Source organism: Triticum aestivum, chromosome 2A (genome assembly GCF_018294505.1).
Source record: "Triticum aestivum cultivar Chinese Spring chromosome 2A, IWGSC CS RefSeq v2.1, whole genome shotgun sequence".
Lineage (NCBI taxonomy): Eukaryota > Viridiplantae > Streptophyta > Magnoliopsida > Poales > Poaceae > Triticum > Triticum aestivum.
The window spans coordinates 750776233-750830607 of NC_057797.1; the positions used below are offsets into that span (position 1 = coordinate 750776233).

A 54375-nucleotide genomic window follows, 5' to 3' on the forward strand; every position below is an offset into this window, starting at 1 on the left:
AAAGTATTTTCAAATAACAAATTAATATTTCTAAAAATTACAGAAACATTTTTAAGTAAGATATTTTATTACAAACCTCTATATATTTATTTTGTGTGCACACGGATTATATAACACATGAATATTCAAATCTAGCTTTTATTATTATGATTATTATTGACATACTTCTTACATTACAAAATAATGTGCACAAAATGGGCACAGGCTGCAACCCATTTATGTATGCAGGAGTTTTCGGTTCACATACATTAAGCATGAGGGGGTTACATTCTCTTGAAAACATGTTTAGTGGAATGGTGAGCGCAGGTATTTCCCAATCGTTAGGTCGCAGGTTCAATGCCCATCTTATATATTTTTATATTAATTTTCTTACTAATTACTTACCGACAGATGGCCCCATTAGTCATAGGGTTATATATAGTACTCAAGTAATTCAGTTTTGTAACTATAAATGGGCCTTACATCATGTCAGCCATACCGTTTTGGACGGTGGTGTTCCTGCATGGCTTCCCGGAGATATGGTACTCGTGGCGCCACCAGATGCAGGCCGTGGCCGCCGCAGGGTACCGCGCCATCGCGCCGGACTGCCGCGGGTACGGCCTGTCGGACCAGCCGCCGGAGCACGAGGAGCCCTTCTGGGAGGACCTCGTCGCCGACGTGCTCGCCATCCTCGATGCCCTCTCCATCCCCAAGGTAAGCAGCACCACCGAAGAAAACCATGGCCCCAAGTCCCAACTCCCAAGCGTCCATGAGTGACCGACGTCTCGTTTCCTTTCCTCGTGCGTGCGTCCGTGAGTGCAGGTGTTCCTGGTGGGCAAGGACTTCGGTGCCATGCCGGCGTACGACTTCGCGCTGCGGCACCCGGGACGCACCCGGGGCGTGGCGTGCCTGGGCATCGCCTTTAGCCCTGTGCCCTTCGACTTCGATGGCATCATGCCGGAGGGCTTCTACCCGCTGCGGTTGTCGGCGTTCTGGAAACGGGGTCCCCAGACTTGCCTGCTTATGGCCTGCGGCGTGGCTTAAAGGGGGCTCAACACGGCCCATCTTCATCACTACAAACTCAAGACCCTCGCGAGGGGCCAAGCCTCGCGGGACGGACGACGCGAAGCTTTCTCTGACATGGCCTCATCAGGCTGGCTCGCAAGGAGATGGAGAGATCAAGGCGGGGTACCTCACGAGGTGCCCGTGACGCAAGCCATGATGACCAAGAGCGCCAGGCGGGTGCCAGCCCGCGCAGTGTTCTCCTTTCCCCTTTGATGCAAAGGGGGCAAGCGCAGCCGTGGAGTACCGAGGCATCAGGCAAAGGTTGCCATTTCGGTGCAACAAGACCAAGACCAGGTCATTGTGGAGCCCAAGACGGCGTCACCACCAGAGTTTTGTGCAGGCGAAGACTATTTTGTTAGGATAACTGGTACTAGCTGTCCCCTTTCAAATTAGCCCATCATTGTTGGCTCCCTTCCCGCTCGATATTTGGGAAGAGGATCAGGGCCTCTATAAATAGGACCAGCCACCCGCAGGATGGAAAGAGGGGGGAGAGAGGCATCATCAGTTGTGAAGAGAGAGAGAAGGGTGACTGGACTCCTCCCAGCAGTTCATTGCCCCAGCCAAGAACAGACCCTCACAAGGTTGTTCTTCCTTGTATTGTTCGTCACCATCAGCCCAAGAGGCAATCCACCACACCACACACTGGAGTAGGGTATTACACCACAATGATGGCCCGAACCAGTATAAACTCTGTGTCTCTTGTGTTGTTCTTTTCATAGCTTAGATCTTAGCGTGGCGGAGGGGTGCAGGTAGGTAGGAGGCGAAATCTCCACGCGCACCTCAGTGTTCGAACCTCAAGGGTCTGCTGGAACCCGAAATCTGACATTTGGCGCGCCAGGTAGGGGTGCGCCGGAATCCACCTTCTCCCGCTTCGTGCCCCGTCGCGTCGTCATCACCATGTCCGGCGACCAGGCGGGCAACCCAGATCCATGGGCGGCGTGGCCCGCCCGCGCAGAGCCGCTCGCCTCGGGCGACCCCGTGCCCCAGGCAGCTCGCGGTCCGCAGGGCGCTGCGGGCCGCGGGCGACGCGGACAGGCTTCGACAGCTCTCACACCGCGGCAGGCGCGGTCGGCAGCAAGGGCCTCCAATCACGTCGCGACCACGACACCGTACACCCGCCGGGAGCAGGCGAACTCGAGGGCCGCGCTCACGGTGGCCCGAGAGCTGCTGCAGTGCAGGCTGCTGGAGGGCGGCCGCGACGTGCTGCTGGAGCGGGTGGCAGAGCTCCTGGGCTTCGCCGCCTCGGGGGCTCACCCCTTCTGCACCCAGCTCCCATCTCAAGCCCAGGGCGGCCCGCGCGGGGGCTCCGCGCGCGCCCGCGGGCCCCAAGGCTACTCCAACGCCAGCGAAGCTGTCAGGACCGGACCGGCGGCGGCGCCGCCCCCGCTCCCGGTCCGCGAAGAAGAAGGACTCGACGCGACCCACGGCCCCAGTGGACAGCCGCGCTGCCACCCCACGGTGGACGTGTCAGGCAGGACCGTGTGGCACGCGGGGCACTACGGCGTGGCCTTCGGGTTGACGGCGCTAGAGGAATACGTGTCCCTCATGATGGACCAAGAACACCCTCACGAGAGCGAACAAGGCTCGCTCCACAGCCCAGGCTGGGGGACGAGGCGTCAGAAGCTGAGCCTTTCCAGGAGCCCTGGGGCGGTCCCACTGGCCGTGCTGGAGGCAACGATTATCGGGTACCGCTAATTCTTCAGGAGCAGGCATACGCATCCACATTGTCTTCCACCCAGTGCGCCAGGTCGTCTCGGACGGCCTAGGGGACTGGGGCGATGGCGGCGTCGAAATCGAAGTGGGGATCCATGTTCCGGAGATGGCTGAAGACGCGAGAAAAGGCGCGCCCGAGCAGGGCGCGGCTCCTCTCCTCCACCAACCTGTCAGCCCTGACCGACCGCGCCTCCAGCTGCGTCACCACGTCAGTGAAGAACTGAAAATTGCCGGCGTAGTTGACTGCGTGCGGCTCGCCAACAGCCACCTCGCAGATGTTGCCCAAGGCTGTGTTGGCTCTCTCTCGGAGCGTGGTGAGCATGGGGCCGTGCTCATGCTCCAGGATCCGCCGCTGACGTATCTCGTCCGCATTCTGGCGCGCGACGGCCTCAGCCTCCTCCACCCGCTGGCAAAAAAGGAGCACCTCGGCCTGGGAGGTGGTTAACTCACCTTGCGCCACCTCAAGGGCGGCCCGGAAAGCATCGCCCGCCGCGTCGCCTCCTCCAGCTTGGCCCTCAAGGTGGCAGTCCTGCCTTCAGCTTCGGCCCGGATCAACCCCAGCTTCTCTTCGAACTCATGCTCGAGGTTCAAATGCGCCATCGCCACCCGACGTCCGACCTCCTTCAGGACACGGGCTTCCTGTGCAGCGACATCATCCTCCGCCTGCGTCACCAAGCGCTCCCTCGTCTCCAGACGCTCGTACTCGCGGGTACGTTCGGCGGCTTCCAGCGTCAGCGCCTTCTCACGCTTCTGGAGCTCTGCTGAGTCGCCAGAGGCCACCTTCATCGACGCAAGGGCTGCCTCACGCAGCTCCACCTGCTCCTCCAATGAGTGGCACCAGGCCAGGAGCTCCAGAGCCCGCTCCTCCGTCGCCTTTCGCCGCCCGTCGGCCTCCCGGGCCTCCTCAGCGGCCCAAGATCGGGCCTCCCGAGAGGCCACCAGTGACACCTTGGCCTCTGCGTCGTCAAGATCGCGCTGACGGCGCGCAAGGGCGATGGCGCCCTCCAGCTCGCGCCTCTCCGCAGCCAGGCGCAGGCCCTCGGCCTCAAGGCGTGCGTATTCATCAGTAAGCTCCTCACCAAGCAGGCTCACCGCGTCAGCCGCCCTTCGAAGGAATCCTTGGCGGAGAGCGCTGAAAGGACATGCGGTGCCCCCATGTGTGGTTTTGGTAATTGATGACAATCTCTATGGACTAACGGATGCCTTGAGTTATATTTGAAGGATTTGTCCATGTGTTGTCTTGAAGTCCATGTGTTGGTTTCAAGGAGTTTATGAGATGGCCAAAGTGCTTTTCACGGAATTATCCAAAGATTGGTCATGTGTGAGTTGAGATGGCCAAAGTGCTTTTCAAGGAATTATCCAAAGATTGGTCATGTGTGAGTTGAGCTTATTGCAAGCATGTCTTGAAGAAGAAGATTGTGTGATCATTCATGGTTACCTTCAAGAATCATCCAAATGAGAGTTGGAAAGATTCAATGTTGATCAAGACTAAGTCAAGAGTGAATCAAGTTGATCAACTCACAAAGCATAGAAGAAGTACCGAGAGGGATCAAGTGATCCCATGGTACGGTAAGCATTGTCCATTACGCTTTGTGTACTAACCCATGGTCTACGTGAGAGTTCTTTGTGGGGTTAGGTGTATTTCCATGGTCTTGCGTCAAGAGGAAGATCTCATACAACCCATGGAGGATGACATCAAGTGGTGATCGTCATCAAGTTTGCAGTGTGCAAGTTCAAGTGGAGCAACTCGAAGAGTGGCTCACCCATAATGGATTATGTTGGGGAACGTAGCAGAAATTCAAAAATTTCCTACGTGCCACCAAGATCTATCTATGGAGAGACCAGCAACGAGTAGAAAGAGAGTGCATCTACATACCCTTGTAGATCGCTAAGCGGAAGCGTTCAAGTGAACGGGGTTGATGGAGTCGTACTCGTCGTGATTCAAATCACCGATGATCCTAGTGTCGAACGGACGGCACCTCCGCGTTCAACACACGTACAGCCCGGTGACGTCTCCCACGCCTTGATCCAGCAAGGAGAGAGGGAGAGGTTGAGGAAGACTCCATCCAACAGCAGCACAACGGCGTGGTGGTGGTGGAGGAGCGTGGCAATCCAGCAGGGCTTCGCCAAGCACCATGGGAGAGGAGGAGTAGGGAGAGAGGTAGGGCTGTGCCAGAACTTCGTGTATAGCTCCCATGCGCCTCCCCACTATATATAGGGGTGGAGGGGCTGGTTTCTTGCCCTCCAAGTCCATTGGGGCGTTGGCCAAGGTGGGAGGAAAGAAATCTCATTATTTCCTTCCCCACCGATTGTTATCCCCCCTTTTTAGGGATCTTGATCTTATCCCTTCGGGATATGATCTTATTCCTTCTAAGGGGGGATCTTGGTGCGCCTTGACCAGGGGTGTGCGGCCTTGCCCCCACTACCCACGTCCATGTGGGTCCCCCCATGCAGGTGGGCCCCACTCCGGAACCTTCTAGAACCTTCCCGGTACAATACCGAAAAATCCTGAACATTTTCCGGTGGCCAAAATAAGACTTCCCATATATAAATCTTTACCTCCGGACCATTCCGGAACTCCTCGTGACGTCCGGGATCTCATCCGGGACTCCGAACAACATTCGGTAACCACATACAAACTTCCTTTATAACCCTAGCGTCATCGAACCTTAAGTGTGTAGACCCTACGGGTTCGGGAGACATGTAGACATGACCGAGACGTTCTCCGGTCAATAACCAACAGCGGGATCTGGATACCCATGATGGCTCCCACATGTTCCACGATGATCTCATCGGATGAACCACGATGTCAAGGACTTAATCAATCCCGTATTCAATTCCCTTTGTCTATCGGTATGTTACTTGCCCGAGATTCGATCGTCGGTATCCAATACCTTGTTCAATCTCGTTACCGGCAAGTCACTTTACTCGTTCCGTAACACATCATCCCGTGATCAACTCCTTGGTCACATTGCGCATATGATGATGTCCTACCGAGTGGGCCCAGAGATACCTCTCCGTTTACAGGGAGTGACAAATCCCAGTCTCGATCCGCATAAAACAATAGATACTTTCGGAGATACCTGTAGTGCACCTTTATAGTCACCCAGTTACGTTGTGACGTTTGATACACCCAAAGCACTCCTACGGTATCCAGGAGTTACACGCTCTCATGGTCGAAGGAAGAGATACTTGACATTGGCAAAGCTCTAGCAAATGAACTACACGATCTTTTGTGCTAGTCTTAGGATTGGGTCTTGTCCATCACATCATTCTCCTAATGATGTGATCCCGTTATCAACGACATCCAATGTCCATAGCCAGGAAACCATGACTATCTGTTGATCACAACGAGCTAGTCAACTAGAGGCTCACTAGGGACATATTGTGGTCTATGTATTCACACGTGTATTACGATTTCCGGATAATACAGTTATAGCATGAATAAAAGACAATTATCATGAACAAGGAAATATAATAATAATACTTTTATTATTGCCTCTAGGGCATATTTCCAACATTCTCCCACTTGCACTAGAGTCAGTAATCCAGTTCACATCGCCATGTGATTAACACTCACAGGTCACATCGCCATGTGACTAATACCCAAGGGTTTACTAGAGTCAGTAGTCTAGTTCACATCACTATGTGATTAACACTCAATGAGTTTTATGTTTGATCATGTTGCTTGTGAGAGAGGTTTTAGTCAACGGGTCTGAACCTTTCAGATCCGTGTGTGCTTTACAAATCTCTATGTCATCTCCTAGATGCAGCTACCACGCTCTATTTGGAGCTATTCCAAATAACTGTTCTACTTTGAGCTATTCTAAATTATTGCTCCATTATATGTATCCGGTCTCTCTACTCAGAGCTATCCGGATAGGTGTTAAGCTTTACGACGAACTCTTTTACCACCTCCATAATCGAGAAAATTCCTTAGTCCACTAGTTACTAAGGATAACTTTGACCGCTGTCCTGTGAGCCATTCTTGGATCACTCTTGTACCCCTTGACTGACTCATGGCAAGGCACACTTCAGGTGCGGTACACAGCATAGCATACTGAAGAGCCTACGTCTTAAGCATAGGGGACGACCTTCGTCCTTTCTCTCTATTCTGCCGTGGTCGAGCTTTAAGTCTTAACTTCGTACCTTACAACTCAGGCAAGAACTCCTTCTTTGACTGGTCCATCTTGAACACGTTCAAGATCATGTCAAGGTATGTGCTCATTTGAAAGTATTATTAAGCATTTTGATCTATCCTTATAGATCTTGATGCTCAATGTTCAAGTAGCTTAATCCAGGCTTTCTATTGAAAAACACTTTCAAAATAACCCTATATGCTTTCCAGAAATTCTACATCATTTCTGATCAACATGTATTCATCCGAAATTCTATAGTGCTCCCACTCACTTCTTTGGAAATACAAGTTTCTCATAAACTTTGTATAAACCCAAAATCTTTGATCATCATCAAAGCATACATTCCAACTCCGAGATGCTCACTCCAGTCCTTAGAAGGATCGCTGGAGCTAGCATACCTTTTAGCATCCTTAGGATCGACAAAAACTTTCTGATTGTATTACATACAACCTTTCCTCACAAAAACTGGTAAGGAAACTCGTTTTGATATCCATCTGCCAGATTTCATAAATACAACTAATGTAACATGAATCCGACGGACTTTAAGCATCGCTACGGATGAGAAAATCTCATCGTAGTCAACTCCTTGAACTTGTGAAAAACTTTTCGCCACAAGTCGAGCTTCATGGACGGTGACATTACCATCCACGTCTGTCTTCTTCTTAAAGATCCATTTATCTTAATGGCTTGCCGATCATCGGGCAAGTCCACCAAAGTCCATGGATCCGTTCTCGGATTTTATGGCCTCGAGCCATTTATCGGAATCCGGGCCCACCATCGCTTCTCCATAGCTCGTAGGTTCATTGTTGTCCAACAACATGACTTCCAAGATAGGATTACGTACCACTCTGAAGTAGTACGCATCCTTGTCATCCCACGAGGTTTGATAGTGACTTGATCCGAAGTTTCATGATCAATATCATAAGCTTCCACTTCAATTGGTGTAGGTGCCACAGGAACAACTTCCTGTCCCCTGCCACACACTAGTTGAAGAGACGGTTCAATAACCTCATCAAGTCTCCACCATCCTCCCACTCAACTCTTTCGAGAGAAACCTTTCCTCGAGAAAGGACCCGATTCTAGAAACAATTCATATTGCTTTCGGATCTGAATTAGGAGGTATACCCAACTGTTTTGGGTGTCCTATGAAGATGTATTTTATCCGCTTTGGGTTCGAGCTTAATCCTGAAACTTTTTCACATAAGCATCGCAGCCCCAAACCTTTAAGAAAAGACAACTTAGGTTTCTCTAAACCATAATTCATACGGTGTCATCTCATCGGAATTATGTGGTGCCCTATTTAAAGTGAATGTGGTTGTCTCTAATGCCTAACCCATGAACGATAGTGGTAATTCGATAAGAGACATCATGGTACGCACCATATCCAATAGGGTGCAACTATGATGTTCGGACACACCATCACACTATGGTGTTCCAGGCGGTATTAATTGCGAAACAATTTCCACAATGTCTTAATTGTGTGCCAAAACTGGTAACTCAGATATTCATCTCTATGATCATATCATAGACATTTTATCCTCTTGTCACAATGATCTTCTACTTCACTCTGAAACTATTTGAACCATTCAATAATTCAGACTTGTGTTTCATCAAGTAAATATTCTAAACATCTACTCAAATCATCTGTGAAGTAAGAACATAACGATATTCACTGCATGCCTCAGCACTCATTGGACTGCACACATCAAAATGTGTTACTTCCAACAAGTTGCTATCTTGTTCCATCTTACTGAAAACGAGGCTTTTCAGTCATCTTGCCCATGTGGTATGATTTGCATATTTCAAGTGATTTAAAATCAAGTGAGTCCAAATGATCCATCTGCATGGAGTTTCTTCATGCGTATACACCAATAGACATGGTTCGCATGTCTCAAACTTTTCTAAAACGAGTGAGTCCAAAGATCCATCAACATGGAGCTTCTTCATGCGTTTTATACCATTATGACTTACATGGCAGCGCCACAAGTAAGTGGTACTATCATTACTATCTTATATCTTTTGGCATGAAAATGTGTATCACTACGATCGAGATTCAATAAACCATTCCTTTAGGTGCAAGACCATTGAAGGTTTTATTCAAATAAATAGAGTAACCATTATTCTCCTTAAATGAATAACCGTATTGCGATAGACATAATCCAATCATGTCTATGCTCAACGCAAACACCAATCTCGATGGTAGAGGGAGCGTGTGATGCTTGATCATATCAACATTGGAAACACTTCCAACACATATCGTCAGCTCACCTTTAGCTAGTCTCCTTATATTTCGTAGCTTTTATTTCGAGTTACTAACACTTAGCAATCGAACCGGTATCTAATACCCTTGTGCTACTAGGAGTACTAGTAAAGTACACATTAACATAATGTATATCCAATATACTTCTATCGACCTTGCCAGCCTTCTCATCTACCAAGTATCTAGGGTAATGCTGTTCCAGTGGTTGTTCCCCTTATTACAGAAGCACTTAGTCTCGGGTTTGGGTTCAACCTTTGGTTTCTTCACTAGAGCAGCAGCTGAATTGCCGTTTCATGAAGTATCCCTTTGTTCCCTTGCCCTTCTTGAAACTAGTGGTTTCACCAACCATCAACAATTGATGCTCCTTCTTGATTTCTACTTTCGCGGTGTCAAACATCATGAATATTTCAAGGATCATCATATCTATCCCTGATATGTTATAGTTCATCACGAAGCTCTAGCAGCTTGGTGGCAATGACTTTGGGGAAACATCACTATCTCATTTGGAAGATCAACTCCCACTCGATTCAAGTGATTGTTGCACTCAGACAATCTGAGCACAAGCTCAACGATTGAGCTTTTCTCCCTTAGTTTGTAGGCTAAGAAAATTGTCGGAGGTCTTATACCTCTTGACGTGGGCACGAGCCTGAAATCCCAATTTCAGCCCTCGAAACATCTCATATGTTCCGCGACATTTCAAAAACGTCTTTGGTGCCTCTACTTAAACCATTTAACTGAACTATCACGTAGTTATCAAAAACATGTATGTCCGATGTTCGCAACATCCACAAACGACGTTTGGGGTTCGGCACACTCAGCAGTGCATTAAGGACATAAGCTTTCTACTGTCCACATAATTGCTACTATCAACTTTCAACTATATTTTCTCTAGGAACATATCTAAAACAGTAGAACTAAAGCGCGAGCTACGACATAATTTGCAAAAGGTCTTTTGACTATGTTCAAGATAATTAAGTTCATCTTATGAACTCCCACTCAGATAGACATCCCTCTGGTCATCTAAGTGATTACATGATCCGAGTCAACTAGGCCGTGTCCGATCATCACGTGAGACGGACTAGTCATCATCGGTGAACATCTTCATGTTGATCGTATCTACCATACGACTCATGCTCGACCTTTCGGTCTCCGTGTTCCGAGGCCATGTCTGCACATGCTAGGCTCGTCAAGTTAACCCTAAGTGTTTTCGCTGTGTAAAACTGTCTTACACCCGTTGTATGTGAACGTAAGAATCCATCACACCCGATCATGACGTGGTGCTTAGAAGCGACGAACTGTAGCAACGGTGCACAGTTAGGGGAGAACACTTCTTGAAATTTTGTAAGGGATCATCTTATTTACTACCGTCGTCCTAAGCAAACAAGATGCATAAACATGATAAACATCACATACAATCAAATAGTGACATGATATGGCCAATATCATTTTGCTCCTTTTGATCTTCATCTTCGGGGCTCCATGATCATCATCGTCACCGGCACGACACCATGATCTCCATCATCATGATCTCCATCATCGTGTCTTCATGAAGTTGTCACGCCAACGACTACTTCTACTTCTATGACTAACGCGTTTAGCAATAAAGTAAAGTAGTTTACATGGCGTTCTTCAATGACACGCGGGTCATACAATAAATAAAGACAACTCCTATGGCTCCTGCGGGTTGTCATACTCATCGACATGCAAGTCGTGAATCCTATTACAAGAACATGATCAATCTCATACATCACATATCATTCATCACATTCTTCTTGGCCATATCACATCACATAGCATACCCTGCAAAAACAAGTTAGACGTCCTCTAATTGTTGTTGCATGTTTTACGTGGCTGCTATGGGTTTCTAGCAAGAACGTTTCTTACCTACGCAAGGCCACAACGTGATATGCCAATTGCTATTTACCCTTCATAAGGACCCTTTTCATCGAATCCGTTCCGACTAAAGTGGGAGAGACTGGCACCCGCTAGCCACCTTATGCACCAAGTGCATGTCAATCGGTGGAACTTGTCTCACGTAAGAGTACGTGTAAGGTCGGTCCGGGCCGCTTCATCCCACAATACCGTCGAAACAAGATTGGACTAGTAACGGTAAGCATATTGAACAAAATCAACGCCCACAACTACTTTGTATTCTACTCGTGCAAAGAATCTACGCAATAAACCTGGCTCTGATACCACTGTTGGGGAACGTAGCAGAAATTCAAAATTTTCCTACGTGTCACCAAGATCTATCTATGGAGAGACCAGCAACGAGTAGAAAGAGAGTGCATCTACATACCCTTGTAGATTGCTAAGCGGAAGCGTTCAAGTGAACGGGGTTGATGGAGTCGTACTCGTCGTGATTCAAATCACCGATGATCCTAGTGTCGAACGGACGGCACCTCCGCGTTCAACACACGTACAACCCGGTGACGTCTCCCACGCCTTGATCCAGCAAGGAGAGAGGGAGAGGTTGAGGAAGACTCCATCCAACAGCAGCACAACGGCGTGGTGGTGGTGGAGGAGCGTGGCAATCCAGCAGGGCTTCGCCAAGCACCATGGGAGAGGAGGAGTAGGGAGAGAGGTAGGGCTGTGCCAGAACTTCGTGTATAGCTCCCATGTGCCTCCCCACTATATATAGGGGTGGAGGGGCTGGTTTCTTGCCCTCCAAGTCCATTGGGGCGTTGGCCAAGGTGGGAGGAAAGAAATCTCATTATTTCCTTCCCCACCGATTGTTATCCCCCCTTTTTAGGGATCTTGATCTTATCCCTTCGGGATATGATCTTATTCCTTCTAAGGGGGGATCTTGGTGCGCCTTGACCAGGGGTGTGGGGCCTTGCCCCCACTACCCACGTCCATGTGGGTCCCCCCATGCAGGTGGGCCCCATTCCAGAACCTTCTAGAACCTTCCCGGTACAATACCGAAAAATCCCGAACATTTTCCGGTGGCCAAAATAGGACTTCCCATATATAAATCTTTACCTCCGGACCATTCTGGAACTCCTCGTGACGTCCGGGATCTCATCCGGGACTCCGAACAACATTCGGTAACCACATACAAACTTCCTTTATAACCCTAGCGTCATCGAACCTTAAGTGTGTAGACCCTACGGGTTCGGGAGACATGTAGACATGACCGAGACGTTCTCCGGTCAATAACCAACAGCGGGATCTGGATACCCATGATGGCTCCCACATGTTCCACGATGATCTCATCGGATGAACCACGATGTCAAGGACTTAATCAATCCCGTATTCAATTCCCTTTGTCTATCGGTATGTTACTTGCCCGAGATTCGATCGTCGGTATCCAATACCTTGTTCAATCTCATTACCGGCAAGTCACTTTACTTGTTCCGTAACACATCATCCCGTGATCAACTCCTTGGTCACATTGCGCATATGATGATGTCCTACCGAGTGGGCCCAGAGATACCTCTCCGTTTACACGGAGTGACAAATCCCAGTCTCGATCCGCATAAAACAATAGATACTTTCGGAGATACCTGTAGTGCACCTTTATAGTCACCCAGTTACATTGTGACGTTTGATACAGCCAAAGCACTCCTACGGTATCCAGGAGTTACACGCTCTCATGGTCGAAGGAAGAGATACTTGACATTGGCAAAGCTCTAGCAAATGAACTACACGATCTTTTGTGCTAGTCTTAGGATTGGGTCTTGTCCATCACATCATTCTCATAATGATGTGATCCCGTTATCAATGACATCCAATGTCCATAGCCAGGAAACCATGACTATCTGTTGATCACAACGAGCTAGTCAACTAGAGGCTCACTAGGGACATACTGTGGTCTATGTATTCACACGTGTATTACGATTTCCGGATAATACAGTTATAGCATGAATAAAAGACAATTATCATGAACAAGGAAATATAATAATAATACTTTTATTATTGCCTCTAGGGCATATTTCCAACAGATTATGGGGGAGCAATCAAGCTTGAAGCTTGCTGTCCATTATGGTGTCAATGGAATTGTGGAGATGTGCCAAAGAGTGGCTCACCCATAGTGGAGTATGGGGGAGCAATCAACTAGTCTTCATCGAGCCAACACAATCAAGAAAGGTGGTCCAACTTGAGGAAGTCAAGATCGTCATCATCTAGCTCAAGTGGACTATGTGCAAGGCAAAGGTTTGCCCTTGATAGGTTTTCTATTTTACCGGTCTCATAGTGGTAGTTGGGAGACCGGGTTGTAGGATCGATTGCCGTACTATCAAGGGGGACTCTCTAGGGAGTAGCTTGATCGTATCATTAGTCGAGAGCTCAAACCATTGCATCCTTGCATCATCTTTCTTGGTTCTTGTTTGGTTCCATTTGTGAGTCTTAGAGCTTATGGTCATCTTTATGACAAGCTTGAGTTCATCGAAAACGGAGTTCGCATGCATCTTCTATGATGTTTTCCATGTTGGAGGTTTTGCCAGTTCTTCTCGGTTGGAGGTTTCACTCCTTTATTTGTTGGCATACCTCCCCTGCTACTCGTCATCTTGTTTCCAACAAACTTGAGTTTGCTCAATTCGGAGCTCATATGCAGAAGTTATGGCAGTTCTGGTTTTCTTGAGAGTGGTTTTTGTCTGGTCCCAGCGGTAGTACCGCGTGCCCCAGCGGTAGTACCGCTTGGAGCTCTCAGCCGTTGTACCGCTGCTTTCGGGCGGTGGTACCGCCAACTTGCTCAGCAAAGACTTGGGCGGTTGTTCCGGCCAGGCACCGCCCAAGTACCGGTCAGGCCTCTGTTTTGATGCGGTACTCGGGCGGTGGTGGCCCGGTTGGTCCGGTCGTACCGGTACCACCGGTGTCCGGAGTGGTTCGACCGCTCAGGACTTAGCCGCCCGAGCGCTCAAGGCCATGCGGTTGCACCGGCCCGGTACCGCTCGACTACCGCACTCAGGGGTGACTCCCTTCTGTTCCTATGCGGTGGTTGAGCGGTGGCTGGGCGGTTGGTCCGGTTGTTCTTCTCAACCGGTGCTACCGCCTGGTCGCCCGGTTGTACCGCCTGGTAGGGTTTTGCATGTATACTGTGAGTCCCGGTTGTACCGGGACCAGGAGCGGTAGTACCGCTCGTGTGCGGGCTGAGCACATAACGGTTGGATTTCCCCCTCCTATAAAAGGGGGTCTTCTTCCCCATTGAACCTAACCCTTTTGAGCTCGTGTTCTTCCCCCTTTATTGACCTTCTTTGAGCTTGCTAACTCTCATTCCCTCCATGGATTCTTTCTAGTTTTTGAGGGAAAAGAGAGAGGGGATCTAGATCCACATTTCCACCAATCACTTTCTCCTCTATGTGAGGGGAACCCCTTGGATCTAGATCTTGGAGTTCTTGGTGTTCTTCTTCTTGTTCTTCCTCTCATTTTCCTCCCTAGCATTAGTTGCTCCGATGGGATTTGAGAGAGAAGGACTTGGGCACTCCGTGTGCCCTTACCATTGCATTTGGTGCATCGGTTTGAGTTCCCCACGGTGATACGTGGAAGTGAAGTTTGAGAAGCTTATTACTCTTGGGTGTTTGGGCACCCTAGAGCTTGTTCCTCTTGGGTGCCTTGGCGCCCTAGACGGTTGGTGTTGTTCGGAGCTCAATCATTGTGGTGTAAAGCTCCGGGCAAGCGTCGGGGTCTCCAATTAGGTTGTGAAGATCGCCCCGAGCAATTTGACGGGTACCGGTGACCGCCCCCAAGGGTTGCCAAAGTGTACGGGTTCGGTGACCGCCCCCAAGGGTTGCCATTTGTACGGGTTCGGTGACCGCCCTCAAGGGTCCCTTGGTGGAATCACGACATCTTGCATTGTGCGAGGGCGTGAGGAGATTACGGTGGCCCTAGTGGCTTCTTGGGGAGCACTGTGCCTCCACACCGCTCCAAACAGAGATTAGCATCCGCAAGGGTGTGAACTTCGGGATACATCATTGTCTCCGCGTGCCTCGGTTATCTCTTACCCGAGCTCTTTACTTATGCACTTTACTTTGTGATAGCCATATTGTTTCTTGTCATATATCTTGCTATCACATAGTTGCTTATCTTGCTTAGCATAAGTTGTTGGTGCACATAGGTGAGCCTAGTTGTTTTAGGTTTTGTGCTTGACAAATTAACCGCTAGGTTTATTCCGCATTTGTTTAAGCCTAAATCGTAATTATTTTAAAATGCCTATTCATCCCCCCTCTAGGCGACATCCACGATCTTTCAAGCGCGACGCTCCCGAGCGCGCTCGAGCACGTCTTCCACACCATCATCTGCCCCAAGCAAGCGCCGGGGGCCACGAATCAGCACTCCCCCTCCGGGCAGGGGGCTGGGGGTTGGCACCCTCGCGACGGCCGGGCATGCCGCGCCATAAGCCCGGCCTGGAGCCAGCCCGTCCCCAGGTAAAGAGCGCAGGGAGCGCATCAGCCAATCGCAGTCCACGACCAGGTGAGAAGCCCACGGCAGGCTGGCTATGTCACGAGAAGGCCCGCGAAGGAGGATCGCGAGGTGCGCAGGGCCACGATACGCCTCGGGACGGTTCGCCTCTTCGATCGCCCTCACCACAAGGGCTCCGCTGCTCGGAGCGCTTGAGGACGGCGGAGGGGGCGAAGCCAAGGGGGACGGCTGCTCAGCCGTCTCCGCAAGCTCGGCTGGAAGGGGCCTGCAGAGCAAGGGTCAGTAAAAGCAACAGAAGAATCGGGAGCTGGGAAAGGAGAAGGCTTACTCATCAGTGACGAAGTACTTCCTATGCTTCAGCAGGCGACAAGGGTAATCGTCGCCCAGGGCCTCCCTTCTCTTCCGGAGGGCCTCAAAGTCCATGCGGAAGCGGCCTAAGAGTTGGGCGCAGGGATCAACCAGCGACGAAGATGGAGCGTCAAAGCGATCTGCGTCAGGGGTGCCTGCCTGATGTGCGCTGCCGATCGCCTCGCCAGGAGAAGCAACCGGAGCCTCAGGGGCCTCAGTCGCAGGCGCAGAGGGTAGCTGCTTGTCACCCTCAGCCTCAGCGGCACGGGCCCCAAGAACTGCTCCCTCATGAGCATCGTCCGGCGCTGTCACCCCGCCGAGAGCCTCCTCGGCCTCTGGCGCCTCATGCCTCCCTGCTCCGCCGCTTGAGGAAGAGTCGCCTTGGCCGACTGGAAGGGCAGTCACCACCACTGGGTTCTCGCGAGGCCCCTGGAGGCCGGCGGGGCGCGGCCCCCACTCATCAAAGATAGGCATCTGCTTCGCAAAATCGCCCCTACTCTGGCAGAGGTACAACAAGGCCCCTCCCTGCTGGATGCTGCCGGGGTTGGGGTCCCCAGTCAGGGTCAAGAGCGCTGTCCTCAGCGCTTCAGGAGTCAGGTCCTCTTCCTGGAGCCTCATACGATCATCGCGTCCGCTGAAGGCCCACATCCGGCGGGAGTGGCGTTGGAGAGGAGCAACGCGGCGTAGCAGGAACTCCTTCACCACCTTGGGCGCTGTCACGCCAAGCAACCTCAAGAACGCGAAGCGGTGCCAGACGAAGACGAGCCGGGGGCTCTCAAGCGTCTCCTGGCCCCAGCCCGAATTGGGGACAACAGGCGAAGTTGGCTCCGATAGCAGGGGGCTGGGCACCCCTGCGTCCACATACAGCCACCACTCGCGGAACCCAGCCGCGGGCAGGGGGAGCTTGAAGTCAATCCCAGAGGCCGCTGTCTCAGACGCGGCAACGAAGCTCACGCACGCCCAGCATTGGGTAGGGTCGACAAGGCGCAGCGAGAAGAAGTGGCGCAGCAAGGCAACCGAAGGAAGGATGCCCATCATAGCCTCGCAAACAAAGACGGAGACCGAAAGGAGAGTGATGGATTCAGGACCCAGATGCATCATGTGGGTCTGATAGTGGGAAAGCACGACATTGAAGAAATCAGAAAAGGGAGGAACCAGACCCGTCCACAGGGCGTCGGCAAAATACGGGACCTCGGTGACTATCCTGTCGATGGAGAAGTGGGACGCGGGCCAGGCCGTCGTCCTCCCACATTCGTTGAAGATAGTGGCCAGAGCCGAGCTGACCTTGCCCAAGCCCTCGGCGGGGGCCGCCAACGGCGGCGGGCAAGGCGGAGACACGGGTTTCTTCCCTCTTCCCTTCTTCGTCGGAGCCATGGTGATGGGAAGGGGGGGAAGGTTCGAGATTGGGTTGAAAACAGAAGCCGGAGTTCGAGCGGAGGAAGGACAGAGGGCGCTCGAGCAACAGAAAGGGGAACGGCTGTGTACGACTACGAGTCCGCCTAGCATGGCACAAAATAAGGAGGGCGCGGGGGAACAGTGCCGCCCACGTCCAATCAACCGCCACGCAGCGTCCAAGGCCGCCGGCTGTTAGGGCCCGCGGCGCTTCGCTCTTGCCCTTCCGCCTCCCTGCACGGCCAAGTCCGGGCGCGCCTTGGGCCCGGGGGCTACTGTCGGCGTTCTGGGAACGGGGGTCCTCAGACTTGCCTGCCTGCGGCCTGCGGCGTGGCTCAAAGGGGGCCTCAGCACGACCCATCTTCACCAACACAAACCCAAGACTCTCGCGAGGGGCCAAGTCTCGCGGGGCGGACAACGCGGAGCTTCTCAGGCACGGCCTCATCAGGCTGGCTCGCGAGGAGGCGGAGAGATCAAGGCGGGGTACCTCACGAGGTGCCCGTGACGCAAGCCATGACGACCAAGGGCGCCAGACGGGTGCCAGCCCGCGCAGTGTCCTCCTTTCCCCTTTGGTGCAAATGGGGCAAGCGCAGCCGTGGAGTACCGAGGCATCAGGCAAAGGTTGCCATTTCGGTGCAACAAGACCAAGACCAGGAGGACTGCAAGACGGAGGTCATTATGGAGCCCAAGACGGCGTCACCACCAGAGCTTTGTGCAGGCGAAGACTACTTTTGTCAGGATAACTGGTACTAGCTGTCCCCTTTCAAATTAGCCCGCCATTGTTGGCTCCCTTCCCGCTCGATATTTGGAAAGAGGACCAGGGCCTCTATAAATAGGACCAGCCACCCGCAGGATGGAAAGAGGGGGGGTGAGAGGTTAGAGGTTGGAGAGAGGCATCATCAGTTGTGAAGAGAGAGAGAAGGGTGACTGGACTCCTCCCAGCAGTTCATCGCCCCAGCCAAGAACAGACCCTCGCGAGGCTGTTCTTCCTTGTATTGTTCGTCACTATCAGCCCAAGAGGCAATCCACCACACCACACACTGGAGTAGGGTATTACATCACAACGGTGGCCCGAACCAGTATAAACCCTGTGTCTCTTGTGTTGTTCTTTCCATAGTTTAGATCTTAGCGTGGCGGAGGGGTGCAGGTAGGTAGGAGGCGAAATCTCCGCGCGCACCTCAGTGTTCGAACCTCAAGGGTCTGCCGGAACCCGAAATCCGACAGCGGTGGCGCCAGCCGGGGCAGGCGGAGGCGGACTTCGGGCGGTACAACATCCGGTGCGTGGTGCGCACCATCTACGTGCTCTTCTCCGGCCGCGAGATCCCGGCCGCCGAGCAAGGCCAGGAGGCCATGGACCTAGCCGACGGCTCCGCGCCCCTGCCGGAGTGGTTCACCGAGGAGGACCTCGACGTGTACGCCGCGCTCTACGAGAACTCCGGCTTCGGGTACCCGATCAAAATGCCGTACGGGTCGCTGGACAAGATGGCCACCCAGCTGGAGGCCAGGTTCGAGGTGCCGGTGCTGATGGTGATGGGGGAGGACTACGTCATGAAGCTGCCAGGGTTCGAGGCCGCCGTGAGGGGCGGCATGATGGCCGGCTTCGCGCCTGACCTCAAGGTCGCCTTCGTCCCGGAGGGCAGGCATTTCGTGCAGGAGCAGTTCCCGACGCAGGTTAACGAGCTCCTCCTTGGTTTCTTGAAGGATCACCCGTGATCCTGGGCGTGGTGGGGATGACACTGTTTACAGTAGTGTAGTTGCAACTGGCAACGGTGAACGGTCGCTTGCCTTGCACAGCGACCACCACGTGTATCATTGAAGCAAATATCCAAGTCCAAATGCCCATGTATACATTTTTCATCCCAAGTCTTATTCGATGTCAACCAAAATGTGTGTCCCTGACCCGGCGATTACGGCTTGGTTGAAGCATTCGACTTTAGGTGTTGGGTTTTGGTGTGAGGTCTGGGCATGCGGCCTGGACAAAACGCACCTCTTCATCAAGTTGATAGGAGTAGCGACAGATGGTGCCAAGACAGTGGTTTCAGACTTATTGATGTATTACTTTATAAGGCCTTAGTGAATAATTAATAAAATGGTTGTATGCATCGCCTTGATGAAGAGGCCGGGGTCATCCTTCTTTTCGAAAAAAAATCATTGTATTGGAGAGATGTAAGTTTGTAAGTTATTCTAAAGTAACAAAATAAACTAGTGAAATAATGTTCCTTCTTATCTTATTCCCTCTCAGCTCATCTGAACAAACAACCCACAATTTGTCATATATGAAAACAAATTCAATAAAAAGACATATACAACCCACCATCTATCATTAGCTATTCTTGGAAAGTGTCTGACTAGCCTATAGACCAATGAACATTTATATGTTTGTACATTTTGCCTTCCACTGCTTCTTTTAATTTTACCTTTTTACGAGTAGAGATACATTTCTGTTGCATTGTATAAAAAATGATTTGCATGATTTGAGTTGTCATGTGTGAGGTTGTCCTTCTTGAACTAAAGCTTATGAGGGACAAGGAGGAAGTTTCTGTGCCTCAAGGGTCTCGAAGTAAAGGAGTTGTCCTATGGACAACCTCTACTCTCCGTCGTGCTAACATATTATCTTTTACAATAAGGCTTTTGCCAACTCTTCAAGTGCAAACAAATCAAACTTGGCCAACTACACTTGCAATGTTAAAGATGCTTTGAAAATACTGCAAATTAAGATTTGGTATCACTAAACTTAATATAAGTTGTCCTTTACATTTTAATAGGTTATAGTTTTGTCGTACTGCACAAAAGCATCAACCGTAAGTGAGGCCAAATAACTTGCCTTGGTTAATACGTCAAGTTCAGTATGACTAGGATAATGTAGAGGAAGGAGCCGAGATAGAATACAAGTGTTATATCTTATGGTTTTGACGACGAAGCTGATTAGAACACCTTTTCTCGCCAGCAAAAATGTGGATCCACGAGGTGCTGTGTTGTTGATAACTTGACCCGGAAGGGAAGGGGAGCGCATAAGGGTCAAATGTTCCGAAGGACATTGCTGTGACATCGTGATATGCTTACCCTTTGCTGTATTTAATGTGTAGTGTTGTGTGAACATCAAAGTAGCGGAATGAATGTATTAGATGTGTATACGTGTTATGTGAACATCCCTAATCATCCTTTAGAGCGAGGGATTTGTTATCGGAGCGAAGGTCCAGCCCATGTAGCTCTTTCTAACTAGCTCAGTCTAGATAAAAATTAACCCATGAGCCAAGTTCATGGACTAATATATTACATTTTACAAATTTTTATGGAAAGTTCATATATCTCATGTACAATTATCTTTTTTCGCTCATGTGAAGCTCTAGAATGATTTCCGCAAAAAAACCCCTCTAGAATGATAATATCTCATACTCCCTTTGGGACAAGTTTTTTCTGAACGAAGGAAGTACGAAGATACAAGTGAGTGGAGTATCTAAACTCATGTTTTATGCATAACTCCATTTACTTGAAAACACTTAAAAATTTTATTTAAACTATGCAATAGAGGCCTGATCGTACTCCGGATCGGGCCAAGGTAGGCTTAACAAAGGAGTCCGAAAATGCCAACCCCAAACCTGACCCAAAACACATGAGTAGTAAATTTTGCCCCATCTTCTAAAAAAAGTAATTTTTGCCCCTTCAAGATTCGATTATTTAGATCTGATGAGTTTATATTATTGTGTCAAGCATTTTTTGTTAGTCTAATTCTTTATGGAAGTGAAATCTTACATCGACATCATGGTGAAGATGTAGTGATTCGACGGCCTGCACTTCTAGAGGATCATCCCTGGCTCAAGTACGTTCATCGTTCGTGCGGGCGAAAGAGTGACAACACCGTTGCTCCAGTCCAATTGTAGATTCTTTATCAAAGTCTTTGGAGTATTTCTTCGAGCAGAGATTGATACCGCGAAGAAGGTGATTTTAAGAGATTTCATTGTAATTCTTAGTCATAGGAGTTACTTTGCATTTTTTTGAATTTTAGATCCAAATCAGTGTACATGTAATTGTTTTTTTTAACATCAGTACAGACACAAGCGTTCATATACACTCGCATACACTCATCCCTATAAACGCACACACACACCTTACCTCTATGAGCACCTTCTAAAGACTGAGCCGACATATCATCTTGAGATTTACGAAGTCACTGTAGACGCCTCGTCGTCGACGGGAACGTCTCCTCCCACTTTGTTATGAGTATGAATAAAGTTACAAATGTTTCTAAAAATGTAGTTTCTGCCCCTAAAAACATGACTAGTATTTATTCCTCAAAAAAGTATGAATAGTAATTTTATTATTATTTAACTGAATTAATTTTGGATTATTTAAATACATTATTATACCTGTTTTCTCCCCTAAAATACCGACGTCCCAGTTTCGAGTTTTTTCCGAGCTTCTGGGCCAGGCTTTGGGCGAAAAAGCTAAGCACGAGTCGGGCCCGGATGCCGGGTTTTCGGCCCTGGGCCTTTTACCCGGGCTTCCCTCAGGTTTACCCGTGACTTTTACAATCTACTCCTAAGAAATTCCTTTTACCATTCGCTCGAAAATTTGTCTAAGAAAACCATTCGCTCGAAAATTGCCTAAAAAAATCGCTCGAAAAATAAAAATAATTCCTTTTATTATCAGAAAAACAGTCTCGTATTCTCCCGAAGCCGCACATAACCAGGCCGCGTCGCACGGCCGTCTTCCCCGTTCTCCCCCCGCCGCTCCCCCTCTCCCCCGCCGTCGCCTGCTCGCCCCCGCGGCGCAAGGCGGTGACCCTGCAGGACGATCGGAGCCGCGTCGCTCTTCGCCTCCTCCGCTCTCCCTAGCGGCGAGTAGACCGAGACGCGGAGGCCTCCCCCGGCATCGCCCGCAATGTTGCGCCGGTACGGGCACCGACCTAGGTTTCCGCCCCGCCGAATTAGGGTTTCCACGCCTAATGCCCTGCTCTCTCTTCCATTGCAGGTGCGTGCGGGATCTGTACCCGCTGCGGTCCCTCAGGAGGATCCCCAGGCCGATCTCCAGCGAGGTAATCAAGCGTCCCCGTTATGTCTCATGGCTCGATCCCCATTAGGACGGTCTCTGGTGGTTGCAGCTGGTCGAATTGCTTGCTCTGGTAGGCGTGTGCTGGGCTGAGAATTCGGTTGCTTGTGAGAGCTTACCTGGGATTGGTAGATTCGTTGATTAAGCTGCCAGTGGAGGGGTTGTGTTATGGGTGTTCATGTCTGATTAGTTTTTGGGAATGCTGCTCGTCCTGTCATTTGTTTTAGTTAACATAGCCCGTTTGTGTTCATCTGATTTGAGATGAGATTAACTAAGGGCTGTCTGTGTTTGGAGCATGATGCTGTGGTACATGTGGCAATGTTTGGAACTTAATATGAGTTGACATTAGCTTAGTTGGTAATGAAAGAATCCAATTAGATTGGCCTGACATGAATCATGTATTTTCTACTTATTTTGCTACATATGCGGTTTGTATTATTTTTCGTACGGAACACTGATTACTCGCAAACCCTTGATGAATGCTTCTAGAAGGAAATAGGACAACACCTTCTTGTGATACTTTGTAATGTTATGTTGTTACTTATTCGTTAGTAATATTGTCAGTGCAAACGCAAACTTCTACTGCGAGTTGATCGGACCTGTCAAAAGCCATGTCTATGTTTTTTATTCCATGTGCTCATCACATATATTTACATAAATGCTGTGATTTTCTATGTGCAATGAATGCACACAATTTATGTTATTAGGTTTGTAATGCTTTTGCAACCGCCTTTCCTCATTCCGTTCCTTAGCTTTGGAAGTTTGCACAATAGTTGGGAGTATTTTTGCATTTTTTTCTCTTTCTGTTGCTGATAGGCCTGAAGTGCAAGAAAGTGACAGAATAACCTATTTATCAGGTCCAAAGTCCAACATTCGGTCAGCTCAGAAGAAACTCAACAAAAGCATCCCAACAAGGTTCAGCACAGAAATCTGTCCCTGGACCTAAAGAAGAACCTTCTAAGTCTGGAAGCAAGGTTCCAAAGCTTCTGCTTGGAACTCTGCTTGTTGGTGCTGCTGGTATGGCCGCTTATCAAGCTGGCTACATAGACCTTCAGTTTATGGATGAAAAATTGCCTTCGACCATCAGGGAACAAAATCTCACAAAGATGTATGAAAATCTGAAGTTCCCTTTTGAACAAAAGGTTGATCAGAAACAAACCATGTTGGATCCAAAGAATGACATTGTTCAGGATACACCCATGGTCCTTCCAGCTGAAGGGATTCCAACTGCCAGTGAGCAGCCTACTCCTGCAGAAGAAAAAGAAACAGAAACCGTAACCCAGGGAACACTGCCAGTTCAAGATGAGCATGGTGCTGATACTAAACTGCCGTCTCAAGATACTCTCTCTGTTGATATAAAGCCAAATGTTGTAAATAAGGCAGCAGGTGAAGTTCCTCTTGGACAAGCTGACAAGATAAGTAGCACAGTTTCTCCAGTAGAATCAAGCCCAACAACGGCTGAAGTACAAAAGGTTTGAGTTCGTCCTGAACTTGTTATATAACCACCGATTTATCATCATTTGCATGTTGATTGGTATATCAAAGTACTTATATTTTCTCATTCCAAATTGGTAATTCGATGGATTCTATAGGCTTAACAAGGATTACTGTGTTGCTTTTAGTTTTTATAGATTATACACTGTAGAGGTTATGCCATATGATTTATGCAGAAGAAATATCTAGAAATGGAGATCTGAATGAAATCCTCCAGTAATCTAGTTTTAAAAAACATGATTAGTCATGCAGCTGTCACAGCTTGTTGTTTAACAGTACTATCATCTATCTATGTTTGTGATTTCTGAATTTTTTATTCGATTGGAATTTGACATTTAGAGCTGGCGCTCTTGAGCAATTTTGAGTTGATAGTATATTGACTTTGAGTTATATCACTGTGAAGTTTAGAACCACTAGATTGTAAGTTACATTTTAGTAACACACCACCAGTTGTTCCATGTAGCAAAACCTGACGAAACTTTTTTTATGTCTGTATTTTTGCATGATGCTGTTTCTAAGTATATATTGAATAAGGACGCTGGTAGAATCGTCTAATTGATAAATCCTTATCTGTAGGATCCATTAGGTGCTGATGTAGGTGAACATAAATCTCTTGCTGAGACATATTTACTACAGGAGGAGCATGATATTCCTAAAGATGTGGTATGTATTCCCACCTTTAAAAATTGGACAATACCAACATTGGAAGAAATACTTCCTATTGATGGAGAGGCTGCTAGAAATAAGTTGATGACACTTAATATTCATATTTCAATGTTTACTTTATCTATTTATGTTGTTAAACAGAGTGCTAAGGAGACTAAAAGTGATGGCATTGTTGGTGGTGTAAAAGCTTCCGATGATGGGAAAATTATGCTGGATATTATAGATGCTATTCATGCCGCTGAAAAAAAGCAGGCAGATACAGATGCTTACACGTATTCTGAAGAGAAAAGGAAGTTGAAGGTTTGTTATCCATTTGCACGTGATGTTTCTACTTAGCCATGGTCGTTGCTTTGTACACATCAAGGATTAGCAGTAGCATAGCATGCCTATGTATTTTTTTGTACAGTATTGTTTTCCTCCTGTTGAGCTGTTTCAGTTCTCATGGACATCCAGCAGTTCCATAGCAGCTGCAGTGCTGCTAAATTAGTTCATGTTTTTATTGATAATGACAATAGTCATTGAACCTTTTGAGCATATATACTCCCCTATTAAAAAATAAGAGCATATTATTCTCCAACACTACAAGGCTTGCAAATTTAATGACACTTTCTTCTTTTTGCCCTAGTTTGTTTCCCCCCTTTCTTCGACATTTATAACTAAACACTGCTACTCCCTCTGTTCACTTTTGTAAGTCGTTTAAGACAGCTGAAATTGAATTGTTTTAGGTGCTGTCTTAAATGTCTAAAAGGTCTTACAAAAGTGAACAGAGGGAGTATTAATTTATCCCTCTCTTATTACCAAGACATCAATACCATGGATATCATGTTTACTTCCCTTTACTTCTCTTGGTTTCATACCATTCCCAATCCACTCGTAGCAAACAAAGTAACACCTTACATCTGAATGGACGGAGTAGCACAGAGTTGACAGTAATAATTTTTTCTTGGGTATGCTTGTGTTTTTTCAGGAAAGATACGAAAAGGAGCTGAAGGATACGAGGGCCCGGGAGCTCATGTACGCTGAAGAGGCAGCAATTCTGGATAAGGTGAGTCAGGCATGCCTTTTCTGGTTTCCTTATGCACGCTCAAGTCATGTGTACGCTTGTATGTTTCTTCAGTGATGAGCCAGTTTGCTAGATGTAAAATTGGTAATATTATTGGAAATTTCATGAAAACGACAATATATGGAAAATCTTTTTCATTGTTACGTTGAGATGGCACTAACGTGATCAATCCAGGTATTTCTATGTATATTTCGAGTGTTCCACCCAACAAATATTGCGTCGACGTACGTGTAGACGTTGAAGGAGTAGTAGTTTAACAATATTTCTCAAATGTTAGTGAAATATGGATTAAATAAAATCAAAACATCAGAATTATATCTGCACAATGTGCATGCTTTTCTTCACTCTTGTCAGTGTATTTTAGTATGCACTATACTTGTATATAGTATCTTTTGTCTGTGTTTTAGTTTCAGATGATTGCTTTAATTTTGTGGCATTTTGAATTTCATGATGTTGCTTCAGGAGCTGAAGAAAGAGAAAATGAAGGCTGCTGCTGCAGTTAAAGAACTTCAAGAAAAAACTGAACAAAAGCTGATGGATGAGCTGCAGCGGAAGGTCTGTCAGATGTGCTTCGGTGTGCCATATTTTTTCTACCCTCCTTACATCAATTCTTTATGTGACTGTACTATGACTGACATAATAGGATGAGGAAGCAAGTCAACAAGTTGAGAAGGTACAAGAGTTGGCAAAAGCCGAACTGGCCGCAGCTCTTGCAAAGGAGAAAGCATCCCAGATCGAACAGATTGCTGAAGCAGATCTCAATGTATGAACCTGTACCATCTTTTCTTTTACGATGATAGGCAATGTTGTAAACAGCCTTATGAGGTTGGCATACTGCAACCCCAGTACCCTATACCAATACTTCAGGAGATGCGCGTGATAGTAGCACGTGTCTCTCAAATGCGGTTTGCTGAATTGAGCGGTTTCCTTGAAAGCTTTAGTGGTCGCACAAAAATGGTAATATCTATATACTGCTGGAGTCTCCCCTACAGCTTTCATTAAAAATACAGATTATCTTAAGATCATGTGGACATATCAATTGAGTAAGTGCACTCCAGATAATTCTTAGAGACCATGGTACTAGAACATGCTCACTTGCAATGAACTAAGGAGCAAGCGAATTGGTTGAATAGTGAAATTGGATGGATTTTATTGCAATCAAAGGCAGAACATTATCTAAGAAGGGACTGTTTTCCTTCTTTTAAAATAATAGGCGATCTTTGTTTGTTCTATCTTCCATGTATACATCTTCCATTGCTAGACAATTTGTGCAGTGTGTACAGTTTCAGCTTGCTTGCACTTGTTTACTGCCTTTTTGGGTTTATTTTCAGATAGATGCTTTGTGTATGGCATTCTATGCGCGATCTGAAGAAGCTCGGCAGAGTCATTCTGTTCATAAGCTTGCTCTAGTAAGTATTTCACTTTGATCCCATCATGTACTCGCTTCGGAAGGCTGGAAGCTTAGTTATTATTGTCTAATCCTCTGCTTTCAGATTTCTAATGACATAATTCTTAATTCTCTGCAGGGCACTCTTGCTTTGGAAGAAGCTCTATCCAGCGGCTCGCCAATCCGGACAGAGGTCGATCAATTGCGTAAATCTCTTGAAGGTATTGATAAAGATTCACTGTTAGAATTGGCTCTTTCATCGCTTCCAGAAGATGTTCTCAAGTATGGATCAGATACCCAGATGGAGTTAAAACAGAAGGTAGGTTTTGTGCTGCAATAAATGTTCACATCTGCTTACAGCTTTTTATTTGTGTAATGTACTGTTGTTTAATATGAACTCAGTGTGAAAACTCAAGTAATAGTAATGCATTCCTGATTGTTGTATCATTTTGAATATTAGAGATTGCTATTTACTTGCAGATGTTAATTACTTGTTTTGTTTGTAAACACATACAAGTCGTTTCAGATAGGGGCACACCCTGCAACACACACCTTTCACATCCATACCTTTGACCATTATTTTTCTAGTTATATGTAGAATAACTATAATGATCTGCAAGTACTTTTGATGCCCAAAACAATATTCATTCCCATTTGAGAACCTGAATACTTGGTAAAAGCATTGTTGAGGAAATCGTTAACTGGTAGCTGCTCGGTGGGCTGGTGAGTAGGGGATTAATAGGCTAATCGGCAAGTTAATCGGCCATTTAATCAGTTAATCGGACGATTTATCGGGTAATCGGCTACTCGGGGACCCTATGAGTAGGGATTAATCGGCAAGTTAACTGGTTAATCGGATGAATTCTTGAACAGGGGGTAAAAGTCATATCTCTATTAATCATGCAATGATGTACTGTCAGTTGTCATGACACTTATTGAGCAAAAACTAGTCTGGCTACCCTTACCATCATTTCTTTTTGCAGTTTAATTCCTTGAAGGCAACAGTCAGACATTTCGGTCTTATACCATCAGGTGGTGGTGGTATACTTACGCATGCTGTCGCTCATGTTGCTTCTAACATCAAGGTGTGTTGATACAGGCAACTTTCTACTGGTCAATGAGAATTCTATATTGTGGAACCTGAAAATTTTGTATCTGAATCTTCTGATCAAGAGCTATCTAATGCTACTATTTATTCAAAGCATTATCTAATTTCAAGTCCAGACATTGTATTGCCTCCACATTTTTCACTTGTACTCCCTCCGTTTCTAAATATGTCTTTCTAGAGATTTCAATATGGACTACATACGGAGCAAAATGAGTGAATGTACACTCTAAAATATGTCTATATACATCCGTATGTAGTTCGTATTGAAATCTCTAAAAAGACTTATATTTAGGAACGGAGGGAGTAATAGTTGTCCTAGTTGACCCCCTGGGTTCTCTCCACCAGGCTTGATAGAGCATGGTTATCCTTTGGACTCCTTATAGCAATGGATCCTTCTGGCATGGTTACAATCAGTGATCATCTTATTAGTAAATTCGGCCGTCCTTAATAAAAAATACCTGCACTGATGAGATACTGTTGAAATTACAAATTATGCTTCTAAATCTGTTGCAACTGGTTTCAGGTCGAAGAGGACCCATCTGGAGATGGTCTTGAGTCTCTCATAAGCAGAGTGGAAGACTTGATTGTAGGAGGAGATTTGACCGCAGCAGCCGACGCCCTGACAGGAGGGTTGCAGGGGACCGCAGCGGAGGAAGCAGCTGCCGAGTGGGCGAAGCAGGCAAGGAAACGCGCGATTGCAGAGCAGACGCTCACCCTGCTTCACTCGTACGCTTCTTCGATCACATTTTCGTGATCTCGATCATTGATGGATCTTTTTTTTCTTCTATTTGGCAAGATTTACATGCCAGCGCTGCAGATTTCACGATACTCACATGTTTCTCTATACCATGTCGCAAATGCATGGTCCTTGTAAACAGAGATAATAAATTTTGCCGTGTAGCCACTTGGTATTGTGATACTCCAGTCGCCAGACAAGTTTGGATAGATATGTCAAACCTTTTTTTCCTTCTTTTTACTGAAAATGTGATGTTCGTGGTCTAGCTGCTATGGCACAGTGTAAGGTTGCAGGGGGAGGAACGCTTATGTTGCATGCAGGAATTTCCTCACTGCAAGTGATCCACTGAAAGGTTTGAGTTCAGTACCTCTTTAATGAGGCTGGGCACAGAATAGCCGCTCTGACCATATATAATTCGGGCTTGGAAAACAAAAAATTCCTGTGTAGAGATTACAATTTTATCAGTCAGAGTGCTCTTATATCTCAGTCCGTCACTTTACTATCTCTTCCAACAGGGCTCGGTTGCAACTATTGTTCAGGTGTATGAGCAACATGATTGAGCGAGTATTGTTTTTTGAGAAAGGAACAAAAGACTAAAACGCTTAAATGCACGAGTTTCTAATTCAGTGCTCTGCATCACATACTGCGCATCCTACTTATCAAAGAATCAATAGCTTCAAAGTATTTTGTTCTTTGAGAAAACCTAAAAGCTTGACCTCCAGACCACCATGCTTCGAACCAACTGTTGTGCTCCACCTCCAGCACCGCGGTAGGCAAAGGAGGGATCCAATGCGTTTTATATTCACACGACCGCGGTAGGCAAAGGAGGGATCCGACGCGTTTTATATTCAGACGACCGCGGTAGGCAAAGGAGGGACAGCAGGTCTTCCAGCACAGCGTCCTCTAGCTGCTCGCCGGCCCGCGTCTCCGCGACCATTGTTTAGACTAGCCACAATGGGTGTTATTAGTCTATGTTACTACCTCTATAGTGGGGAGTAACATATGTGTGGTAATATGGAGCCCTTCATTTATTAAGCTATAGACACATTTTGCCTTGATATGTGTGATGTTACTCATACTAGTTATGTTACTACTTTCATCTCTTTCTTCATTTATTGCATATGCCACATCACCTATTTAACCTAGATATGTGTGATGTTACTACCTATGTTACTCCCATTGTGAGTAGTCTTATATCCAGACGGAGGGAGTGATGAACATCTCTAATTATTTTAGTATGCAATATCACTCATACTAATTAAACAACCATGACAATAACAAATAATTTCAATCTCAAGTTTCTTAATAGGACATTGTCGGCCCAGTGGGAACCAGAGTACCACGAGCCGTTTGCCTGCGGCCCAGGAAGCGACACCAGGTGAAGGACTCAAGAGGCGACCCAACCATGGGAGCCACGACGTAAGATGACTCGCGAGGGCCATGCCTCGTGAGGACCCTCTCCGCGAAGCAAGCACTACCGAAAACCGTCTCCCACGGCAGGTAGACTCGCGAGGCCTGTCTCATAAGGCGGCCTCCCATGAGGCCCTCTGTGGGGGGAAGCTGCGCGACATGGATCACGTAGCTACGTACCCACCACATGGGTGACACGCCTGCGCAAGATGACAACAGTAGGGGCCATGCCAGTAGGCGCGGTCAGGGGAGGTTTCCTTTTTGGTGATAAAGGAGCAGCGGCGGCTACCTCCCCCCCAAAGCAAGTTCCAAAGCCTACCACTTCGGTGCGAGAAGACCAGGAAGACACGACGCACTAGGGCAGATGTCATCGGCGAGCTCACCAGCGCGTCATGGATAGGGTCTTTTCTAGGCGGAGACTGCTTTTGTCAGGATAGGACTGAGCGTCTGCTCCCCTTTGAATTGTCATTGTGTGGCAACCCTTCCCGCCAATATTTTCGAGGAAGAGGACCCAGGGTTTTTCGAGGGTTTCCCTTAGCTCAAACCTCTCCCTGACAGACATACATCTATTAACATCTAACAATTCAGACAAATTAGCGGGCATGGCCATCAAGAAAGTTAAAATAAATAAATCAAATGCACTAACTCTGATAATCACACATTAAACCCTAAATAACATCTTATCGTTTTCACTAGGGACGATCAGAGTATGGTGTCCCTGCTAGCTAGGGATGACATGATCTCTTCTTTTGTTACCCCACAAAATGTGTTGATCATTTCACTCCCTCCCGCCCAACTGTACAACCTTTTTCTAGACATATTGATACACGAATCAACATTAAGGCTAACAACGATAGGACCGTATAGACGCCACTACATATGACAACCATATATATTGCACCGTGAATAGTGAAGAAACATGTGTTGTAATAGGACGTAGGTAGAGTACACTCAGGCATGAACTGCCGCAGTCCACTCTTCCTCACTCAGGGCTGGTGTGCCTGCATGGCCGGCTGCAGTGAGTGCATGCATGGCTGATTGCATAGTCATTTAGCCAATACTACATAAATACAATGATAGTAAATCGTGCCCCTGGGTCAATAGAGTATTACCGCTTCACTTGTTAAATAAGAGAAGTGATTTTTCACTGCCATTATCATACCACTACTAGAAAAAGGCCTACTAATGGCGCACCAGTTTTGCCTACTAATGGCGCACTCTGTAGTGATGCGCCATTAGTATGAATATTAGATTTTTTTTTACTTTTCTGATTTTTGCACAGGTTACAAAATATATTAGCACACAGCAACAACAGATTCACCGAATACAATAGAAGATTAGTCTCCGAATACAATTCATCATATTAGTCTCCGAATTCAAAAGACTGAACAAAGATAAAACATTACAAGTCCCGAGACCGCGAGTATCGAGTTTGTCTTCACATTACAAGTCGATATCGATCATCTAAACTACCATCACATAGAAGAGAGCTGCGGTCATCACGATGAGCATCATCGCGATGAAACTGGTCTTCATCCGGTTCCTCCAACGCTCCCTCCTCTCTCCCGCTAGACAGCGGGCGTATCTAGATTCCGCCTCCGCCCTAGTGGTGTACCCTTTGTAACTGTTACCGTTGAAACGGTGAACCTGTCTCCGACACTCCTCCCAGTCGTCGTAGACTCCGGGAACCTTACCCTTGTACACGACATACGACAACATCTCTATGCACAAGCCAAACAACAGACAATACATACATAAGCAATATATAAGTATGCAACAAAATGATCGGAAGAGAAAAGTAAGACATTAATAGCACGATTCATGGTCCTACTAATAAATAGCATCGATTACATCTAAGTTGAACGACTGTCCAAACCAAAGAGACCTACAATTCATTAAAGTTTAATTACAACATGAGCCAATCAATGTTTCAGAACTACACATCACTACTTTCGACTCGACTCATGGACAGGAGCGTGGATGAAGCCGCCGTCTATCGTGATGGTCATGAAATCGCGGGCGTTGTCAGCCTGCATTTGTAGCATTCCGTCTATCTCAATGTTGAACGGTTGATATCTGAGGAAGAACTGCCCCGAGGTATGAAGGACATCTTGATGGATGATGTCCGCAAACTCCGACTGGATGCGAAAAAAATTCTTGTCTGATGTCCGCGTCCTGGATTGCCGACAAGCTCGCGGCCCAATCTTTGAGATTATTTGGTAGCAGAAGGTGATGATGGTCCCTAATGATCGCCCACATGTGATGGAAGGCGTAGTAGGCATCCTTCTGACCGCCAGGCGGCTGCTTGACGCAGCAGAACATCGTATTGTGGGCGAACACGTGCTTGCCGTACTTACGAACTGCCCTGATGAAGGTGCCTCCAGATTTGGCGTAGCCGGGGAGAACATCATCAAGAACTTTCTTGATATTTGTGTAGTCTATCTTGGAGTTACGGTTCGGGTCGAAATACGTGGCCATGGAATATTTCGGGCTTAAGAGGATGAGTGTGCAATGTGTGTCACTGCACAGAACACGGAATGTTAGAAAAGAAAAGAACGATCAAAATCTAAGAAATCATATGTTACGGGGCGGTTAAGGGATGACTTACTCGGGAAAGTAAGCCACAAGGAAGTTATCCTTATCTGGGTTTGCCAGAATAACGTCTTCGAGGTGTGAACTCGCGACTTGGCGGTCCCCAGCGCTGCTCAAGAGCTTGGCACGCATGTAGAAGGGGTCGACGATCACGATGTCCGGGGTCTTGTCTCTAATGATCCGCATCTCCATACTCAGCGAAAACAGCCGAACGAAGGTGTAGTGCAGTGGATGAAGGTTGAACATAGCAAAGATGTCATCAAACCGCAGGACGATTGTACCCCCAATGGCGCCATCCACAAAGCCCTTGCCCTCTAGCACCTTGGCCACGAAAACCGGGTATGCTACATCATTCTCTCTGAGACGCCGCTTCTCCAAAGAAAAAACACTGTCGTGCAGACTCCGCATAGCACCGGTTGCAGCATTGAGCATATTTGTCGGTAGCATCGCCCTACCCGCCACATGCACCCTCCTCGAGATATCCTTAGGTGAAGGTGGCCCGTCCTGAGCACGGATCGTACTCGGTGCCGGCTGGCTCGCACCGGCGGCCTTTTTAGTCGGCCGTTTCCGGCCCTTCTTCTTGATCTGCTGTAATGGGACCAAGTTCTGCTCACAGACCGCCTTCTTGAGCGTGTTGGGGCTGATAATATTTGGCACCTCCGCTATCTGAGGCTCGGTGAAGGCGGCAGCTGGAGGCGTCTCCTGAGAACTGAACGCCAGACGACGCCTGTTGCAATTGGGTTTCTCCGCCGTACCAGCTAGATCGCGGTCGTCTTGTTTGGGTTCTTGAGAAGGAGGCCCGCAGAACTCGTCACCGTACCCATGTTCGACAAAGTACTTATCGACGTTGGTAAATGTACCATCGTCGTTGTCGTCGTCGTCCGGATCCTGTGCCATAGGGATGTCCGACATGTCCGGTAGCGTTGCGGCGCTCTTGCCATGGCTTGGCGCCGGCACGACTGGCGGTCTTGTCTGTGGGGTGGTGTCCCCCGCCCCCAAACGAATGTGGCTCTTCGGCCAAAGCAGGGGCCAGCTTACGCAGGCGCTGAGGGTCATCTCATCTTCTTCGTCGGCCCCAGCGGGTCAAATCAGAGGTAACAGCTCGTCGCAGCCTGGCAGCACCCGAACCACTTCAACCCTATATATTGTGGGTGGCATCGGATTACCGTGGAACACGGGGTTGCCCGGTTGAATGATTCTGCCCTTGGCGACATCGACCAACTCGCCGCCCACGAAGTGTAGGAGAGTGCAAGGAACGTCGGCGGCGCCCTGCGAAAACATGTAGGGCGTCAGGGATGCCCAGTCAAAGGCAAGGAGATGAAGTCCTCGACCGAGAGGCTTAGTTACCGTGATGTCGTCGAGCTCGGCTAATGTCGAGGCACCGCCAACGGCGGGCGTGCAACTGACGGAGGGGGCGCTTGCTGGCGAGGTGCCTGCCGGCGTACACCTGGGTGCATTAAGCTCCAATGCCGGCGTCGGAGATACCAATACTGCCGCCGCCGGAGACACCAATGGCGCCGCCACCGTAGACACCAATACCACCGCCGCCGGAGACACCAATGGCGCCGCCTGCGTGTTGTGCGAGTTGCTGGCCATGAAGCTAGAAATCGGGGGCGGCCCCTGTTGGCCACCCGCAATCCACGTCGTTATCCCATGAATCAAGGTAGGCATAATGCCGGTGAGCGTTGATCCCAGTTGTTGTTGCACTTGCTTTTGGACCATCTTCGGAATCCGCGCCACTTGCGCCTTGAGTGCTTCAACCTCGCGCGACTGGCTTTTCGAGCTGGTCTTTTTCTCCTTTCGCCCACCAGCGACATAGTATGACGACCATTTTGTGGACAAGCCTTTGCCGGCCACATGACCAGCTAACGTCGGCTTATTGAGCTTATCCCTGTTTTTCATTACGTTCAACGCCCTATTCAAAGGGGTGTCGAAAGGGGAGCTCTGAGACGACCCCGTGCTATTGCTTTCTTTGTCCCGCGGAAGGAACGTGAACCATTTAGAAATACTGGGGATTAATTAGAATGCAACCATATGGAGCTAATTACGCGGGGGTGTATTCCTTACCAGAACAAGCTCAAGCTCCTTGGTCTTCGGATCCGTGGTAAGCTCCTTTGTTACCGGGTCCTCCTTGTACCGGGCCCTGAGAAAGTTCCTGGTCTGCTTGTCACTGTATTTCTCGAAGCGGGGCGGTAGGCCTTGCTCGGCACGCTCCGCGTCCTCCTTGTCTCATACAGGCTCCGCCACTCTGTAACTGCCGGGACCGAGTTGGTGGACCCCTATGTTCAACTGCCGCATTTCTTTCCCCCACTGACTTGATTTGGAGGCTGCGGGGCTCTCGCACTTGATCTTGAACTCCTTGTAGTCATCTTCGCTCATCAAAGGATATTTCGCCTTGATCTTCTCATAACTATCACCTTTGTCAATCATTGCCTTCATCGTGCTTTTCCAAGTAGACAGGGTCGTGCTCATCGTCGTGAGAGCGGCACCGTTCACTTTATTACCCGAGAGGCGTGTGTTTGCGAACTCAGCGGGGAACTTGTATCGTTCGTGCAGCTTCGTGAAGAGGAGGCTGCGCGAATTCCCTCAGTCCTTATGCCTTAGGTTCTCGGTGTTGATCGAGGCGGTGCTCCGGAGAATGCACCCGAGCTGAATCGAGTACCCCTTGACTACGTGTTTGGGCGCCGTCGGATGCCCGTCGGAGTTCACTTCAGTAAATTCCTCCCTGACGGTGCTGAGCACGTTTGGGCGCCGGTCCTTCCGTTGCCTCTTCGGTTGGCTGCCATCTGTGCGTGCGCCTCCATCATCAGTGGTGGCATCCGCGGCGCCATCATCAGTGGTGTCATCCCCGACGCCACTAGGGGTTGTGTAGTTAGGATCGGTGTCTTCCGCGGCGTCCTCATAGCGGTGAGGTTCTTCCTCCAACTCCTGGGACAGCTCCCAGAATTGCTTGCCGCCCAAACCGCCGGCCTCATCATTGTGGGCCATGTTTCGCTCTAAATAGGAAAAAAGTTTGGTCAAAAAGTTGGTTATTGTCAAGGAACAAGATCATGGTCTCATCATTTAGGGTTTGTCGACACCGAGGCATCCTAAAAGCTAAGCTTTTATCATTTAGGGTTTGTCGACGCCGAGGCTCCCTAAAAGCCTAACGTACATCATTTAGGTTCTCATCGACACCGAGGCACCTATAGAAGCCAAGTTAAGTTTTCATCATTTAGGGTTTATCGATGCCGAGGCACCCTAGGTTGGGCCTAATCACTTGGCACTAATCACTTGGCTCTATTGCCACCTATGTTGGGTTTATCATCTAGGGTTTATCGATGCTAAGGAGAATTCTAAGTTGGGCCTAATCACTTGGCTCTATTGCCACCTATGGTTTAATGCAACAAGAATGGCGGGGCAGTTGATCCTACTTAACTAAGTACCAAGATACCCCGACCCATGCATTAGTCGCAAGTACCCCATATGTCCTATTTTTAGCAAAGTCATGCTAAAATTCACAGAAAATTTCAGCACGACCTTTGCTGAAAATAGGACATATGGAGTACCCGAATTTGCCGGAACGGAAGTTAATCGACATTCCGGCAAACTCAAGGGCCTCTCGGGGTACCTGCAATATCATTATCCCTGCGTAATGAAGTCGCCAATGGGTCATTTCAGAAGATCACAAGTAGCATATCATCACAAGTACAACATCATCTATAGCTTTATATTAACAAAGCATAAGCACATATACAAAAGACCACTTATGCCAACAGTATGGTATATATCAGATTCAGAGTTAGAAACAGGAAAAACCGGTGCTTCAAAGCCTACTGGACACAATTTACATCTATCAGTACGGGATGTCCTGACTAATTTCAAGTGTTCACAGGTGAACTTGTACCATGGATGAGCCTAGTGCTTCATTAGTCAACTGAACAGAGATAACAGGGCATAACACCATACATAAAGTGATGAGCATACATACTACTGTCCAAGCAAATTAACTGAATAGTATTGTGTCAAGTTCAGTTTAAAAATCCAGTTACTGCTTGAGTGATTTGACACCAAAAATTACTCCCAAAAATTACAATGACTGTATATATTCACTGTACAGGCTGTCAAGTTCTATTTCAGCTCAAGTTGCATTACAACACAAACACTGTAATTCATCTGCTCACAGAAAAATTAATAATCAAAATCAAATTACAATAGGGGTCCCAGGTTTGACCCCATGATATGTGCTATCCTGGGATTATTCCTCTTCTGAACAAACCATCATGCATCATTTTCTAACCAAGGCATAGCTCAGGAAAACCACTTGCTTTGACCAGAACTAGCTGATTACCCCAAATCTCATGGTAAAATTAGCAAGGCAAAGCATTTCTCTGACATGACCATAGCAAGAATGACACACTATATATAATCTGGTGAGATAGCAGCAGCAATCTCAAAAAAAGCAGAGACATCATACATACCACCTGAGCATCGCCCACAGACATCCAGGCACATCACCCACTATTGTTGCCTGTAAAAGGCCTAATATCCACTAGTATTGCCTATTGATCATATACTACCTACTCATATTTTATTCAGTCATTTTACCAGTTGTTTAACCACAGATTAGGGTCTGTCTAGGAGGTTAGTCAATGTAAAAATTGAAAAGCTAGCTAGCAGTACAGTAAGCAGCAGCAGTATTAGTGTAGCAGCAGGGCAAGAGCTTCAGCAGAAGCAGCTCAGGCAAGCGCAGGGGCGCGCGCGGGACGACAAGTAGGGCCGGCATGGCTAGGTGCGTGCGCGGGTGTGCAAGGCAGCGAACGGCCGCCAGAGGCAGCAGCGGCAGCAGGACACCGCGGGAGGCCCGGAGCTGTGGCGGACGCGACTGCTCACGCGCGAGGCACCGCAGTAGTAGCGCGTAGCAGCAAGCGGTCGGCGAAGAGAGGGGAGGGAGGGAATGGGGAATGGTGGAGAGAGGGAGAAAGGAGGAAGGAGGAGAGGTACCTGGTCGCCGGAGGGGTCAGGGTCGGCAAAGGGGTCGGGGTCGGGGTCCGAGCTCGTCTGGGTCCTTGCTCGCCGCGGTCAAAGGAGAACAGGGGCCGGTGGCGGAGGACGGCAGGAGCAGGCGGGTGGGTGCGTCGGGGCCGCGCTCGCTAGCTGCTGCAGGGGCCAGAGGAGGCCCTCGCTCGTCGGAGGGAGGAGGAGAGGAGAGGAGCGGGCGGCGCACGCTCGGCCGATCCCGTTCGGGGGGCGCGGGGGCGGCGGGGGTGGAGTCCCGCGGGGGTCGGGGCGGCAGCGTCGGGGCAGCGCAAGACCACGATGGCGGTGGCGGCGCCGACAGCGTGCAGGCGCGGCGGACGGAGGGGGCGGAGCAAGGGGGCGGCGGCGTACGTTTGGGGTCGAGTGGGGGATCTGGCGAGGGAGGGAGGCCACAGTGCGAGGGGAATAGGTGGAGTGGGGGAGGGTTAGCAATGTCGCACCTCCCCCTAGTGCGCCATAAGTACGATGATTCTAATGGCGCACCTCCCCTGGTGCGCCATTAGAATTTTATTTTAATTACTAGCCCGACTGGTCAGGTTATATTCCACCTAACCCTATCTCCATCAGAACACGCCCACTAGCTTGATTGGTCAGCACGTAGCACACACACTAGGAGGTCCTAGGTTCGATTCCCAGGCTCCCCAATTTTTGTTTTTAAAATGCTGTTTGATATTTATTTGTGTTTAAATATGTTCAAACTTGTTTAAATCATAACAGTAATATTTTTTATAAAAAAGTAATAATTTTTTAAATAATATCATCAAATTTGTTATTTGAAAATATTTATGAATATGAAAAAATATAATCAAATTTGTTTTTTTTTGCAATTTTAGTTGCATTCATTTGTGACGGTGGAGCGGGCCGGGGAGGGCGCGGTGGGTCGTCGGCGACGGTGGAGTGGGGGAGGGTGCGGGCCGGGGGTCGGCGGCGGCGACCGGTGGAGCGGGGGAGGGTGCGGTGGGTCGTCGGCGACGGTGGAGTGGGGGAGGGTGCGGGGGGTCGGCGGCGGCGGCCGGTGGAGCGGGGGGTGCTCGGCGGTGAGGGGGACCGGATCTGGCGAGGTGGGATAGCAATCGAGATGAGGTGAGGAGGAGGAGGCAACCGACAAGCTCAGAGAAGGAGGTGAGGGGAATGAAGTGGGGAAAGTGAGTGTGTAGGTGTGGCTGTCCAAAAATATCTAGCTGGTCCTAGGTTACTAATGGCGCACCACAGAGACATGCGCCATTAGTAACCCAACATTACTAATGGCGCACCACACAGACATGCGCCATTAGTAGTTTTGCAAAAAAGTAAAAAATAATAATTTCTATACTAATGACGCATGGCGCACTATGCAATGGTGCGCCATTAGTAGTTTTGCAAAAAAGTAAAAAAAAATACAGTAGTGGCGCACTCTACGGCTGGTGCGCCATTAGTAGTTCTAACTACTAATGGCGCACTCTGCCTGGATGCGCCATTAGTATGTTTGAAAAAATGAAAAAAAATATTTTGTTACTAGTGGCGCACCGTGTGCCTGGTCCTAGGTTCGATTCCCAGGCTCCCCAATTTTTGTTTTTAAAATGCTGTTTGATATTTATTTGTGTTTAAATATGTTCAAACTTGTTTAAATCATAACAGTAATATTTTTTATAAAAAAGTAATAATTTTTTAAATAATATCATCAAATTTGTTATTTGAAAATATTTATGAATATGAAAAAATATAATCAAATTTGTTTTTTTTGCAATTTTAGTTGCATTCATTTGTGACGGTGGAGCGGGCCGGGGAGGGCGCGGTGGGTCGTCGGCGACGATGGAGTGGGGAAGGGTGCGGGCCGGGGGTCGGCGGCGGCGACCGATGGAGCGGGGGAGGGTGCGGTGGGTCGTCGGCGACGGTGGAGTGGGGGAGGGTGCGGGGGGTCGGCGGCGGCGGCCGGTGGAGCGGGGGGTGCTCGGCGGCGAGGGGGACCGGATCTGGCGAGGTGGGATAGCAATCGAGATGAGGTGAGGAGGAGGAGGCAACCGACAAGCTCAGAGAAGGAGGTGAGGGGAATGAAGTGGGGAAAGTGAGTGTGTAGGTGTGGCTGTCCAAAAATATCTAGCTGGTCCTAGGTTACTAATGGCGCACCACAGAGACATGCGCCATTAGTAACCCAACATTACTAATGGCGCACCACACAGACATGCGCCATTAGTAGTTTTGCAAAAAAGTAAAAAATAATAATTTCTATACTAATGACGCATGGCGCACTATGCAATGGTGCGCCATTAGTAGTTTTGCAAAAAAGTAAAAAAAATACAGTAGTGGCGCACTCTACGGCTGGTGCGCCATTAGTAGTTCTGGCGCACTCTGCCTGGATGCGCCATTAGTATGTTTGAAAAAATGAAAAAGATATTTTGTTACTAGTGGCGCACCGTGTGCCTGGTGCGCCATTAGTGTCTTCCACACTAATGGCGCACCGACAGACGATGCGCCATTAGTATATAGTAATGGCGCACCACATGTCTGGTGCGCCATTAGTGTCAATTTCATCTATAGCGCTTTTCGTAGTAGTGTACGGTGTCATGCTTCACGTGCCAAAGTGAGATGCTGAGTGGGTGGACTCGTACTTCAAGGAAGCGCAACATCCAGTGGCTAGCTAGACGTATAGAGCATCTCCAGCCGCTGCTCCCCAGGAGGCATAAAAATCGCCATCTGGAGATGAGCCGGCGGTAGAATCGGCACTGGGGCGGTTGGGCATCCAGCCGTCGTCTCCAGGCGCGGTTATCGTGCCATTTATGGCCGCTTTTCGGCCCAGATAAGTAGGAAAATGGTCTGATATCGGCGAGAAACGGCCCATATTCGGCGTGGTTCGGTGTTGAATTTTCAATATAAACAATTTTTTTATCACATAGTTCATCACAGAAAATCAAATAGTTTAACAAAATAGTGCAACAACAAATAGTTCAATACAAATTATATAATTCAACAAATAAAAACTCATATTTCATCACACGTCGAGCCCGGCGTCGCCCTTGATCCTCCATAGATGCTCCACCAGATCCTGCTGCAGTTGATGATGCGCCTGTGGGTTTCGGATCTCCTGACGCATACTGCGGTAGGCAGTTCAGGTTGCCGGTAGCTGGTGATCAACTTCGGTTAGAGGACCCTGCCTGTAGTATGGTTCAGTGTTAAACACTGGCTTTTCCTGCTCGCTCTCGATGATCATGTTGTGCAAGATGACACAACAAGTCATGATCTCTCACATTTGATCTTTCGACCAGGTCTGAGCAGGGTACCGGACAACAGCAAATCGAGATTGAAGCATACCAAATGCCCGCTCGACATCCTTCCTGCAAGCCTCCTGCACCTTGGCAAAGTGAGACTTCTTGCCTCCTAGCACAACGTTTGAGATAGATGTCATCAGCTAGGTAGTACCCCTGGTTGTAGTGCCGCCCATTGACCTCGAAGTTCACCGGAGGAGAATGACCTTCAACAAGCTTGGCAAAGACAGGGGAGCACTGCAGCACGTTGATGTCATTGTGAGTTCCTGGCATACCAAAGAAGGAGTGCCTAATTCAGAGGTCCTGTGTGGCCACCGCCTAAAGTACCACACTGCAACCGCCTTTGGCGCCTTTGTACATCCCCTGCCAAGCAAATGGGTACTTCTTTCATTTCCAATGCATGTAGTCGATGCTTCCAAGCATCCTAGAAAATCCTCTTGCTGCATTCTGTGCTAGCTAGGATCCGAGTAGTGTCTTCCGCATTGGGTGTTCGCAAGTATTGCGGTCCAAACACTACCACCACTGCCCGACAGAATTTGTAGAAACACTCAATGGTGGTGGACTCGGCCATGCGCCCATAGTCGTCGAGTGAATCACCGGGAGCTCGATATGCAAGCATCCTCGTCGTTGTCGTGCACTTCTGGATTGAGGTGAATCCAAGTTTGCCGGTGCAATCCTTCTTGCACTTGAAGTAGCTGTCGAACTTCCGAATGGAATTTACAATCCCGAGGAAAAGCTTTTGGCTCATCCGATAACGGCGCCGAAATGTTTTGTCGCCGTGCAATGGAGCGTCGGCGAAGTAGTCGGAGTAGAGCATGCAGTAGCCTTCGAGATGATGCCAGTTCTTTGCTTTCATCCGCCCCGGCGCCGAGCCACCTCGCCGCGGCTTTTCATTGCTCGCCAACAGGCCGGCGAGGGCGGCGAGGACCATGAGATGTTCCTCTTCCTGGATGCCGGCCTCGGCTTCCCCCTCCAGCAGCGCGGCGAGCGCTTCCTCGTCGTCCGAGTCCATTGCCGAGGCAGGCAAATTGCCGAACACCTTGCGGGCGCGGTGGGCGCGCACTCGCCGCTACACTGCCCCTCCGCGGCCGGAATGCCAGAAAAATCGCCCAGTCGATGGTGGAGAGGCTGCCTTGGCGAAACCTCTGCTCTTTTTCCGGCGGGAAATGGGCTATCTAGCGGTGGTGGGTGGTGGGCAGCGCCGGGATCAGTCGGTTGGCGGCCGAGCGCGCGGGGGGTGGGAGACGAATCTGGAAAATAGACTTGACTTTTTGCCTGACAGTGTGGGCCAGACGTGCTTTTCCCTTGCGCCGGAACCCCCGAGTGCCCCCCAGTGCGTCGGGTTCGGCCTGCGATCACCGGGCCCAAAAACGGGCCGAGCCGGCGGATTTCGGCGTCCTGGGGGCGCGACTGGGGCGTTTTTTCGGCGCCGACGTGGAAAAAGTCGTCTGGGAGGCTTGTTGGGGGCACGGCTGGAAATGCTCTTAGATATTATTAGAGGGATACACGCGCTTGGACACACCGTTTTTCACTTATTGGATAAGATTTTTATTTTAATTTGGTTGGCAGGCTGTTATGTTTGGCTGCCATGTTTTGGTTTTGCTTGTCTTAGTGAGGCCTTAGTTGTGTTGGAGTTGGCCTCACACCTGCCGCAGAAGCGCTAGCGTTGAAGCCTTCCCTGCCCTCTCATAGTCGGTGGGCATCGCTGCAAAAGCCGAGAAGGGCAAGGACCTTGGGCTATTGCCCAAGCCCACCCAATAGAGATAGGAGCCAGATGGGTGAGGTGCAGTGGCCTTCGTGGTGACCTTAGCCTTCTTGGCCAGCGTGGCCATGGGGACAGGGCATGCTGCTGGTGGCCTTCGTGATGACCTCCTTCAAATCGCTAGCCATTGGGTCGTTGTGCTTGGATGGGCAGATGGCGCCGAGATTTGGCTGGAAGCACAAGAAAGTAATGGCTGGTGGTTGGACCTCTGCTCAAGGCGACGCTAAGAACATGGGAAAGTGACATCACCACATCAACCGAAAATGCAACTTCACACCTAAACGGACATCCCCTGTCTATATGGGCTGTCGATTGCTCTAAGATTCTTGATTTGTTTTGGCAATACTAGCAAAAGAGCCCGTGCGTTGCAACGGGAGAGAAAATAACACATGCTTTTAACCCAATAACCATGACTCAAGACCCTAATTGGTCCACGTCCTTTACGGTGGCCTCGGCACTCACACAACGAAAACACATTTGAATGTGGTCAGTCCTAAGACGTCCTTTCTCTCTCAAAAAGATGAGAAATATGTTGTTTTCCCCCGCGAGGTTTCTCAGAGGTGTGCATGCGTGGTTATTGATGTTTCCTTTCCTCTCAATATGGTTTTAATAGGTGTTTATTTGTAATTTGGATCGCCGCCAGTACGAACGAAAAACGGACTGTGCACTATATATTAAGTTTGCATCAAAAATAATATTTTAGAAATATTTAATAGCTAACAATAATATCATATTTAGATTGTACATATTTTTCTAATCAAATTTCATATATAACATGTTAAAACCGGAGTTATGATTTAAAATATATGAATAATTTTGTTGCTGCTGATTGATTAACCAAAAAGTCAGAGATTTTCTGAGAAAATGCAAAAAAAGAGTTCGACTATGATTTAAACATGCACTGGGGATTAATTTACAGAAAACAATGGGGATTTTTTTAAAATGGCAAGACGGTGAACCGACAAAAGCACTCCGTGCTTTAGAGGATGTACTGTCGACAACTCAGTTTAGATAAACTGATTTCATATACTTGGATCACAACCCTGAATGTTTCCCCTCGAAACTGTAAGCATAAAACCTGATCCAAGTGCACCACAAAATTTGCTCATTTTCTCAACATCAAGCTAAAATTTCAGAATCAAATTGCCAAAAAATATTTCAGAACTGAAAACACCCGGAGTACAATCGGATATAGATATATGTCCACGGTCCAACACTAATGATCCAACTCAATTTAAGGTGTATTTGAATTAGTGAGCGCTGCTTGTGGATGCAACTCAGACTAAGGCACAATATATATTTGGAACTTACACCAAGCTGAGCTTGACCTTGTACAATGAACTGTCCTGAAACCTACGCGCGCGCACACTGCGCCAGGAAGTTCTCCATTGTCCCCGCTCGCATACTGCGTTAGGAAGTTCTCCATTGTCCATGGCCCCTGGGCGGTTGTAGAACAACTCCGCCATCACATCACGCAACTGGCTGCAATCAGAAGAACGGCGAGGGTCTCCTCATCGTTGATCTCTTTGTATCCACCAGCCGCACCAACAGGTGAGCGGGCACATGATACCCTGCTCCCAGATTAGCTTAAGCCAGAGAAACCAAAGCTGGGTTAGTAAGTTCGGAGTAAAAATAGAAGAACAGATAAGTGATGCAGTGGACAGCTAATTTTCCGACATAGTAACATCACAGCAAAAACTGTGGGTATTACCTAGCACAAATTGCAATACCAGAAGGAAACATCTCAGATAGACCAATAAAATTTGGATAACAATGTGCACTCAGTTGCACATTAAGTTGCTCATGACATAAATGTCTGGAAAACAAACTTCCCGCCTCAGAGAGAAAAGCAAATACGTAGAAATACTTCGGGTTTCATCATTTCATAAAAAGAAGATTATTGAATCATAGGTACTGGGGTATGGTTATCATAGAAATGTATTAGCTTTGACATCAGGAAGGACTCTGCTACTAACAGTTCATTAATCCTTAAAACAATGCTGTATATAGTTTCAGTTTCAAAATGTGACTCGTTCCCTGCAAAGAACTCATGCACGCATCCATCCAGTTCAATGAAAGAGCTACCAGGCTGCTTGGTCTTTCTGTTACTGTATATTCCTGTCCTCACTTTATTTGCATCAACACACCTTGATGTGGTAGCATAGACAGTTGTTTGGCTCCAATACTTGGATCCTTTCTACTACATATACTCTGCAAGTCCCACTTCTCCGCAAGCTCTGCAGGCAAACAACAACGACCGCCACATTACCACATCAGGAGCGATGGGCATAGGCCGACAGGCACGGCGTCGTCACCCAAATAGCAGGAAGACGCAACCTTGTATCGCAGGATGGCCTTCATGGAGAACTGACCCAAAGATGATGTTGTAGATCTTGTGAATGGGCGCCCACCACAAGTCCAGCACTCCACCATCCGCAGCCGCCGTGAGCCCGCCAGCACTGGCCACATGCCCTACCGTAAAACGCTGCACACTACTGCCTGCAACGCTGCTAGACCCATAGCCTGCAGGCCACCATCATAGTCGCCACTAACCCGGGTCTTGACTTTGACCCTGCCCTTTTAATCAAGTTCATAGTTCCCAGATCTTTGGGTCTGAATGTGATGGCAATCTGCATCATGGTGAACATAATGACTTTGACCCTGCCCTGCTTGTTGCTTTTAGTGAACTCGGTGTGCTTGGCATTGGCGATGTAAATACCGTCGAGCCACGTCTCATACTGGAAACATAATGGGCCCCACATTCATTTTTATCTCGAAATAGATATATAGATGCGAAACAAAATTCGACACTTGGTTGCTCTACTTTTAAAAGAATCAATACCATTGCAAAGCTTGTGACAAAGACTGCAATATTCAAGTTGGGGACATGAATAAATTATTAACCAATTAGTCCCAGATCTCAATGTAAACTGCTGCCTTTATTTCCAAAATACCAACTGCATCTATTGTGTGCGATTTATTCCAATCAACACATCAAACTATCATCTTAGGTATAATCTAGATGTTACCTTTGACATGTAGCTGGTCAATTTGACTTCAACTTGAGAACTCCGATGAGTATTTTTCTCAGTGGATGCCTGCTTCTTTGTTTGGCTATGCACGCACACATCAGCCTGAACCAGCACCGCTAGGAGCCAGCTCCAGCTCAACCCGCACCGCACTAATGCAATCCCAGCAAAGGCCTCCCTCCTCCCCCAACATCGGCTCCCATAGCTGGCCCTATAACTCACCGTTGCGCTAGCCGAGTTGTGGTCGAGCTCTCCATGGGCTCCGGGGTTGTGGGACTCCGGAGGCGGCTGGCGTGTTGTGGGACTCCGTGATGCCGTCCATGGCCACAACAGCGGCTACCTCCAGTATCGCGAGATCCACGACTACCCAGGAAGGAGAGGGGCGGCATGTGCCAGCACAACGTCGAGTTTAATGGCAGGGTGGTCCGGCCATGGACACGGACCTGTTGCTCCCCACCATCGCGCCGCAGTCCGTCCACCCGCTGCCAGAGCACACGCCGGTCTCCAACTGCGACGCGCCACCCCCGTCCTGTTGCCCGTCCCTGGCATCCTCCTAGAAGGAATGCCTCATCTTCAGGCCCCACCACCCACCGCCGTGGCCCTCGCCTCCTCCCCAGCCGCCGCCGCACCACTACTGCCGTGATTTCGATCCAAATCAGAGACACGGGAGCAAAGGGAGGCGCGCGCGAACGGTGGTGGTGGCGGTGGCAAAGGGCGGCGGCGCGGGCGGCGGCCGAGCGGAAGGCTGAGTTTGGTGGGCTGAGGCCCAGACGGATCAGGGAGAAGTCCAACTGACTTAAAACAACTTCGACCTACCGAAATTTTGACGATGAAACTATAGACGGTTCCCCGAATTAGTACCACCTTGCGTATATGTTTTAAATTCAAATTGAAAGCGTAAATTCACAGAAAGAAAGCGTATTGTGACGGTGAACCCATGGAGTCAATCCATGCTTTATTATTAGGGATATATATATAGCAAAAGAGCCCGTGCGTTGCAACGGGAGAACAAAATCCTCGTATGCACCAAGCGACTCATTCGTGTTGCCACTTATATCTATCTCCCATCTTCTCCTTCTGATCTTATTGTGGTTTGTAGTTTAATATGCCACTGTCCTTTAATTTCGCCCCCTCTCTTTCGTTTCTCCATCAGGATATTCACCTTCTGATGATACCTAGGTTTACCATTTATGCCACTGTCCTTTAATTTTGTCCTTCAAATTTTTATACATTGTACATTTGACTACCTAGGAAGATCCTGCTAGGGATACACCTCAGGAGATGAAACATAGCTTCCACATATTTGATAATTTCAAAGTTGATAATGACCGTTCGTCCTCAGTGAACATGTATGTCTAAGTTTAGTAGTAACGAAAATGTACCAAATCAAACCATGCAAGTCACACACCATATATAACAGTAATATTTCTAAGCGCATCAAGCAAATTACTTTGTTAAACAGAGTAACCACACAGGCAAATATATAAAATCACGAAGATGCACATTATTACAATAATTCTATTGTGGTGAAATTAATAACAAAAAATGATTGTGGAATTGGGAGGAGATGAATAAGATAAGAACAGTTTGATATTGTGCATTGTACATTTCACTGATTAAGGAGTTACAGGTTCACGATTCAACTCGAAGGGAGATCACAGTCAGCCAGAACAGCTAAAGCTCTCTAGTGTTGTTACTTCTCAGTCTACAATAGATTTATTAGGTACACAAATATACTCAGATGCAGCTTGGTCGTTGGAGCCCGGACAAGCTGTAGCAAAGGCCGACATAGGTGTTTTCTTACAAATTAACAGGCAACATACCGAACATGTATACATCTCTGTTGTGTCGCCACCAGTAGCATCAGCTCTGCAGGTAGAAGCTTATGGACTGCTGTTGGCGGTGAAGATTGCAGCTCAACTACATGTGCAGGATCTGAAGTTTTGACAGACTCTGCCGTGCTTGCCTCAGCTGTTGTAGAACCTGGTGTTACTAAAGCAGGCCCGTGGGCTATCCGGCCAATCTTAGCTGCTATCCAGACCACGCCTTCATTTCATCCATGCAGAATAATCAAAGTGCAAAGGAGTCTGAATTTCAGGGCACACCATCAGGCTAGACTCGCTGTCAAAGTGCAAGATAAACCTGGCAGCTCTACTTGCCTACATTCAAATCAAGGTTTAGATACTAATCTGGAACGATGTCCTACCTGTAATGAGATATCAGCAATGAGTGCTCAGCCACTCGAGCTGCTATTTGTAAAGTGTGCTTAATGCCATATTAATAAAATCCTTCTGTTAAAAAAATCAAACTTAATTAGTGTGCCTAACTTTCAGGTTAGTGTGTGGTTACAAATATTCCAACTACGTAGCTGACCGTGAGTATGATACTCTTTGACTTCTCCAGTATAGACTAATTAATAGTACAATAATCTTTGCATGATGCAAACGTATAGAACTCCTTAATACAAAAAGATTAGATAATCCCTATTAATTTACCATGTTAGCACTTACAAAACCTATCCTGTATTGCTTGTCGCTGGCAGCACCGAATATGGACATGCCTGCCGCTCCAGTCGTAATAATATTAGTTGACAGGAGCTTCTATCAGGTAGTCTAGGCAATGCAAGAGAAAAAAATTAAAACACAATGGAAAGCACATAACAACTATTAGTTGGACGGTATCACATGCCAATATGTCTCCACCAAGTAGATTGGATTTCTACATCCTGCCGCCGGATCGGTTAAGGGGTGATGATGATTCCAGATATTTTTCTTAATTTCTCTGATCAAAGTAATTGTAATCTCAAGCACAAATTTACTCGGTGACACAAAACTGACTAAAAGATCATTCCTACTTTTTTGTTCGTTTACTGACTTAAGTGTAGCATCTATGCATATTTCAGACTTGAATCAAACTGGGAGAAAAATAACTTATTTGTCCATAGGGAGCAAACAGAGAATTAAACACAGACTGACAAACGTTGTACTAATATAAATTATAGGTAACGCCTAATATAAAATACAAGCAATGCCCCAACTTACAGAGATTGGACACCCAGATTAAACAGAAAAAAGTGCATACAACTTTAGTAAACGCCATGTTACAAAGACTGATTTTGATTTGTAAAAAGGGCAAATCTCCAAGCAATATTGAACAACGTGGGCTACTATGAGTACAGGTTAATAGATGTGACACATTTAGTTAATGGAACCTGACTACTGGTCCCTTTAATTCTTTTTACTTAATTAGCTTGATTAGCTGATAGAACACCTTCCTTTTGTTAGCTATCTAGAAAAAAACACTAAAACTACTTGTGAACCCAGTGCATCTCAATCAAGATACAGGTTAACATATGTGAAACATTTGGTTAATGGAACCTGACATCTGGTCCCTTTTATTTTTGTTACTTGATTAGCTTGAGCAGCTGACATGACACCTTTTTGTTTTTCATGAATTGCAGAAGCTTAATTAGTTGAGCTATCTAGAAAAAAAATTTAAAACTACTTGAGAATCCAGTGCATCTCTATCAAGATAAATCATACTGTAGGTGTTGACATCTACGATCGTTTCCCCATTCATACTCTGCATTTCTGCAACTCCACTTGAAAAGGGCATGGAGTCAGGAAAGGCTACAATCTTCTGATGGATATTCAATCCAATGGTCAGACTGTGGATATATTAGGGCCGAAGCACCACAGGATAATTAGTTGCTAATTAAATATGGTCTGAACCTCAATTGACACACTTATTGTTCAAGTTTAAGGACCAACCACAACATACTATTAAGCTTGCAAAATGGTCTTACATTATGGGACGGAGGGAGTACACGTGTAAATTTTATGAAAGTTAGAAACTCAAAGTCTTTTACACCCTATTGATCTACATCCAATGAATTATGAGGCACTCTTTCCTTATTAGCTACATTTCTACAACTGCCATCAGGGATGCCAACCAACAGAGAAGCTTCTCAAATATTATTCTGAATCACTATATCTATGTAACTAAATATGAATCTTTAAGACTTTAGTCAAACAGGGATCAAGCAGAAAACTGTTCATGAACTTATTTGGTCATGGATTTGAATCAAACAGAGAGCAAACATGGACAGGCAAACAATCGAGTAATATAATGCACAGGCAACACCCGACTTACATAGATTGGATGCTCAGATTAAAGAGAAAAACTGCAGGAAACATTAGTACATGCCCAGGTTTCACAGATTGTTTTTGATTGAAGCAATATCCAACAACGTTGGCCTAATTTGGGAAAAGCTGATACATACCACAACGTTGGACTAATTTGGGAAAAGCTGATACATACCTCTGGTGTAGCACGTTCGGAAGGCGGATGTTCTTCCTCCAGTGAACTTAGCAGAGGCGACATTGGATGGCTCGGTGGCGAACTCGGCGGAGGCTGTTGGAAATATGCCCTAGAGGCAATAATAAATTGATTATTATTATATTTCCTTGTTCATGATAATCGTTTATTATCCATGCTAGAATTGTATTGATAGGAAACTCAGATACATGTGTGGATACATAGACAACACCATGTCCCTAGTAAGCCTCTAGTTGACTAGCTCGTTAATCAATAGATGCTTACGGTTTCCTGACCATGGACATTGGATGTCGTTGATAACAGGATCACATCATTAGGAGAATGATGTGATGGACAAGACCCAATCCTAAGCCTAGCACAAGATCATGTAGTTCGTATGCTAAAGCTTTTCTAATGTCAAGTATCATTTCCTTAGACCATGAGATTGTGCAACTCCCGGATACCGTAGGAGTGCTTTGGGTGTGCCAAACGTCACAACGTAACTGGGTGGCTATAAAGGTACACTACGGGTATCTCTGAAAGTGTCTGTTGGGTTGGCACGAATCGAGATTGGGATTTTGTCACTCCGTGTAAACGGAGAGGTATCTCTGGGCCCACTCGGTAGGACATCATCATAATGTGCACAATGTGACCAAGGGGTTGATCACGGGATGATGTGTTACGAAACGAGTAAAGAGACTTGTCGGTAACGAGATTGAACAAGGTATCGGTATACCGACGATCGAATCTCGGGCAAGTACCATACCGCTAGACAAAGGGAATTGTATACGGGATTGATTGAGTCCTTGACATCGTGGTTCATCCGATGAGATCATCGTGGAACATGTGGGAGCCAACATGGGTATCCAGATCCCTCTGTTGGTTATTGACCGGAGAACGTCTCGGTCATGTCTGCATGTCTCCCGAACCCGTAGGGTCTACACACTTAAGGTTCGATGACGCTAGGGTTATAAAGGAAGTTTGTATGTGGTTACCGAATGTTTTTCGGAGTCCCGGATGAGATCCCGGACGTCACGAGGAGTTCCGGAATGGTCCGGAGGTAAAGATTTATATATAGGAAGTCCTGTTTCGGCCATCGGGACAAGTTTCGTGGTCATCGGTATTGTACCGGGACCACCGGAAGGGTCCTGGGGGCCCACCGGGTGGGGCCACCTGCCTCGGGGGGCCACATGGGCTGTAGGGGGTGCGCCTTGGCCTACATGGGCCAAGGGCACCAGCCCCTAGAGGCCCATGCGCCAAGATATAGGAAAAAGGGGAGAGTCCTAAAGGGGGAAGGCACCTCCGAGGTGCCTTGGGGAGGATGGACTCCTCCCCCCCTCTTAGCCGCACCCTTTCCTTGGAGGAAGGGGCAAGGCTGCGCCTCCCCCCTCTCCCCTGCCCCTATATATAGTGGAGGGGAGGGAGGGCATCCATACCTGAGCCCTTGGCGCCTCCCTCCCTCCCGTGACACCTCCTCCTCTCCCGTAGGTGCTTGGCGAAGCCCTGCAGGATTGTCACGCTCCTCCATCACCACCACGCCATTGTGCTGCTGCTGGATGGAGTCTTCCTCAACCTCTCCCTCTCTCCTTGCTGGATCAAGGCGTGGGAGACATCGTCGAGCTGTACGTGTGTTGAACGCGGAGGTGCCGTCCGTTCGGCACTAGGATCATCGGTGATCTGAATCACGACGAGTACGACTCCATCAACCCCGTTCACTTGAACGCTTCCGCTTAGCGATCTACAAGGGTATGTAGATGCACTCCCCTTTCTACTCGTTGCTGGTCTCTCTATAGATAGATCTTGGTGTTACGTAGGAAAATTTTGAATTTCTGCTACGTTCCCCAACAGTGGTATCAGAGCTAGGTCTATTGCGTAGATTCTTTGCACGAGTAGAACACAAAGTAGTTGTGGGCGTCGATATTGTTCAATATGCTTGGCGTTACTAGTCTTATCTTGATTCGGCGGCATCGTGGGATGAAGCGGCTCGGACCAACCTTACAGTACGCTTACGTGAGACCGGTTCCACCGACAAACATGCACTAGTTGCATAAGGTGGCTGGCGGGTGTCTATCTCTCCCACTTTAGTCGGACCAGATTCGATGAAAAGGGTCCTTATGAAGGGTAAATAGCAATTGGCATATCACGTTGTGGTTCATGCGTAGGTAAGAAACGTTCTTGCTAGAAACCCATAGCAGTCACGTAAAACATGCAAACAACAATTAGAGGACGTCTAACTTGTTTTTGCAGGGTATGCTATGTGATGTGATATGGCCAAAAGGATGTGATGAATGATATATGTGATGTATGAGATTGATCATGTTCTTGTAATAGGAATCACGACTTGCATGTCGATGAGTATGACAACCGGCAGGAGCCATAGGAGTTGTCTTTATTTATTTGTGACCTGCGTGTCAACTTAAACGTCATGTAATTACTTTACTTTATTGCTAACCGTTAGCCATAGTAGTAGAAGTAATAGTTGGCGAGGCAACTTCATGAAGACACGATGATGGAGATCATGATGATGGAGATCATGGTGTCATGCCGGTGACGATGATGATCATGGAGCCCCGAAGATGGAGATCAAAAGGAGCAAAGTGATGATGGCCATATCATGTCACTATTTGATTGCATGTGATGTTTATCATGTTTATACATCTTATTTGCTTAGAACGACGGTAGTAAATAAGATGATCCCTTACAACAATTTCAAGAAGTGTTCTCCCCTAACTGTGCACCGTTGCGACAGTTCGCTGTTTCAAAACATCACGTGATGATCGGGTGTTTTATTCAGACGTTCAAATACAACGGGTGTTGACGAGCCTAGCATGTACAGACATGGCCTCGGAACACACGCGAAACACTTAGGGTTAACTTGACGAGCCTAGCATGTACAGACATGGCCTCGGAACACGGAGACCGAAAGGTCGAGCATGAGTCGTATAGAAGATACGATCAACATGAAGATGTTCACCGATGATGACTAGTCCGTCTCACGTGATGATCGGACACGGCCTAGTTTGACTCGGATCATGTAATCACTTAGATGACTAGAGGGATGTCTATCTGAGTGGGAGTTCATAAGATGAACTTAATTATCCTGAACATAGTCAAAAGGATTTTGCAAATTATGTCGTAGCTCACGCTATAGTTCTACTGTTTAGATATGTTCCTAGAGAAAAATTAGTTGAAAGTTGATAGTAGCAATTATGCGGACTAGGTCCGTAAACTGAGGATTGTCCTCATTGCTTCATAGAAGGCTTATGTCCTTAATGCACCGCTCAGTGTGCTGAACCTCGAACGTTGTCTGTGGTTGTTGCGAACATCTGACATACACGTTTTGATAACTACGTGATAGTTCAGTTAAACGGTTTAGAGTTGAGGCACCAAAGACGTTTTTGAAACATCGCGAAACATATGAGATGTTTTGAGGGCTGAAATTGGGATTTCAGGCTCGTGCCCATGTCAAGAGGTATAAGACCTCCGATGACTTTCTTAACCTGCAAACTAAGGAGAAAAGCTCAATTGTTGAGCTTGTGCTCAGATTGTCTGAGTACAACAATCATTTGAATCGAGTGGGAGTTGATCTTCCAGATAAGACAGTGATGGTTCTCCAAAGTCATTGCCACCAAGCTGTTAGAGCTTCGTGATGAACTATAACATATCAAGGATAGATATGATGATCCTTGAGATATTCGCGTTGTTTGACATCGCGAAAGTAGAAATCAAGAAGGAGCATCAATTGTTGATGGTTGATGAAACCACTAGTTTCAAGAAGGGCAAGGGAAAGAAGGGATACTTCATGAAACGGCAAATCAGCTGCTGCACCAATGAAGAAACCCGAGGTTGAACCCAAACCCGAGACTAAGTGCTTCTGTAATAAGGGGAACAACCACTGGAGCAGCATTACCCTAGATACTTGGTAGATGAGAAGGCAGGCAAGGTCGATAGAAGTATATTGGATATACATTATGTTAATGTGTACTTTACTAGTACTCCTAGTAGCACCAGGGTATTAGATACCGGTTCGGTTGCTAAGTGTTAGTAACTCGAAATAAAAGCTACGGAATAAATGGAGACTAGCTAAACGTGAGATGACGATATGTGTTGGAAGTGTTTCCAACGTTGATATGATCAAGCATCACACGCTCCCTCTACCATCGAGATTGGTGTTTGCGTTGAGCATAGACATGATTGGATTATGTCTATCGCAATACGGTTATTCATTTAAGGAGAATAATGGTT

At 47.6% G+C, this 54375-nt stretch overlaps 2 protein-coding genes across 2 annotated transcripts; both read left to right on the forward strand.

The window, feature by feature from the left end:
- The first annotated feature begins 540 nt into the window (after positions 1 to 540).
- On the forward strand, positions 541 to 18969 carry LOC123186416 (bifunctional epoxide hydrolase 2-like). Its single transcript, XM_044598183.1, has 4 exons — positions 541 to 693; positions 802 to 909; positions 11029 to 11031; positions 18439 to 18969. Exons 1-4 carry the CDS (start codon positions 541 to 543, stop codon positions 18967 to 18969), a joined length of 795 nt encoding a protein of 264 aa, XP_044454118.1.
- Positions 18970 to 21909: 2940 nt separating this feature from the next.
- LOC123190858 (uncharacterized) lies at positions 21910 to 28993 on the forward strand. The gene is made up of 12 exons (XM_044603595.1): positions 21910 to 22148; positions 22228 to 22291; positions 23163 to 23777; positions 24376 to 24462; positions 24607 to 24765; positions 25433 to 25510; positions 25991 to 26083; positions 26172 to 26291; positions 26860 to 26937; positions 27055 to 27234; positions 27899 to 28000; positions 28547 to 28993. The coding sequence occupies exons 1-12, from the start codon at positions 22138 to 22140 to the stop codon at positions 28775 to 28777; spliced, it is 1818 nt and encodes a 605-aa protein (XP_044459530.1). The 5' UTR covers positions 21910 to 22137; the 3' UTR covers positions 28778 to 28993.
- The last annotated feature ends 25382 nt before the right edge of the window (positions 28994 to 54375 follow it).

Excerpts from the sequence above, each read along its gene's own strand:
- LOC123186416 (XM_044598183.1), top strand. The coding sequence starts at position 541 with ATGCAGGCCGTGGCCGCCGCAGGGTACCGCGCCATCGCGCCGGACTGC. Across the intron at positions 694-801 it reads ATGCCCTCTCCATCCCCAAG|GTGTTCCTGGTGGGCAAGGA; the intron begins GTAAGCAGCACC and ends CCGTGAGTGCAG.
- LOC123190858 (XM_044603595.1), top strand. Across the intron at positions 22,292-23,162 it reads CCAGGCCGATCTCCAGCGAG|GTCCAAAGTCCAACATTCGG; the intron begins GTAATCAAGCGT and ends CCTATTTATCAG. Across the intron at positions 25,511-25,990 it reads AGGCAGCAATTCTGGATAAG|GAGCTGAAGAAAGAGAAAAT; the intron begins GTGAGTCAGGCA and ends ATGTTGCTTCAG.